Source organism: Meles meles, chromosome 8 (genome assembly GCF_922984935.1).
Source record: "Meles meles chromosome 8, mMelMel3.1 paternal haplotype, whole genome shotgun sequence".
Lineage (NCBI taxonomy): Eukaryota > Metazoa > Chordata > Mammalia > Carnivora > Mustelidae > Meles > Meles meles.
In genome coordinates this window covers 100526256-100597886 of record NC_060073.1, presented here as the reverse complement: position 1 = coordinate 100597886, position 71631 = coordinate 100526256, and the positions used below count along the sequence as shown (strand labels likewise).

Genomic DNA, 71631 nt, shown 5'->3' with positions numbered 1-71631 from the left:
TTGGGGAGGGAACATCAAATGGTGAATAGCAATTGAATATCTGACATTCTCATTATGAGCTATATTCACTTTAAAAGCATGAGTTCCAGTAAATATCCACAGTATAAAATTGGACTTTGGAATGAAGTTAAAGACAGTACTAGTTAAAGCACAGTTCCTTGGAAATGGCCAAGAAAAGAAAAAAGATTCCTCTAGAAGAATAAAGATTCCTCCAAATCTCATTTACTTGATGAATAAAGCTTGTCTTTCAACTATTTTATTTGGAACTCATTTCACAGTTTTGTTTCTCAAGCTAGAGATCAGGGAGTTCAATAAGACAGTCACACAAATTCAGTAGCTGTATCTCAAAATAAAGGAAGGGTCCAGATCTGGGCTTTTGCCCATGGCCACAAGGAATTGCAGGTTGGTGGGCGATGCAGGCTGAGAAAGCTCCATGCATGCCCTCTGCTGAGAGAATTTTTGGTATTACTGTTCCTTTGCAAATATAAGAATAATGGAAACGGAGAGAGAGGGACAAAAGACCAACATTAGGAAAGCATACCCTCTCCACTTGTTTGCATGGGTCACAGGTTAGCTTCGGGAATGTTCCGGCAATGCTAGCCCATCTCTTTGGCACTGGATTAGGGTAACTGTAAGGTGAACAGTGAGGAGATTTACACATAACCAGCTTTCTGGCCAGGTCCCTGTGACAAGTAGCACATAGAGCTCATGCCTCCTGGTGATCACAGATTGTGGTGGGTAACCAATGGCAGCAAACCGGTGGGAGTGCATTGCACGGGTGGGAAAATCTGTACATGAGAAAAGAAAACATGGGTCGCAGAACCCCTCCAATGGATGACTTGTCTCTGCTTGCAAGGTGGGCCAATCACTGAAAACAAACTCAGGTCAAACATGAGACACATTTGTCAAAGCTAAGAAAAGGGGTGAAGCCCAAAGGAACAAACAGGAACTCAGAATATAACATTTGCCAAGAGGATACATAATTAAAAAGATAAGAGCAGGATAATAAAATACAGTTGTCAGCTCTTAGTGATTCCCAGTAGGATAAATTCAGACTTCACTCTGTGACTTTGCATTTTAGACAAGAGTCAACAGAATAATATCAATGAAAGAAAAGTTTTACTTAATATAAATATATTAACATATAATATAATAATATAATATAATATATAAGATCCTGTTAAAGAAACCACTTTGATGTATAAGAGATAGAAGAGTCGTACAAGATATTGTTAATGTATGGTTTGGATTAATAGGCCATTCTCCTTTACAGTATCCATCTTTAAGTTTGGGCCTCTAATTTCAGGAAATCCTCACCAGCACTTTCCTAAAGTGGAGACTCTGAGTAGTCTTGAGTTCATTTTTCCATATGTTTTCATCTTTTAAATCTTCATAGAACCAACATATACCATTCTTCCCTCTTCTCCCTCCTTTTCCCACCCTGGACCAATACAGACTGTGCCCATTACCTCCTGCCAGTACTCAAGACCAGTACAGTTTGTGCCCATTAGCTCCTGCCCCCACTGCAGACCAGCAGAGCCTGTGCCCATTAGCTCCTACCTGTACTCCAGCATTGCTCTCATCTCTGTGCTTATCTGATTTCATTAAAACTATAGACCCTTCACTAAGAATAATTAAAAAGTCTTCACATAAGGACAAGATGCTTATTTTATCCTACGTCAGAACACATCTCATTACATGTGAGTATCAAAATAATGGATGAGACAAGAGCACTGTCTCTAAAAAAATACGGAGTGGCCAGAAAGTGTCATTTTTAGGATCCACACAGCATAAAGTCTCTCACAAAACATCTCATCCAGGTTTTGATAGATATCCTAGTTTCTGGGGGGCGCCTGGGTGGCTCAGTGGGTTAAAGCCTCTGCCTTCAGCTCAGGTCATGATCCCAGAGTCCTGGGATCGAGCCCCACATCAGGCTCTCTGCTCTGCAGGGAGCCTGCTTCCTCCTCTCTCTCTGCCTGCCTCTCTGCCTAGTTGTGATTTCTCTCTGTCAAATAAATAAAAAATATTTAAAAAAAAAAAAGATATCCTAGTTTCTGTTTATTTTGCTTTGTAAGAAACAAATCTCTCCTAGTCTATGAAAATTTAAATAAACTTGGTCTTGATCTCCCCTTGAGATTGTTTTCTGTGTATAGTCATAGTTCTTATTGTGGAGAGATTGATTAAATAGTTCTTAATGTAGACTTTGGTAATAATTAAACACTTAATTCTGGGATGAAAACCAATAATGATTTCCTTGTAGAACCAGTTTTAATTAAAGATCATGACTATTGTTGTCAGAACAATTTGGTTGTGTGTCATAACATGGCATGCATAACCATTTTACATGATTCTTTCTTATTTCTCTGAGGCTAATTTTAAGTTTCTTTGTATCTCTGAAAGCACGCAAATTAATTCCTTGGATATCATAGTTAGTAAATGTTTTAAATGTTCATTGACTCTGGTTTATAGATGCATTTGTTAATGACATATTTCATTTCTGAACACTTACTGAACATCCTTGTGAAAGTATCGTGTGAGGTCCTTAAGATTTACAATTGTATCAAGGAACCTTTACAACTTAGGTGGGAAGGAGAGGAAAAGTGAAAAAAAAATTAATAATTATGGTGTTAGCTCTATGATGATGGATCATGAAAGGTGCTTAGAATATTACTGAATCCTGCCAATGTCCACATGAGGGAGGTGTTATTTTTCAGAAGGGGAGGAAACTAAGGTCTGGAAAGTTTAATAAATCCAATGTCACACAGCGAGAGTGAGAATTCAATCCAAGTTTGTATTTCTCACTCTTGCTAAAGCATGCTGCTGAAGGAAGCCCACCAAGTAAAAGTGCATCCATGCTAGACAAACTGGGGAAAAATAAGCTTCTCCAGGTTGGCATCAAGGAAGAGATACTATTTGAGAGAAGTCTAGTTTGAAGAGGTTAGTCATGATTCATCAAACATTCTTGGACCCACAGCATGTGTTTGAGAAAACACAACTCAGTTCCGTACATGGTCATGTGAGTAGAAATCTCTGTGGAAGTCAGGCTGTGAAGGGTTTTATATGATGTGCTAGAAGGTCTGTGCTTCCTACCGTGGACTCTAGAGTGCTGTTGGTGAATGGTGAGATCCGACGGAGTTCTAGAAGGGGAATAGGAATTAGGGTGGACAGGAGGCTGGACCCAGGTTAGGGCATGCTCAGGATTCCATTTAGGAGGCCATGCCGTGTGATGGGGGTGTGAAAAGAGGTTGTGGTAATTAGGAAGGAGAGCAGAGGATAATTAGCAGAATATAGTTAAGAAATTGAGTAGTGGAACTTCATGGGTGATTCGGAGAGGGAGTGTGAGAAGGTAAATTGTGCTCCTTGTGATTTGGGGATTTGGGCATGTTGTAATGTCATCACTCAAAAGATTGGAAGGGAAGAGGGGAGCTGCTAATTTCTCTTGTGTACTATTTTAATCACTTAAAAAGGTGCTGGTGATTGATAAAGAATTACTTTCTTGGTTGTGGACATTGGGGAGGATATGTGCTATGGTGAGTGCTGTGAAGTGGGTAAACCTGGCGATTCACAGACCTGTACCCCTGGGGCTAATAATATATTATATGTTAATAAAAAAATAAAAAATTAATTAAAACAGAAAGAATTTCTTTATCTTGTGCTCAGTATAAAGCTTACTTGGCATCAGCTTGGAAAACATTTGTGATGATTCTTTATACATATTAGGCTGAGGTCAGAATTTTAAAATATCGAATCACATTGCACAAATTCATGAATTCATCTGTAAGCAAGTTGGGCTGTTTGAAGTATCACAACCACCCGAGGATAGAATAACGTATATCAAGGGAGTCTATCAATCATCTTTCTGCTCGCTTCCTCATGTCTGAGGGCTAAAATTGATGAATAAATAAATCTAAGGATCCATTAGACAGTCAAAATAAAATGTTGATTTTATGACTAATAAAGCTGGATTCATCATGCAAGAGCATAGTCTATCTCTCTCTAAAACCTTGGGGCCAGCGACATCTTGATCTGCCCTCCCCCTTCGGCTGGGGGCAGGAGCACACCTACTTCAGCCCTCTGGTTGCCTGGCAACCTAGAGAGATCTGCCTGGATCAACCAGCAGACTATCCTGCCCGTCTCTTCACAACAGAACATAAATTGATTCAATATCAAGGAATAAAAACACATTCTCTAATCTCTTTCTCATCACACATTATGTCTAGCCACGTTTTTCAATATAGCCCAACAGAAGACACTGTCAAATGAGCGCTCCTAACAGTGTGAAAATATGCCAAATCATATAATGCCAACAAAATTAAACTGCATATGGGTATCCGTTCTGAATATGAATCTTCTTATTAAAATTTCAGAAAGAAAGTGAAATATAAATATGAAATACCCTTTGGTTGTATATTAAAGTGCAAAGAATTAAGGGTATAAAATTCTTCTCTCAATTTCATATTCATCTTATTCTAAGGTTGAGGGACCTCATTTAGGGTCATGGTTCCTTCTTCTGTGGCTCATTTCTGGGCTCTTTCCTGATGGAATGGGGTGAGCCTCCTTTTGGACTTCCCAATTTGAATTGCCCTACCATGGAGGCTTTCAATTAATTTCTATTTTTCTACATGGAAATGAATCTTCACAAAACCAGAACAGTACCTAAAATACTAAAAATAAAAGCAAATTCCTAGCCATATACTAATATGCCAAACAAAATAATATTATATAATATTATAATAATATAATAAAATATAAAATAATGTAATAAAGACAAAATATAATAATAACATAATAAAATAATAATATGACATAACCCAACTGCTATTCTAAATGAAAACTACATAAGAGACTTAGTGGTTCTAGCGGGGAGGAGTGTAGTGGAGAAGTGTGAGAGAAGAGAATTAATCTTCATGTTAGCTGTCAGAATGCCTGTCACCTGTGTAGGTTGCCGGGAGCCCGTGAACCATGGGTTTGGACTCAATATTCAATTGTGAGAACTATCTTCCTGGAAGGTTTATTACTGTATTAGGCTGCCATATCCTGGGGAACGATTCACCTAGAGATACTTCTTTAATAGAGGATTTCCAGATATTCCTGTTTCTTGCAATATTAAAAAATGTACAATTTTGACCTCCTAGTTTCCAGGTTTCACTTAAGTCTCCCTTCCTTTGATGCAAGTTTTTCAAAGATTGGGCCCACATTCATTTTATTCACTTCCTAATGATTGTATAGATCCTAACTATTGTACACAATAAATAATCAATACATATTTGTTGACTAATAACACATTCTCCAATACATGCTTAACCTACTAATTTCCATTTCTTTTGAGGCCTGTGGTTTTGTCATGTATGAATGAAGTATAGTCATTCTAGCTCATCTTATGGTCTGGGTACCCCACATTTGTAACTCGAGCGAAAATGGCCTTGTATTCTCCCCAGCCCAAATCGCCTTCCCTCTATAGAGATGGTTTGCTCTAAGTTTGGCTGCAGAACACTGTGTCACATAATACTCAATGCCTATTCTCTATAATTGTATCAAAATGTTAGGGATTTGCCATTTCATTGTTTTCTGCCCCATGTAAGTGAGTTTTAGAAGGGTTCTTATATATCATTGCTCAAAGATGACTGTTTAAAGCAAAATATGAAGATTTATTATTAATATGGTAATGGACAAACCCACCATGTTTTAGAAGTCTTCTGGCCCCAGGCCATTTGACATCAGGGCTTTATTCCTATGTTATCATGAACAACCCTGTGTTTAATGGTGATATTTAGGTTCAAGAACCTTGCATTTTTTGTCTCAAAAAATGTTGCTGTTGTCTCTGGAATGTATCCTGATTAGGCCACTTGTCTTCTACATCCTTTACATAAATAAATCTGGTTATTTGGTTGACTGGTGTCCTTGACTTGTGTTTCATACTAATATTTCAACTAGCTGGCACCAAGCAAATGAAGGAGAAATTGTTTTTTTTATTTGTTGAATAATTCAGCAAGGATTTCATACCAAGAAAGAAATATTTCTTTGTGTCTCATTTTCATCTCCCATTTACATTTCTTTCACTATCCATACTCCCATTTCCCCAACCAGAGAAGTTGGTCCACAGTTACAAGATAGCTATATGAAATCAAAGAATTAGTGTTTCAGAGCTGGAAGGGAATTTGGAAGTCATTTAGTCCAGCGGAAGAAACTTATTTTGATAACTTTTATATCTCCTCTTTTAAAAAGGGATGTTTCTCCTCAATAAGATAGAGTCCTAGTATGATCATCTTATCCTACGATTCTAGCTGACAGCCTTTGTCATATTCTCAACAAGGTAGGCATCATATGCTGTATTCAGTTTGTTAGAGAGTTATTTTTCCATAAATACATAAGGGAGATGAGAAAGCTCTCTCTTACAGTAGAAAGCCAATTAGTATGTGTAGTAGGAATGATTAAACTGGAAAATAACTATTTGGCAACCATCATAATAGTTGATTCAGGCAAGAACCATACGTGGATGCTGAAAGTAGCAGGTAAAAATTCAAGGACTAACAGAATCTTTACACCATCTCAAAGTACCACTCCTCCCCACAAAAGGTCACTATTAATGAGGAAAGTAAAGTAACAACTTTGTACTTGAGTAATCTGGCAGATACCACTTTAACCAAATGCTCAAAATTAACCACTAGCAATAGGACAAAGAGCCCAAGCCACAGCAAGAGCCTCCTGGTAAGATATAGTGGGAAGACTGATATGAGGACGTGGAGATGCAACATGGGGGGTTAGAGGGATCGGAGAAAAATAAATGAAACAAGATGGGATTAGGAGGGAGACAAACCATAAGTGACTCTTAATTTCACAAAACAAACTGAGGATTGTTGGGGGGAGGTGAGGTTGGGAGAGGGGGAGGGGGTTATGGACATTGGGGAGGGTATGTGCTATGGTGAGTGCTGTGAAGTGTGTAAACCTGGCGATTCACAGACCTGTACCCCTGGGGATAAAAATACATTTTATGTTTAAAAAAAAATAAGAAATAAATAAAACATAAAAAAAAAAAGATAGAGTGGGAAGAACAAAACATCATTTCTGAGTTAGTTCTTCCCTAAATGCCTAACCTGAACCTAATTAGGAGGGAACATCAGAAAAATTCAAACTGATGGATGTCTTACAAAATACCAGGCCTCGGATCTTCAAAAACATTAAGACCTTGGAATACAAAGCATGACTCAAGAACTATTCCTGATGAAAGAAAACCTTCCTTCTTCCTTCCTTCCTTCCTGCCCCCCTCTCTCTCTCTTCTTTCTTTTTGTTTCAGTGCATTATTTATCCTCTGCTTCCTTCCAAAAAAAAAAAAAAAAAGGATATAAGTGCTTTCTAAGAGAAGCCATAAACAACTGGAAGGTGAAATATACAAAGAAGTAAGTCAAGAGAAGAAGATTTTTAATTTCAAATTAAAAACAAACTTTAATGTTGCTTCTATAAATAAAATTTATCTATTTTTTTCCCCTAGACAGTATGGAACATAGAAATTAAAGGAGTCAAACTAAATTACATTCATCTTATGAGAAAAGAAAGAAATATGCTCTTTTCAATGGAAAGGGAAATTTATTTATTTAAAAGGTTTTCTTTATCTATTTATTTGAGAGAGGGAGACAGAGAGAGAGCATCAGCAGGAAAAGGGAAGAGGGAAAAGGAGAGATAACCTTAAGCAGGCTCCATTTCAAGTGCAGAGCTCAACACTGGTCGATCCCAGGACCTTGAGATCATGACCTGAGCCGAAATCAAGAGCCTGTGACTTAACTGACTGAGCCACCTAGGTGCCCTGGAGAGGGAAATTTATTACTGCTGCCTGAATTTGAGTGAAAAGTCTAACGTGGGCTTTCTCTAACAAAGATAAATCAGTGTTCCTTGTTTTGGAAAAAACATGTAGTAACATATTTAAACTTGATTGGGTTGTTCGTTTTTTACTATTTTTTACAAAACTAAAGTGGATTCCTTTAGGAGCTAATAAGAAAATGATTCAAGTTCATAGCCTTTGGGGCAGCTTATAATGCAAGAAGAATATTCAGATCCTGGAAGAATGCACACACTAGAAAAATCTTTGAACCACGCTTGGCTACGTGTGAGAAAGATCTAACTTTAAGCTAAATTTTACTTAATTTGGTTTGAGTTTTGGTGTTGATCAGCAGAAAATTGGAGGTTATACTCTACAAAAAGGAAGGATATTCAGTTCTGGTATTCTGTATTAATCTTGGAATTCTTGCAATTTTTTCTATCCTCCTTTCTCTCTAGATTTTTGTGAATGTGTTTTTAACTGAGATTATGAAAAAAAAAGTATGTTCTCTTAACTTTCAGAGATTTAAACTACTAAGAAACGGTTTAGGGAGGATGGTGGTTCTGGGAGAAAGTTCTATGCAGCATAACAATCAGTTCACTGTCTGCTAAGTGAGTCTATTAATCATCTTTCATGATAAAACAGAGGAAAACAGGAAAACAGACATATATTTTAAAATTTATCTCAACATCTTGGAAGCTGCAAATGAGAATTTGTCCTAAGAAAGAGAAACTCAAACTTTGCCCAGCAAAGCTGTAGGTTTTCTCACTTTTTCTCCATAGCAAAGCCTGTCTTATGAAATGCACTTTGCAGGGCTGATTTTACATCCTTATTCCTCAGGCTGTAGATTAGTGGGTTCAGCATGGGGGTGACAAGATTATTCAATATCTGAATTATTGCACCGAGCAAGGCACTGGGATGTGGCTGGAGATAGATGATGATTACCGGCCCATAAGCACAAAGAATTGCAGTGATGTGGGCACTGCAGGTAGAGAAGGCTCGCTGTCTGCCCTCTGCTGAGTGAATTTTTGATATGGAGATCCCAATGCGAGTGTAGGAAACAAGGATGAGAGCAAAGCAAATGAGAGACAAAAGACCAACATTTGTAAAACCTACCTTTTGGGCTAGAGATGTGTCCCCACAGGCTAGAGGTAAGACAGCAGGTATGTCACAGAAGTAGTAGTCTACTTCATTAGAGGCACAGTAGGACAACTGGAAGGTGAGGGAGGTTAGAATAATGGTGTGAACACAGCCCGGTGGCCAAGATGGCGCAGACCCTGTGGTTCATGATGACCATGTATCTCAAGGGATAACAGATGGCGACGAAGCGGTCATAGGCCATCACCGTGTACAGGAAGCACTCAGTGCAGCCCAGGAAATGGTAGAAGAAGACCTGGGACATGCAACCCTGAAAAGAGATACTTTGACTCTGCCCTGAAAGGTATAACAGCATCTTGGGAACAGTTGTTGAAGAGAAACCCAGGTCAAACATGGAGAGGTTTCCCAAGAAAAAGTACATAGGGGTGTGCAGCCAAGAGGAAGAGATGATAGCTGTAAGGATGAGCACATTTCCCAAGAGAGTACACAAATAGAATGAGGAGAACAGGAAGAAGAGGACAGTCTCTAGGCCCTCTGTCTCAGGGATTCCCAGCAGGATGAATTCAGTCACCATTGTGTGATTTCTCATTTCTATGGAAGAATCAACTCTTGGGTGTCTGTGGAAAGAAATCTGTGGTTAAATTTAATATGTATGTAAATAAACTGTGCTTAAGTCAGTGAAATGGAAAAGGAGTCAGATGATGTAGATGTTTACAGAGTAGTGCTTCCTGATAGACTTGTCTTCGTCTGCTTGCTACTCTCCATACTGGGTATCTCTCTGCAGGTGCAGTTCCTATTTACAGATGCCCCTTACTACAATATCACCAAGAAGTCCTACATGACCATTCTCTTATCTTCCATCTTCATGTACACTATTAAATCACATTGATTCCTAGTGCTGCTTTGTGATTCTAAAAGGATAACTATGAAGACTCAATGTTTTTGTTACAAACAAGGACCCATCCAAGTTTCTTATATTTGTTTAAGACCATTTGCTCACATGAACTCTCCAAAAACCATTTATGATCCTATAAGCCATACATACAAAAGATACAGAATCTTTCCCACATTGTCTCCCTAGGCATGAGGTCAACAGTGGGAAACTCTCTGAAGAAGGGTCTCAGAAAGCTCTTCATGAACACGAGATTACATTAACAGGGTCCGTATGCTCTGGATTTTAGTGCATGTGAGTACCCGATAGCTTCCATTTTCCTGAATTTAGCACAATGAGTAACTGGTAGTGTCCATTTCAGTCTCCAGAGTCTATAATTGTCTAACCAGACCCAAGCTAAATACTAGCCTAATCTTAAGGCAGCAGAAGGCCCAGTGGTAGTAGAGGAGGCTCCTGTCCAAGTTTCATATTTTGAAAAATGCTGATATCTTTTAACTTTTCCAATACACTAAGATCCTTATATTATAGATCAACTCATGAAGGCTATTGCTTAAGCCCTTCATCTATCTATCTATCTATCTATCTATCTATCATCTATCATCTCTACTTTTTATTTTTTTATTTTTTTGATGATTATGAGGGAAGTGAGAGCTAACGTAAGAGAAGTGAAGGGCAAGGTTTTGGGACTTACATGGCAATTGGGACATAACTGGCTGGGGCTACTGAATGCTGCTTTCCTTTCCTTCTCCAGTGAAGGAAGGAGCCCTCCTCTGCTAAATCCCCATCAGCTTATAGTCTGCAGGTGGATATCCTGAACTCTTCTCTTTTCAGTCACTTTCAAATAGAATGTCACAAATCTAAATGCACTTTAATTCCTTCACAGACTCCTCTATGACTCCAGGAGCTGCAATCATTGCCAAATGTGGAAGATTTTAAATAACTTTCTCTTCCTTTGGGTATTAATTCCCCAAGTCAGGGACCCTAATTGAGCAAAAGAGCAATTAGAGACTTAGACTAATTGGATCTTAGAAATGAGAGAGAGAGAGAAAGAGTGCAGGGAAGGAAAATGATTAAAGTCTAAATCTTTTCTGACTTCCGTTGTAAAATATACTTCAGTGGAATAATAATTTTGAAATATTCATTTGGTGCATATATCACACATTTTATATGGACATATATGTCTTTACTATATATGTCCATGTTATGTGTATGTTATCATAATAAACAAATTATGTTATTTTACTGCACTGTATGATAGGATTGATTTATTGCAAACAGCAGTAACTGGGGTAACCCAGAGAATTAAATAAATGAGTGGAAAACCAGCCACATGGAAGGGTGGGAACTAGGGCAGCTCTAGGGCCCTCAGCAGTAGGAATTTACGGAGTGGCCTCCCTGAGCACCACCACCAGATGAGTCAGACTCAGCTGCCTTTTGCTTCCATGTGCCCCAGCTCCAGATTAAAATCTGAATTCCTTGGCTGGGTCATATGCTTACCTCTGTGGCCAGCATACGGGTTACAGTGGAATGGAGATGGGCAGCTCTCCAAAAGAGAGTGGAAAGGCTTATTGCCAGGAAAAAAAGAGAAGAAGCATGCTAAAAGGCCAAGAAAAAACTCATCTCTCACTTGAAGCATCTGTTTTATATCGCTCGACATCTGTTCAAGTTTCCAAGTTAAATTCCTCATATACTCTAGAAGTATATTGGCAAGAAATGAGTTACCAAATTCCTTATTAAATACATTCATTCATTTGCTTATTTGTGCATACATGGATTCATTTGTTCCAACAAATACCAGTTACGGCAAGCAAGGCATTGATTATTTGCCAGGAGAACCAGAACAATCTGGGAAGTGGTGGTCAGACATAGTCCTTCTGCTCAAAAATCAATAAACCAGGGGCGCCTGGGTGGCTCGTGGATTAAGCCGCTGCCTTCGGCTCAGGTCATGATCTCAGGGTCCTGGGATCGAGCCCCGCATCAGGCTCTCTGCTCCACAGGGAGCCTGCTTCCTCCTCTCTCTCTGCCTGCCTCTCTGCCTACCTCTCTGCCTACTTGTGATCTCTCTCTGTCAAATAAATAAACAAAATCTTTAAAAAAAAATCAATAAACCATTGGCCACACTAATCCAAAAGAAAAGAGAGAAAGCCCAAATTAATAAAATTATGAATGAAAAGGGAGAGAACCAGAACAATCTGGGAAGTGGTGGTCAAACATAGTCCTTCTGTTCAAAAATTGATAAACCATTGGCCACACTAATCCAAAAGAAAAGAGAGAAAGCCCAAATTAATAAAATTATGAATGAAAAGGGAGAGATCACAACTAACACCAAGGAAATAGAAACAATCATCAGAAATTATTACCAACAGTTATATGCCAATAAGCTAAGCAACCTAGATGAAATGGATGCATTCCTGGAAAGCTACAAACTTCCAAAATTGAACCAGGAAGAAATTGACAACCTGAATAGACCGATATCTAGTAACGAGATTGAAGCAGTGATCAAAAACCTCCCAAAAAACAAGAGCCCAGGACCTGACGGATTCCCTGGGGGAATTCTACCAAACTTTCAAAGAAGAAATAACACCAATTCTCCTGAAGCTGTTCCAAAACATTGAAGCAGAAGGAAAACTTCCAGACTCTTTTTATGAAGCCAGCATTACCCTGATCCCCAAACCAGGCAAAGACCCTACCAAAAAGGAGAATTTCAGACCAATATCACTGATGAATATGGATGCAAAGATTTTCAACAAGATCCTAGCAAACAGGATCCAGCAGCACATTCAAAAGATTATCCACCATGACCAGGTGGGATTCATCCCTGGGTTGCAAGGTTGGTTCAACATTCGCAAATCAATCAATGTGATAGAACAAATCAATAAGAGAAGAGAGAAGAACCACATGGTCCTCTCAATTGATGCAGAAAAAGCATTTGACAAAATCCAGCATCCGTTCCTGATGAAAACGCTTCAAAGTATAGGGATAGAGGGAACATTCCTGAACTTCATAAAATCTATCTATGAAAGACCCACAGCAAATATCATCCTCAATGGGAAAAAGCTTGCAGCCTTCCTGCTGAGATCAGAAACACGACAAGGATGCCCACTCTCACCACTCTTGTTCAACACAGTATTAGAAGTCCTAGCAACGGCAATCAGACAACAAAGAGAAATCAAAGGTATCCAAATTGGCAAGGAAGAAGTCAAACTCTCTCTCTTCGCAGATGACATGATTCTTTATATGGAAAACCCCAAAGACTCCACCCCCAAACTACTAGAACTCATATAGCAATTCAGTAACGTGGCAAGATACAAAGTCAATGTACAGAAATCAGTAGCTTTCTTATACACTAACAATGAAAATACAGAAAGGGAAATTAGAGAATCGATTCCATTTAGTATAGCACCAAGAACCATAAGATACCTGGGAATAAACCTAACCAAAGAGGTGAAGGACCTGTACTCGAGGAACTACAGAACACTCATGAAAGAAATTGAAGAAGACACAAAAAGATGGAAGACTGTTCCATGCTCTTGGATTGGAAGACTAAACATTGTTAAAATGTCTATACTGCCTAGAGCAATCTATACTTTTAATGCCATTCCGATCAAAATTCCACCGATATTTTTCAAAGAGCTGGAGCAAATAATCCTAAAATTTGTATGGAAACAGAAGAGACCCCGAATTGCTAAGGAAATGTTGAAAAACAAAAACAAAACTGGCGGCATCACGTTACCCGATTTCAAGCTTTACTACAAAGCTGTGATCACCAAGACAGCGTGGTACTGGCATAAAAACAGACACATAGACCAGTGGAACAGAGTGGAGAGCCCAGATATGGACCCTCAACTCTATGGTCAAATAATCTTCAACAAAACAGGAAAAAATATTCAATGGAAAAAAGACAGTCTCTTCAATAAATGGTGCTGGGAAAACTGGACAACGATATGTAGAAGAATGAAACTCGACCATTCTCTTACACCGTACACAAAGATAAACTCGAAATGGATGAAAGACCTCAACATGAGACAGGAATCTATCAGAATCCTAGAGGAGAACATAGGCAGTAACCTCTTCGATATCAGCCACAGCAACTTCTTTCAAGATATGTCTCCAAAGGCCAAGGAAACAAAAGCAAAAATGAACTTTTGGGACTTCATCAAGATCAAAAGTTTCTGCACAGCAAAGGAAACAGTCAACAAAACAAAAAGACAACCCACGGAATGGGAGAAGATATTTGCAAACGACAGTACAGACAAAAGGTTGATATCCAGGATCTATAAAGAACTTCTCAAACTCAACACACACAAAACAGATAATCATATCAAAAAATGGGCGGAAGATATGAACAGACACTTCTCCAATGAAGACATACAAATGGCTATCAGACACATGAAAAAATGTTCATCATCACTAGCCATCAGGGAGATTCAAATTAAAACCGCATTGAGATACCACCTGACACCAGTTAGAATGGCCAAAATTAGCAAGACAGGAAACAATGTGTGTTGGAGAGGATGTGGAGAAAGGGGAACCCTCTTACACTGTTGGTGGGAATGCAAGTTAGTGAAGCCACTTTGGAGAACAGTGTGGAGACTCCTGAAGAAATTAAGAATAGAGCTTCCCTATGACCCTGCAATTGCACTGTTGGGTATTTACCCCAAAGATACAGATGTAGTGAAAAGAAGGGCCATCTGTACCCCAATGTTTATTGCAGCAATGGCCACGGTCGCCAAACTGTGGAAAGAACCTAGATGTCCATCAACAGATGAATGGATAAGGAAGATGTGGTATATATACACAATGGAATACTATGCAGCTATCAAAAGAAATGAAATCTTGCCATTTGTGACGACGTGGATGGAACTAGAGCGTATCATGCTTAGTGAAATAAGTCAATCGGAGAAAGAGAACTATCATATGATCTCCCTGATATGAGGACATGGAGAAGCAACATGGGGGGTTAGGGGGATAGGAGAAGAATAAATGAAACAAGATGGGATTGGGAGGGAGACAAACCATAAATGACTCTTAATCTCACAAAACAAACTGGGGGTTGCTGGGGGGAGGTGGGATTGGGAGAGGGGGAGGGGGCTATGGACATTGGGGAGGGTATGTGCTATCGTGAGTGCTGTGAAGTGTGTAAACCTGGCGATTCACAGACCTGTACCCCTGGAGATAAAAATACATTATATGTTTATTAAAAAAACAAACAAACAAACAAAAAAAGAGAATGGGTTTTTGAAGGGCTTAAAGACAGAAATTAGAAATAATGTCACATCAGAGGTAGTGAAAGGAAAAAAGCTGGAATAAGGTTTTTGGGTAGTGTGTGTAGAAGGTCGAACATTTGTTTTCAAAGTTATAGCAGAATTGCTAGGTTATGTGTAACTGCATGAGGATGGGAGCTAGAATCCTAGTTCGATCCATAGGCAAGCTGTGCGGCTTAGGGAAATTTAGCTGACATCCCCAAACTTTGTTTCACCTTCTACAAAATGATCTCAGCACTCTTACATAGATAGATTAGATAATATACATAAATCAGTTTCACAGTGTTGGGTAAGGGGTGAGCACTCAGTGAATGGTAACTCTAGGCAGATCCCTTGAAGGCTACTTCAGGCTACATCTCTTCTCTGCCCACATCAGACTAAGGTATTTAACAATTAAATGGCAATCTGAGAGGGTTCAGCAGTATATGTAGTTACAAGGCAAGGGAGAGAACTAGCAAACTAAAAACCACAGGATATGTGAAAAGTGGGAAATCAGGTTTATTTTTAAGTTGTGGTAAATTACATATAGCATCAAATTTACTGTCTTTACCATTTCTAAAAGATTTATTTATTTGAGAGAGAAAGAGCATGTGCAAGCAGGGGGAGGAACAGAAGGGGAGGGAGAGAGAATCTTAAGCAGATTTTGTGTTGAGCATAGTGCTTGACCTGGGGCTTGATCTAATGACCCTGAGCTCATGACCTGAGCGGAAACTGAGAGTCAGTGCTTAACCGAGGGACCCATGTAGGTGGTCCTATCTTTACCATTTTTAAGTGTTACAGTTCAGTAGTGTTAAGTATCTTTGTACTGTTGCACAACCAATTTTCAGAACTTTCTGCAAAACTTGTTGCAAAACTGAAACTCTATATTCATAAAACAACTACCCATTTTCCCTTCTGCCAGCCCTTGGCAACCACCATTCTATCACTTGCCTTTTTGTGCATTTCACTTAACAGCATATCCTCAAAGTTTATCCATGTCATAGTATGCGTCAGAATTCCCTTCCTTTTTAAGGCTGAGTAATATTCCATGTACGTATAGACCACATTTTGTTTATCCATTCGCTATCACTGGATACCTGGATTGCTTCCACCTCCTGGCTATTCTGAATAATGCTGCTATGAACATGCTATGAATATGAATATCTTTTCCAAAACTAGTTTTCAGTTCTTTTTGATATATGCTCAGAAATGGAATTGCTGAATCCTATGGTAATTTTAAATTATTTGAGGAAGCACCACACTATTTTCCAGAGTAGACACACCATTTGACATTCTCACCTAGAGTGCACAAACTTTCCAATTTCTGCACATCCTTGCCAACAATTATGATTTTCTTTTTTAAGTAATAGCCATCTAAAGGGTTAGAGGTGATGACTCATTGTGAGTTTGACTTACATTTCCCTAATGATTTGCAATATTGAGCATCTTTTCATATGCTTGTTGGCCATTCGTGTGTTTTCTTTGGAGAAGTATCTGTTTAAAAATGGAGCTGCCCATTTCCAGATCAAGTTATTTGGTTTTTTTGTTGTTGATGGAGTAAGATTTTAAGAAGTGGTTTGCACACGTGTGTGTGTGTGTGCATATTTTTTTTTAAATAAAATGTTATATTGATTGCTTGCTAAAGTTTTACATATAAGAAAGATTTAAACTGTTTTAAAGGTTTTCTTTCCCTCCAATGCGAAACAGTCATTGCAACACTGATTTAGAAATGGTCAAAAAAGTGGTCAGAGTCCATTCACATTTTGGCTTTTATCCACCTTTAATTTTACTTAAATGTGGAACTATATTTAAATTAGTGCCTATTGTTGTCATGCATTCTAATTATTTCACTCATGTTCTTTTTGTGTGACTAAATATGCAATATATCATAATTTCAATGGTTAAGTGATATTCATTCATTCATTCATTCAGTGAACTTACACTGGATTCTTACTATGTCGCTGGGTGATGTCCTGAGTACACGACAGTGAATAAGACAGACAAGAAATCTGCTGAACAAGTATCAATATTAGTGTGATGAATATCTGCCTGAAAACACCATCTAAGCTTTACCAGATACAACAGCATTATCCTCAAAGCTGTTTTTTTGTTTTACAAAACAAAAACTCTACTATATGAAGGTGACATGAAGATGAGATAATATCTGTGAAGTGTTCATCATAGTGCCCAGAGAACAGGTCATGCTCTATAAATATTAATTAATAGGTGTGCCTGGGTGGCTCAGTGGGTTAAAGCCTCTGCCTTCGACTCAGGTCATGATCCCAGAGTCCTGGGATCAAGCGTCGGGCTCTCTGCCCAGTGGGGAGCCTGCTTCCCCTCCTTCTCTCTCTCTGCCTGCTTCTCTGCCTACTTGTGATCTCTGTCTGTCAAATAAATAAATAGAAGTCTTTGAAAAAATATTAATTAATACTGTTCTTGGCAACATGGAGGAACTGAAATATTTATAGGCAGAAAAGAAGAATATTCCAAGTTCAGCGAGATAAATGAAAGGAGAGTGATCTGGCACAGAGATGGACTAGTGAGGGGTGCTTCTGGGACCACCACAGGTCTTCACTATCCTCAACCAAACAAAAATGTCTGTCCAGAAGAATCTGTCTCCAGATGCTTGCTATGCCCCATGTGTTCCTTATCCAAGAAAAAGGCACGAGGATAACATTAGTTGTAGAGTTATTTCTAGGGCCCCAGGGGTTACAGAGATAACAAACATAGAAAATCTTATTAGGAAAACAAAATAGAAGACTTTCAAGGAAGCATTTTCTATTATTTAAAAGGAGGAAATAAATAGAAGATGTTGAGAAATAAATTTCCAAAATCCATTTAAAAAAACCCATAATTTATTCCAGAGAAATAGATACTACATTGTGGAACACTCTTTTCAGGGAACTTTTCACTTCTCTGTTTCTTAAGGAATATATTAATGAGTTCAGCATGGATGAGACAATATTATTTAATATCTGCACCACAGCATCAAGCAAGGGATTGGGTGTGGGGTGCAGATAGATGATGATTACCGGACCGTAGGCACAGAGGATTGCCGTGAGGTGGGCACTGCAGGTGGAGAAAGCTTTCCGCCTGCCCTCTGCCGATCGGATTCTCAGAATGGCAATCCCAATGCGTGTGTAGGAGACACAGACACTGAACAAAAGCAATGAAGCCAGAAAGCCAACATTAGTGGAGCCCACTCTCCGGGCCAGGGAACTTTCAGCACAGGCCAGGGGTAAGACAGCAGGAATGTCACAGAAGAAGTAGTCCACCCAGTTGAAGCCACAGTATGTTAACTGAAAGGTGAAGGAGGTGAGGATGGTGGCTTGGAGACAACCCATGAACCAGGCTGCCACAACCAAACCCACACAGACCGCAGGTCTCATGATGAGCATGTACCTCAGTGGGTGACAGATGGCCACGAAGCGGTCATACGCCATCACAGAATAGAGGCATCCTTCAGCAGACCCAAGGAAATGGTAGAAGAAGAGCTGAGCAGCACAGCCCTCATAAGAAATGGTGTGGCTTTGGCCGGAGAGATAGAATAGTATCTTGGGACAGGTTACAGATGGGAACAGCATGTCAAAAATAGATAGAAGTCCCAGGAAGAAATACATGGGGGTGTGAAGGGTAGAGGAAGAAACAACTGCTGTAAGGATGAGTGAATTTCCAAGCAGGGTGAAGAGGTAAATAAATGAGAAGATGACAAACAGCACAGTCTCCAGTCCCTTTGTCTGAGGTATTCCCAGTAGAATAAACTCATGGAGCTCTGTGTGATTCCTCATGTTCCTGGAGCATACAAGATGGTGAAAGCATGGATGCAGAGGCTGACTCATGGCAGACACAATACCAACACATTCATCACCACCAATATTTTTTTTACATTTTTAAAGAAGATTTTAAGTAATCTCTACACCCAACATGGTGCTTTCAGTTACCCCGAGATCAAGAGTCACATACTTGCCAACTGAGCCAGCTAGCTGCCCCAGTCTTTGTTTAAATATAAAGGTGATGCTGAAATCGAGAATTAGGGGTTCTACCAAAGACATTTAGGGGGTGGTAAATCACATGTATGCTTTTATGTCTCAAGATATCATCTTCTTTCATGAGTACGGATGCAAAGCAATATGAAACACCACCGTGGCTAAGGAAATGAAGACCTCAATACTGAACAGATTAACATCCACAACCAAGTATGAAGAAATATAAATGCCCTAAACTAGACTAGCCTGGAAACATTATCCTCCTGATTCCTTTTCAGAACGCACCTAGGGTTATTCAAAGCCATTGTCAAACACCCTAAATTTTAGAATGCTCTGAAATTACTTTTGTCCTCAGACTACTTTAAGTTTTCTTTATTAACCTTGGGAGTCAATGGCTGTAGTGAGCCTCCTTTTGGCTTGAGAGTCCATGCCTAGTGAAAGGAATTTGGGTACACAACGAAATGTACAGTATCTAATTCCCAAAGTAGAAAAGATAAGATGAAACTTGAACATCTTCATAACTGATGGCAACTCATTGTTTTCTCTTGCTGGTGGGGAAAAATCATGTAAGTGATAGGTGGAAGTAGAGAAGTAAGGAAGAAGAACCAACCTTCCTGAGGAGAAGGAAAAGGAGTAAGTCATGATTGGTGCAAAGTTTGTTGTGTAATAGTACAAAGTTCCCAAAGAGGGTGGGGACCCAAGAGGTTTGCCATTTTGGCATTCAAATCTAGGGGTTTTCATAAGCTATTTTTGGGAGCTATCTTGAGTATCCTGAATGTGGGTCCCCTGTGGATTGGCTGCTAAGGTGTGCCAATCCGGATTTTGATCATGCACCTGTCAGGTTCTGTTCATGTGTTAATGGTCTTTTGGGCTAACAACTGGAGGTTAACTGCCTCGACTTGTGATAGTGACCAAAGTTTTTTGGTTAATTGCTTTGTTTCAGGATGTTTTGCAGAAGTCTCTTCTACAGAGGTTACTAGACAGGATACTACTGTGGTCTTGCCTAAGTTGTAAAACAGGAAGCTAGTGTGGTTTCATTTTAGCTGTCCCAGCTCCCTGTTTTCCTGTTGGGAACCCTGTCCCTGACTACCTACGTGTCCAACAAACTCCTAACAATATGACATATTAAAAGAACTTGGATTAGAATTCTAAAGACCCAAGTTCAAGTTCTGATTTTTGGTGGTGTGACTATGGATCAGCAACTTAACATTTCTGAACCTTATGTTCTCATCTATAAAGAAGCAGAAAGCATTCCCTGTACCAGTAGTCTCAGCCTGAATTTATCATTCCAACTAGGACATTTTTTGAGAATGAAAGAAGGCATTACTAATAATTAAGGCAGTAGGGTAGTGGTAACATAGGAAACTTTCTGCCACTTCACTGAGTAATCTTAACATTATACCCCTCATCTGTGTCCACAAATCTGTATTTTGATATGCACCACTGTAATTGTGCTCCTTGAAGTGTGGGTTATTTTTCTTTTTTAAATAGGCTCCATACCCAGCGTGGAGCCCAACGTGGGGCTTGAACTCACAAATCTGAGATCAAGAACTGAGTTGAGATCAAGAGTCATATGCTTAACCAACTTAGTCACCCATGGGCCCCAAAATGTGGGGTAGTCTTATAACTGTGCCTGGTATATAGTAGGTACTCACTAAATGTTTTTGATTAACTGAGATAATATTTATTTCTCAGAATTATTGTAAAGACTAAATATGATGATGTTTATGAAAGATCTTGATACATAATAAAGTGTTATATAATGGTTCATTATTATAATATTTATTATAGAGGGTCTCATGCTAAAGAATTTGGGAAGTTGTTACCTGCATGAAGATGACAGTCAGTGTCTTAAGTCTTAACGAGGCCTCTATACGAAATATGGTAAAGGAGGCCAAAATAGGTATGGTGACCAATCCCTGAGAAATACATTTTTGGAAAAGGAGAAGGAAAGGGAATGTGTATGAAGAAATATATTAAATCTTTGAAGAATTTGAAAGAGAACCAGGAGAATGTCTTTTATATATCTTTGTATCATAAAGATTATTTTCTCTGTGCCATAGAAATGTAATTTCTTGGGGTGCCTGGGTGGCTCAGTGGGTTAAGCATAAGACTTTTGATTTTGGCTCAAGTCATGATCTCAGGGTTATGAGATCAAGCCCCATGTCCAGGTCTGTGCTCAGTGGGAAGTTTCCTTCTCTCCCCCTCCCTCTGACCTTCCCCCCTCAAATAAATAAATAAATCCTAAAAAAAGAAATATACCTTCTCCATATCAGGAAATATATCTAATTTTTTAATTCTAAGCAACTGTGTGGTGTTTGGAACATGAAAGATATGACTTAAGGCATGCTGAACATAAAAGAATAAATGAAGAAATAAATGAATGCATTCTTGCATGCTATTTGATAGCATGATGGAGGAAAGGATCCTAGTCATTGTGTAAAATAGAAGGAAGCCCTCAACTGTGATTTCTTCCAACAATCCTTGCTACCCAGGACTCAGAGTTGAGAGTCAAAGTGAAAAATTGAGAAAGATGGGGAGATGCTCTGAGACTTACATGGTCGAATTGTCATGACTGGCTCAAGTAAGGAAAACACATTTCCCCCTCCTTTTATCTTCAGTTTCTTCTATAGAGGTGTGGGGCTCTCCATTTCAAATGTCTGTCTTCCCTAGGTGCCATGGAATTGGACTCGGGTGCTCCAGCTCTAGACCCCAACTGGTCTTTTGCATTCAGACTCACTCAGAGGGAGGATGCTATATATTCAATGACTGTTCTATCACCTAGTGTGATTTCCTCAGAGTTAGCAGAAGCAAAATAATCTCCTATCTGTGTAGGGCTTTCAGTTACCTCATAGTCCCTCTGGAGCCCCATCTGTGATGTAGTCCAAGACTCAGGGAACAAGAGCCCTCTGAGCACAGGGAGCAATTAAATGCTGGGTGTTGAGAGAGTTTAAAAGTGAAAAAATAGTACATGGTAATCAAGATAATCTTTTTTTTTTAAAATTCGTTTATTTGTTTATTTACAGCATAACAGTGTTCATTGTTTTGGCATCACACCCAGTGCTCCATGCAGTACTTGCCCTCCCTATTACCCACCACCTGGTTCCTCAACCTCCCCCCCCCCCCCCACCGCCCCTTCAAAACCCTCTGGTTGTTTTTCAGAGTCCATAGTCTCTCATGGTTCATCTCTCTTTCCAGTTTCCCTCAACTCCCTCTCCTCTCCATCTCCCCATGTCCTCCATGTTATTTGTTATGCTCCACAAATAAGTGAGACCATATGATACTTGACTCTCTCTGCTTGACTTATTTCGCTCAGCATAATCTCTTCCAGTCCCGTCCATGTTGCTACAAAAGTTGGGTATTCATCCTTTCTGATGGAGGCATAATACTCCATTGTGTATATGGACCACATCTTCCTTATCCATTCATCCGTTGAAGGGCATCTTGGTTCTTTCCACAGTTTGGCGACCGTGGCCATTGCTGCAATAAACATTGGGGTACAGATGGCCCTTCTTTTCACTACATCTGTATCTTTGGGGTAAATACCCAGCAGTGCAATTGCAGGGTCATAGGGAAGCTCTATTCTTAATTTCTTCAGGAGTCTCCACACTGTTCTCCAAAGTGGCTGCACTAACTTGCATTCCCACCAACAGTGTAAGAGGGTTCCCCTTTCTCCACATCCTCTCCAACACACGTTGTTTCCTGTCTTGCTAATTTTGGCCATTCTAACTGGTGTCAGGTGGTATCTCAATGTGGTTTTAATTTGAATCTCCCTGATGGCTAGTGATGATGAACATTTTTTCATGTGTCTGATAGCCATTTGTATGTCTTCGTTGGAGAAGTGTCTGTTCATATCTTCTGCCCACTTTTCGATATGATTATCTGTTTTGTGTGTGTTGAGTTTGAGAAGTTCTTTATAGATCCTGGATATCAACCTTTTGTCTGTACTGTCATGGTAATCAAGATAATCTTGAGAGGAATTAGGAGTCAAAGAACTTGTGGAGCCCCCAACTGCCCCATTTTTCTATTCTGAGTAGACTTCCCATGGAATCCTTTTGTTCTTTACAAACCTCAGAGATTTGGCCACTTCTTTGTCGTTTTTTTTTCCCCCTTCCAATTTCTACCTATTCCCTTACCTCTTTCGGTTGTAGAAGAAATTCTAGCATGGTGAAAAAGTATCCACCTTGGAGCCAGAAGGTTCTGGTATGAAGAACAAGCCTGTTTCTCATTAGCTATAAGTCCTCAAGAAAGTCAGTAGTCCTTTCTAAACCTTAATTATAGCCATTTATAAAATGGAGTTATAATAGTATTTCATATGGTGATTGTAAATGAAATAATGCTTACAGGATTCCTGACACAAACTATTTGCTCCTCTGATTTTTATTGAAAATAGATGGAATGTGGACTTCTCTCCATTATTAGAAACTTTGCTTTCCCCCCCCCCACCTTACTCCGGCCCTACCCAATCTTACGATGAAGTTTTGTTTTCTTTGTGTGTTGGCTTAATTTTTTGTTTGTTTGTTTTTGCCTTTTTTTTTTTTTAGTTTTGCTTATTTTAACTACTAGTAATTACAGTGAGAGACATGGTGAGTAACAAAAACAAAACAAACTAATATTTCTAAAGTTAGTAAAAATGTAAGAAATCTAGGAATCCTTCTCATAATAATAGCCTGTTCTCTAAAGAACCTAAATGATAGAAGACTTCTAGACTCTCAGCATTTAACCAGGTCAATCCAAGACAGGGGAAAAAGCCCCAAGAAAGGGAAACTGGAACTAACACTTGAAGAGTGCCTATTGTGACAAACGACTTTAAAAATCCTATTTTATTTAATTCTCCCAACATACATATAGGGTAAGTACCATTAGTCTACTTCACAAATGATGTCATGGATCCCACCAGAGAAGTTAAGTCGCTTCCTCAAGATTCCACAACTTTTCAGTAGTAGAAGTAGGAATTGAACCTAGACTCACAGACTGAATTCAATGGCAAAACCAAGTTAGTATTAAAACATCAGAACCTGATTCCTAGTTTTCCTCACAATTTTTGAGCCTCTGGATGAGGAAGGTATGCCTTCTTTTCATCCGTAGGGATTTAGACCCACGAGCTTCAACCTGCCTATTTCCTTTTGTACTTATTTGTGCTTGTTTGCCCAAAGTATATTTGCTTGTTGTCGATGACAATTATTACTCAAACAGTAGTCAACCTCTTCTAAGGAGGTTCTGACAAGCAACTAAGTGGTTTTGTGATGGCAGCCATTAACCCTCTGTGAAATTAAAGTTGTTCATCTTACTATGTAAATTACTTAACACTGGTTTCTTTCTTTTTTTTTTTTTTAAGATTTTATTTACTTATTTGACAGACAGAGATCACAAGTAGGCAGAGAGGCAGGCAGACAGAGAGGAGGAAGCCGGCTCCCTGCTGAGCAGAGAGCCCAATGCAGGGCTGGATCCCAGGACCCTGAGATCATGACCTGAGCTGAAGGCAGAGGCTGTAACCCACTGAGCCTCCCAGGTGCCCCTTAACACTGGTTTCTAATAAGAATTTAATATACAGTAGCTAGATCTATATTTTTTTCCCCAATCCTCCTTATTGCTTATCTACCCATTTATGATAAGTTCCTTTAGGGCTCGGTTTTCATGTGATCTCTTCAAGCATAAAATTTGCAAGTTAGATAAAAATGATGGCTATTAATTGCAATTGTTATCACTGATAGGTCAGGTAATAAATGCTTATAAGACTTGTGTACATTTCTGAGCATTTACCATTTGGTCTGTTTGAAATCTATCTTATAATATCTACGATGGATAGCAATCACAAGACCTAAGAGTATACAACCATTAGTATTTATATGTATTTATTCATTAATCAAATAATTTTATGCATTTTAGGAACTTCTTTACTTAAAGGAACTTTACTTAAAAGAACTTCTTTACTTAAAGGAACTTCTTTACTTAAAGGATTAAAAGTTTTAAAAACACATAAAGGGCTCAAGTATGATAAGAACAAGAGGAAGTCTTAGATGAATCACCAAGGAAACATTAGAGGAGAGAAAAGAACAACAGGAGACTTATATGAAACTCCTAGATATCTAGAGAGATAGATAAGGGGATGACCAGAACAACTTGTTCAGACCTTACTAGGTATCTCTCTCTCTCTTTTTAAAAATTTTATTTATTTATTTATTTATTTATTTATTTATTTGAGAGAGAGAGAACACATGAACAGGGGGAGGGTTAGGGGGAGAGGGACAAGCAGACTCCCCACTCAGCATGGGGTTCCATGGGGTTCCATCCCAGGGCCCTGAAATCATGAACTGAGCCTAAGCCAGACAGTTAACCAACTAAGACGCCCAAGTGCCCTGTGTTAAGTATTTCTATGCAGTAACACAAACAGCTCTTCTTTCAGGAAGGGAAACGACTGTGGAAAGAACTGGATGGAAATAAGCAGCATTCTATGACCAACACACACAGGCATAAACAGAGCCTATGTGTTGTCTTGGTAGGTGCTGAAATGGATCAGACACTGTCCTCATAATTACAGACCTCTCTCTCATTTTCTGTCAATACGATTTTCATATTCAAAAGAAGTTGTTGGCTTTAAAATTTACTCTTCTTATTGACCATAATCAGATATAGGGAGGATAAGGAGCATGTGGCACAGAGCCCAGATAAGTGTTATGAGTCATAGAGAAATTCATTACTTCCTCCTGTAAAATCTGTGTTAATACAGTGGTTCTACTCCATGAAAGTCTTGGGAACTTGGGACCCTTCTGTCTTGTGGACTCTCATTCTTAGGGGTTCTCACCCTAGTCTCCACAGTCCAAAGTGGCTCAGAATGTATCTGCATTCCCATCAGTGAATCGGAAGAGGGGAAAGTGAGGAGGTCACAATCTTTTCTTCGGAAGGGTGTGGTGCGATGTTGCACATGTCATTTTTTATTCCTATTGCCCAGAACTTAGTCCTAAGGTCACACACTTAGTTTTAAGGGAGGCTGGGAAATGTCCTTATTCTGAATGGCCATAGATTTGGCTCAACTTGGGGTAAACTTGAGAGTTGATATTGGAGGATGCTTAGCAACATGCAGTCACAAGGACAGATTTTTGGGTGAAGACACCTAATCTAAAGTAGGTTGTGTTTATTCTCTATTATATTACAAATTTTGTTTTCCTTAAGCATTTATACTATCAGATATTCTCTTTTTTATTTACTTGCTTATTTGTTTATTGAATATTTCCTCCCCCTGTAATGTAAACTCCACCTAGGGAAGGGTCTTTGTGTGTTATTATTGCTACACTGACAGTGTTAGAACAATGCCTTGCCTATAGTAGAAGTCCAATAATTCTATGTTGACTAAGAGAATGAGTAACATTTTCTCTTTTAATATCTGATCATTGGATTCATTTAATAGTCTATATACGAAGAGTGAAATTATTCACTGTGTTTATGGAAAGTATAAATAAACAGATAAATAAAATGTATTCATACTTTTAATGGCTATAAAGGTCTGTTTAATTATGTCTATTGTGCCAAGTACAGAGGTTTTTCATATAAGTGTCCTTCTGATAACCAGCATTATAGGTATGTTTCCTGATTCAGTTCCTTCCAACCCAGATGCCATGTAGAGTCTGTGGCAGACATCCAGTTTTAATTTCTCTAGTTCAGCTGAGTCAGATGATAAACTGTCCATTTTTCCAGCATCTCCCTGTTGTTGACCAGACACTGCAGCCAACAGAAGTTACAGTCAGGAGAAATAATACCAGATGTGATTTCTACCAAAAGCCAAGGGTCATTCCCTTTCACAATTAGTTTCGTACATGTAAAGAACATAGTCCCAAAGCTTAATTATGAAAAAATAGAATCTGTGCTGATATTGTGCTTTACCATATGTGTTGTACACACACACGCACGCACACACACACACAGATATCACGTCCATTAAGATCCATTTGGTCTTTAGTAACAACCCAGGGAAGTAGGTATGCCATTATTTTCATTTTGCAAATAAGATAAACTCAGAGAAAGTAGATGTGAATGACATTGCAGAGACCAGAATTAACCTGAGTTTTCATACATATATTCTCTTTAACCTATACATAGTCTCAATGGCAGTATGATTCTTTAAGTGTCAGATTTAACATCATTTTGGTCAGATTTAACATCATTTTGAAATAGAGAAGACATAGGAAACTTGATCACTTCCAGTGTCCTTTAGCCAGAAAATGAGCATAGATATTCTCACTTAAATTGTTACCCCCACCATCAAAAAACCCAAAAAACAAAAACAAACCAAAAAAACCCAAACCCAAACCAAACACCTTAATTTTATGATCCCAGTGAAAACCCATAAACCATCCATGATTGGCAGACTTGGTCCCTGTAAGCATTGCCCTGCCTCCTCCTCCTCCCCTCTGGCCACCCCCTCCCCCCATGATGTTAGGAAGGATGTTAGGAAGTCAATGATATAATGCCCACAAAGGTCAGGGCCTATCACACAGTATTATTAGTAGGGCCTAGTGCACAGTAAGCCCTTGATAATTAAGTCTGTTACAGAAAGATGATGTGATTGTTGATGTTCAAGCATTTCACTGGTTAAAAAAAAAAAATCTCTTCCCTTTGCCTATCCTCAGATGGTTCCCTCACTGAGACTAGGCAAAGAAAAACAAGCAAACGTCATAGGGTTGAAGAATTTTCCCTTGATCCCTTAATCAAGCAGTCGCTACTTTATAACCTGTCCCTAAAAGGGGCAGGTCTTCCCAGAAATTTTGTCTGCAGTTGTTTTCTGGTACGTGTGACTCAGAGCCCTCAGACTTCCGGAAAAGGTGGGTGACCAGCTGCAGCTCTCGCTGGGGCTGGATCCCGGCCCTCCACTCTGGTGGCCGAGACCGGCTCTTTTCCCATCGCCAAGTCTGCGGGGGCTTGTTTTAACTGCAAGCCCGAGGGGTGGGAAATTGAGTTCTGGTGTTAGGTCTCTGGGGGTTTTCTGTAGGTTTGGCAGTTTAGGGGAGTTTTATGGGGGCTGCATAGGGGATTTGGGCATCCCTGATCCTCTCAAGGTCTTTTTTAAATTTTTTTTTTAACTTTTCTTCTCTTTTATTTTACTTTTGTCTCTTTCTTTTTTGTAGAAAATTAATGTTTTCTCATTTTTATCTCATTTTATGCTGTGGAAATGAAGTTTAAAACCCAGGTGGATTGCAGCCCCTAATCCCGTTCATACAAAGATATTGGAGGGGCCAACTGTGATCCCTTCCGTTAATGCTTGGACGCTGCAAATCTAGAACTGAAAGTTTAAAGATTAAATCGCTTTCTCTTTCTATCTAAGCCCCACTGCGCATTCAAATCGCCTCCTGGGCTGGATCACGAGTTCTCTGCCGGTTCCCGGCCGCAAGCTGCAGGGGTGTGGCTCGCTGCGCCACTAGCGCGCGGGCTCCTCTTTCTCCCTGGCGGGGGCGGAACTGTACGGAGGCCAGACTCCGGGATTCCTGAGGGTCCACCTTCACACGCTGCCCCTGGCTCAGGGAGCCCTCCTCTCTTCTTCTAGTTGTCTCGGATTCAACGCTTTGACCTTGGTCAGCTGCTGTGGTCACTCTTTGCCACCTGTTGGTAGGTGCATTCCTGAAACCCCATCCTGAGGGGCCCAGGACTAATTGGGACCCACTTCAGTTTGTGCTGGGAGCAGTGGGAGAGAAGCTGCAGAAAAGCAAATTTTCCTCAGTGAGGGATTTGTTCTGGGGACATAAGGTTGGTTTATGTTTTGTTTTTGATTGGTTTTGTTTTGTAGGAGACCGCTCTCCGCTCTCTCTTCACCTGGAAGCCACCCTTGGTGAGTATCGCCAAGCCTTGGAGCTTTGCTTGCCTGACGTTTCTTCACCTGTTGCTCCCCTGTGTCCTGGGTCCTTCTCCTGTTTTAAGCTTCCTCCTGATGTTATTAGAAATTCGTCCCTCCCCCAGTGACAGCCCGTTTCCCCAGAGAGCTCACGCCAGTCAAGAGTCTGAATGAGAACCCTTTTCCTGAGCATTCTGTCCTCCCTACAGCTGCCACTGCCCTCTGTGTTTCTATCAAACACGGACCATTTAGCTAACACTCAGTTTTTTTTTTTTTAAAGATTTTATTTATTTATTTGACAGAGATCACAAGTAGGCAGAGAGGCAGGCAGAGAGAGAGGAAGGGAAGCAGGCTCCCTGCTGAGCAGAGAGCTGGATGATGATGATGATGATGATGATGATGATGATGATGATGATGATGTGTGGGGCTCGATCCCAGGACCCTGGGCAGAGAAGGCAGAGGCTTTAACCCACTGAGCCACCCAGGCGCCTGCTAACACTCAGTTTTTATCCGGTTCTTTAAAATAACAAACACCGAACCAAAAGCCTGATTTATTTGTTGCTGATTTGTGGAGATGGGACACAGTCTACAAGAAGCACCATTGCTATGAGACAGATGAGTCACATGGAATTGCTCTGGATGGGGGTAGGGTGTGAGGTTTTAAACAGTGATTGGAATGAGCATAAAGGCCTAGAAGTATTTCTGCCAAAAGCTTCAGGATCCGTGAGGGGGGTGTTGTTCTAGGAAGGAAAGTTGCCTTTCTCAAGAGCCTACATGTTTTTCTGGACTATGGACTGTGGGTTCCTGAGTGAAGCTTGGGTTTCCCCAGGACTCATCTGCCCTGGGACTCTGGATAAACACATTAGTTTCATTTTCCTTCAGCATTCCCTGGGCACCGGGCAATTCTATTTTAGTTCCTTAAGTTGTATTTTCAGTGAAAAGTCCCCTAACTGGTACTAGAGATTGCAGATCGTGTCACCCTTGGCAGAGCAGGGAGAGACAACGTAGCAAGTGATTCTGTTCAGAGTGGTTGGAGGGCAGCTTCTAGGGCTACTAGGGCCAGTGGTTAGGACAAGACCCACTGCTGATTCTCTGGATTAAAGAATCATAATGTAAATCATAATGTAGGTATGTAAATTTATCTCCTTGTTACCATATCACTTGAAGTGGTGGTCTAAGATTATAATAAAATTCGGAAGATATGGTTAGGACAGCATGATTTAAAATAGAGGATGTGTTGCATACATGATTTATATATATAGGTATATTAGAATACCTTGGACAGAGGAAACAAACAGTGGTTTCAGTTGTGAGCCCCAAAAAAGTCACAAAGTAAGTGATCTAAGTTGCAGGGGACCATTTTGGATCAAGCAGTTCCTATGAAGCAGTTCTCTGGGTAGCATGATCCAAAGTAACAGCCAAGCTCTGTTTAACAACTGTAATAATTATAAGAGGAGCAACACTAGTCTGTTATCATTGATTAAATGCTTCACATAGACCAGGCACTATTCTAGGGATTTCCCATATATAAATTTACATATGCACATATGACAAATAGGGATATGGTTTTCATTTTAGAAGGAGAACACTGAGTTTCACAGGGGTTAAGTTAATTATACCCATTTACCTAAGGAGTGGTGTATTAAATATACTTGTGAAAAAGTGGAACTGGTATTTGAACCAGCCTTGGGGTATTTCAGAGACTTCCTGTGTAGTGGGGATTTTGTGAATCTTACAGCTTCACCATCTGGGTCTGGCATTTAGAAGGAGCCATCCCATTGGCTTCTTTGTCCCTTTTTGATAGCTTCTTTCTCCTGCCATGTCCAACATTAGTCCCCTAATGGCATAAGAATGTAGAATGCCAGAGAGTAGCACATAAAGTCTGGTATTTGAATAGATATCCCCCAGCCTATTACTGTATTCATGATGTATCTTTTTCACAGTAGTCCTGCATCACCATGGTGCTCCAGGGTGGCCTACTAACCCGCAGAGAGGAACCAGGTAAGCCTGATTCATGACCCTTACTTGCCACTATATCTTTGGCATCTGGCTCCATGCCTGGCAGACAGGAGGCCTTCTCCTAAAGTTTGTTTACCTCTTGAACTCTGTCTGTCTCCAGTACCCCTGAAGAGCATCTCTGTGACCTTGTCGATTCGTGAGTTTGTGGCTGGTGTGTCTGCTACCTTAAACTATAAGAATGAGGAGGATGTTCCTTTGGAGACCTTCTTTGTGTTCCCCATGGATGATGACTCAGCTGTCTACAGCTTTGAGGCCGAGTTGGATGGGGAGAAAATAAAAGCACAATTAAAGGAGAAGACAAAGGTATTAGGGATAAGTAGATTATCTCCTCCCTTCTTATTTCCTTAATGCATACTCTTAGAATCTCTACAAATGCACCTTCACACAAAGTGCTGATATGGAATGCTTTCTTCTACTCCCCTCTAGCTGCTGTTTTCCTAAAATCACCTGGGTGGGGGGGGGTGGGAACCAATCAGAGGCATTTAAAGTACAGCTGTGAGCTTCAGAGGCCTTCTCCAACGCCTCTGTTTCTCTCTTCTTAGGCCCACAGCATCTATGAGAGTGCCATCAGCAACCGCCGCCAAGCTTTCCTACTGGAGGAGGACAAGTACTCCAAGGATGTCTTCTGTTGCAGTGTGGGGAACCTGAACCCAGGGTCGAATGTAGCAATCACCCTGAAGTATGTGCAGGAGCTCCCCTTGGAAGCAGATAGAGCCCTGCGCTACGTGCTCCCAGCTGTCTTGAATCCTCGATACCGTGGCTCTGGTGAGTCTCCTTTCTTTTCAAATCCTGGCAGTGGGTGGTATCATTTGGGAAGTCCCCTCAAAGTTGTAGGGGTGCTAAGAAGTATGGGAAGGGGAAACAGAACTAAGGTCACTTTTTGTAGGATCATTTGAGGACAGTTGCCTTGATATGAAGACTCCTGTCGTTCCTTTGGAGGACGTGCCCTATACACTCAGCATGGTTGCCACCGTCACTTCCCAGCATGGCATCGAGAGGATCCAGTCCAACTGCCCCTTCAGTCCTACCAAGTACCTTGGAGAAGATAAGACTTCTGCCCAGGTAATTCATAAGAAAGCACTGTTACTGCCAGCACCCCTATTCTTTGGATTCTGATCTTGTTCCAGAATGGTCCTTACTTTCCTTATTAACTAGAGGGAATCCCACTTTCTTCCTTTTTAATCCCTGTTTCTTCTCCAGTGTCTCCTCCCCATTCTTGTCCCTGCTCCTGACCACACTCCCTCGTGAAGAATTAGCACTCAGCCCTGACCTCAGTCGCACGCAGCAAGCAGTGATTGTTCTAACATGGATCTTTTCCTTGTTCTCAACTCAGGTTTCCTTGGCTGATGGACACAAATTCGATCGAGATGTGGAACTCCTGATTTACTACAGTGAGGTGCATACCCCCACTGTAGCTGTGGAGATGGGGCAACCTGGAGACAACTCAGGTATTCTCTTCCTTCCTTTGTATGACCACCTAAAGGGGAACTCCTGTCTTAGAATTAGCCTCAAATTACCCTCACTTTTCTTTCCTCCTATCCAGTAGTGGGTAAAACATTCAAATAGCTTACATCATAGTGTGCAAAAATGGTCAGATACAATGAATATCCATCTACGTGATTGTGTCTCCTAGGTAGATTAAGACGATCAGTAGATAACTAGATCAAGGATATGGACACATAATTCACAAGAGGAGACACAACTAGTTTACAAACATAAATGACAGTGATCAGTCTCTCCAAGTGCAAATTAAAATAAAATAAAAACAACTGGAAGTTTGTATCTCTTAATCCCTTTTATTGATTTCTATTCTGGCCTATCCCATGATCTATTACCTATTTTACTAAGAGGTACACAGTTCCAGTTGCAAAATAAATAAGTCACAGAGATGAAGAGGAGAGAGAGCACAGGGAATAGAATCAGTAAGATTGTAATAATGTTATTTGGTGGCAGATGGGGACTTCACTTATTGTGGTAAGTGCTGAGTAATGTATAGAGTTGTTGAATCATTATGTTGTTTACCAGAAATTAACATGACACTATGTTAATTATGCTTCAATAGAAAAGTAAATACTCATTGGTAGGAAAAAAATGAAGTAAAAATAATGATGTGGCATTTTCACTTTTCAGACTGTCGAAGATTTCCAAATACCCCATCATCCATCTTCAGAGGGTTTTCATCTTGCCCTGGTATCTTAATGCCTCAGATTAAGTTTTAGTTTGTTAACAAATTTAGTTTCTTAATTTCTTTAATTTCTTGTGTTTTCTAAATTTTCCTGTCTATATGTGTACTTTTCCTTATGATTATAACTGGTATCACCCATGTCAGTCTGTTGCTCTCTTGGGGCCTTCCTGGGGAGCCATGCCCCTGGATTGCAGGGACCATGAAGCCTGACTAGAAAGATACTGCCACTTCTGAAGCATTTTCCACCTTGGTTGAATGGAAGGATGCTTGGGAACAGTCATAGTCAAAGTGCTATAGCTTGGGTTAGGTTCTTTCTTCTGTAACTACAACCACTGTGAAGCCAGTTTCCTGTAGTTGGTCCTCCATTTGGCTAAGGCTGCTGAGAGCTCCTTAGTTTGTCCTCACTTGTTCGACCACTTTTCCTCCAGGCAAACTGTCCATGCTAAAGCCCTTAGAGGGGCTCCCAGCTTCCACCAGGTCTGCTCTAACTCCTCTTCCATGAGGCTCCACGCTCTGTCTGTACGTTAGTTGATTCCTTTTGTACTGGTTCTGTCCTTTCCCTTCGGTGGGTTCCCCCTTGGGTGTCCAGGAAATAGTCCCACAGTAGTGCGAGTCTGGTCTTCAGTCAGGATTATTTTAATGTACCACAGAAAGTTTAATAATGCTGATTCTTAAAAGATATGAATTGAGATCTTAGTTCCTTTCCTTCCAAGCAGTTCCCTTGGCCCCTATGTGGAATTCCCCATATTTTCCTATGGTGGGCTCTGCAGGCCAGAGGTGGACATTAGGGGCAGCCTTTAGGATCTTGTGAATCCCTCCTAGCAGGGCCACTCAAGTCTGGCCTTCTAGATCATCTATCTGGTCAAGGTAACTTGCTGTTTCCATCCATGTAAAGAAGCAAACGACAACTGACAGCTTGGCTCACTAAAACCATTGAGAGTTCTGTCAAATGAAGCATACCACTACATGACGAAAATACAAAATTTGTATTTTTTAAACTTAAATGTACTTAACCGTATTAAGAACATGACTTTTAAAAAACTATATGTATAATTTAATAAAAAATGTATAAAAACTTTCTAAAATTATTAAGAGTTTAACCAGAGTTAAACGCTAGGTTGAGTTCCTTAAATGTATGATATCACTTAACTCTTAAAATAATCTTGAGTCAGATGTTACTGCTGGGGTTCTTCAGATGGAGAAACTGAGGCTAGCAAGCTGAGGAGGTAGGGCTGGAAATACCTTATTTAAAAATGAGGAAGCAAAAAAAAAAATGAAGCAGAAACTCATGTAGGTGGAAATAACTTGAGCCATGCCAAAGGAATTATAGTAGAAATACCTAGATGGTCCATACTGTGTATCTGATATTGTTCTAAACACATTAGGTATATATTTCATTGTCATGGCAACCTTTCTGATTTACCAGTCTAATGCCAATCCCACTACAATCAGCAGTCTCTTAAAATGGAAAGAAATTTACCTTGCCTATTAAAAAAAAGCTTCTCTTCCACCATGTATCGAGAGATCTGGATTTTTTAGAAGTTGTCCTTGAACCAGTGTTTAAGCACATGTTTGCTGAGCTGCACGCATTTTATTTGGAAGCCACTTTGGTCATTGGGGTATCCCAGGGTTAAGACATTAAACCGAGCCATGTTCTGTAGGTGTACTGAATCCCAAGGCTACTGAGAATTTAAATGCATCATCCCGGAATCACTTTATAATGATAGGATGTTGGAATTCCATTCTTTGTCAACTTTTATTTTCTGAAGTGTAAAACAAGTGGATATAACTCAGCCCTTCTCATTTTCATTTCTATTTCAATACTAATATTTCAGTTTCTGCATCAGTTTCACTTGTTCCTCAAAATAAAATCAGAGCTTTGACAACTTGGTAACAAAGGCCAGACTCCCGTGGGTTTCCTCCATAGCATTGTTTGGGTGATGCTAGTAGAGTCTAACACACATCCCAGTTCTGGAGATGTTTCATACCCAAAGCAGACAGACCCTCCTTGGTGCGTATGATGCTATACTCTCAGCTCTTGCAAACTGTCAATATAAGAACTGCCTATGAGCATCATGTTTTCAAAAGTGTAATTAAAGACTTAAACAAGGACCCACGTGATAAATTTCCCATTGATTTGATTTGAAAGGGAGGTGTCTCTGCAAATAAATTATCTCGATTCTTCTGGCAAATGCTGGAGTATTTTAACTTCATGATTTCACTTATCTACCTAGCTGCTAGGAAACCAGCCTCCAATTCTATATTTTAATTACTGCTCATGTTTGGTAACCTCTACCTTCTTTACCTTCTTTTTTCTCTTCCATGTCTTTTCTGCTTCTATATCTTTTGTTTATAACTCACCTCAGACCCTTTGCCAGCAGACACAGAATGAAGATCAGTGTTTTCTCAGCTCCCTATATAACACACTACAATTGATTCTTGAGGTCTTTACTATTCTTTTCATGTTACAATGTCTTTGTAGATGGTTTCATGAAAGATCCATCTGCGATGGTGTGTTTCTACCCAAATATCCCAGAAGCTCAATCACCAGTCATCTCTGGAGAATTCATCTTCCTCATGGACCGCTCAGGAAGTATGCAGTCCCCCATAAGTAAACAGGATAACTCTCAGCTGCGCATAGAGGCAGCCAAGGTAAAACTAGTTCCTTTCTCTTTCTGGTAATATGCACAAATGGGGATGAATCTCAGGGGTTAAATTAGGGTCCATCTGGAACTTTGGGTGTGTCCCCCATTTGAGCTCTGTCTAACATGAGCATTCTGAGGCTAGCCTTGGAATGTAGGGGCCTAGACTCATGAAGTGGGTGAAGGTCCACCCCGTCAAGAGTTTGACTGGCAGCGTCCATGTGTCTGAGAAGATTCTCTCACGCTGTCTCCCTGTACTCTCTTCCTTCAGGAAACACTGATTTTGCTGCTGAAGAGTTTGCCTATGGGCTGTTACTTCAATATCTATGGATTCGGAAGTTCCTGTGAGGCATTCTTTCCGTAAGTTTCTAGAAAGCCCATTGAGGGTCCAAAAATATACTTTAAAGGAAAGACTAGATTGTTGAAGGGGGTTACTGCACAGATGACTTTGACTTTGGGTATTTCAGGTGAGGGTGTTTATGGTGGGGATATCTCAGTTCAGGGACTTGGTGCTGATGATACTGAAGAGCATGATGTCACTGGGCATGTTTGTTTTTTTCTCAGGAATAGTGTGAAATACACTCAGCAGACCATGGAGGAGGCACTGAGGGGAGTTAAGCTTATGCAGGCTAACCTGGGGGGCACGGAAATCTTGACACCACTCCAGATCATTTATGGGAAACCTCCCGTTGAGGGCCACCCTCTTCAGGTAGGAACTGGAAGAGACAAAGGGAATGAAATGAGACAAAGGGAATGAAAAATCACTGTTCAAGAATCCATACTCCTGGGGGCGCCTGGGTGGCTCAGTGGGTTAAAGCCTCTGCCTTCAGCTCAGGTCATGATCCCAGGATCCTGGGATCGAGCCCTGCATCAGGCGCTCTGCTAGGCAGGGAGCCTGCTTCCTCCTCTCTCTCTCTCTGTCTGCCTCTCTGCCTGCTTGTGATCTCTGTCTGTCAAATAAGTAAATAAAATCTTTGGAAAAAAAAAAAAAAGAATCCATACTCCTGAACTTCGTTGTAGCATTGGTAAAATACGATACGTAATTCGGAGTCTTCTGTCATACAGTAAAGAGAAGACAAGAGGCATGTAATAGAATTCCTCTTCCTTGGCTCCGTGCTGTGGGCTGTGGGTGATGGAAGTCCTTTTGTAGAGTGCCACAGAAGCCTTAGATGAGACGAGAAGGGGGAGGTGTGAGGAAAATCCCTGGTGCCCAACAAACCTTGTGAGGATGTGGTGCAAGGGACCAGGGAAAATTAGGGACCTTGTGCCAGTCTGAGGAGACATGATTCTCTGCAGCTAAATGGTCGATTTCTTCCAAAGGCGAATTCTAGTATCTTAAAAGTGATCTTCACAGAGATTTGATGAATGTCTTCTTTCCTTCGACAGCTTTTTGTCTTCACAGATGGAGAAGTTGCTGACACGTTTAATGTAATTAATGAAGTCAAGAGGAACAGGCTGAGGCACAGGTAGGAAGAGAATGTGATTTCTGGGTGACTGACCCAGCTTAGTCTAACCTACATGACACCGGTGAAGATCATTTAGAAGATAGACTAATTCAAGAATTTTAGTTTTACCAGCTGACAAGTTTTTTCATTGTTTCCCCCTCTCTGCTTAAAGATAAAAGTAATTTTCTGAATAACATCAGTAACACCACAAAGTCATTGTTCTTTAGTCTTTCTAAATCACAATGGAAACAAAAATTGAATAGTAAGACAGTTTATTTAAACTGTAGATAATTTTATCAAAGTAAAACATACACAAAGGTACACAAATCATAAGTATACAGCCGATCACTGTATCACTTTGATCACTACTATTTCCTCTCCAAAGGAAATCGCTTTTCTAACTTAAAACACCATGGATTATTTTTGCTTGTTTTTAAATACAAATAAATGGGTTATACAGTATGTTTTTTGTTTCTGTGTATCTTCTTTCCCTCAGCAGTATGTTGATATTCATACACATTTTGCATGAAGCTGTGGTTAATATTTATTGGTGGATAGTATTCCATAAGGTGATTATGCCACAATTGACTGATTGATTCTACTGCTGATAGACTTTGGTTTAGCTGCTAAAAACAATTCTTCTATGACTGTCCTAGCATTCTTATATATGTATTTTTTCGCATATACACACATATGCATGTGTACATACTGATTTCATATATATGTGTATGTATATACATATACATACAAAATTGCTTGGAGTTGACATGGTCGTAGAATTTATTGGGAATGCCAAATAGTTTTCCAAGTTATTGTAATAATGTAATTCATACCAGCATTGTATGAGGGTTCTAGTTGCCCAGCTTCCTATCCAAAATTTGGTATCGTTTGTCTTTGTAAATCTTAACTAATTTTGTAGGTGTAAAGTGGTATCTCATTATGGTTTTAATTTGCATTTTCCTGTTAACTAATGAAGTTGAGTGTCTTTTCATATATATTAACCAGTTGGATGTCCTGTTTTGTGATGTACCTTCAAGTCTCTCCTATTTTTTTTCTGTTAGACTTCTTTTTTTACTGATCTCTAGCTCAGTCTGTGGTCAAGACATAAGAATTTCATTAGTTATGTTCTGGAACTATATATTTTCCTTTTCACTCTCAGAATGATATTTATCGATTAATAGTTGTTCTGTTGCTATCCTTTTCACTCTCAGAATGATATTTATTGATAAATAGTTGTTCTTCACTTTAATATAATATAACTTTTTAGTTTTTATCTTTACAGTTAATGTTTTTTGTATCCTGTTAAAAAATCTTTCCCTACCCAAAGTCATGAAGCTACTTTTGTTTGTTATTTTCTAGAAGTTTTATTATTTTTTTCTCTTATAGTTAGATCTATAATTTGCCTGGATTATATTTTTATGCATTGTGGAAGGTAGGGGCCAATTTTCATTATCTCTTTATGTGTATATCAAATTGACCTTGTACCATTTATTGATAAGTTTGTCCTTTCCTCCCTGATGTACAGTGTCATTTCATCACAAATAATCATCTACACATGTATTGATTATTTCTGGATCCTTTGTTCCATTCCATTAGTCTATTTATCTAGACATGCGCTAGAACAATACCAGATAAATTTTTGTAGCTTTTTTTTTTTTTTTCCCTTTTTATTAATTTTTTCAGCGTAACAGTATTCATTCTTTTTGCACAACACCCAGTGCTCCATGCAAAACGTGCCCTCCCATCACCCACCACCTGTTCCCCCAACCTCCCACCCCTGACCCTTCAAAACCCTCAGGTTGTTTTTCAGAGTCCATAGTCTCTTATGGTTCGCCTCCCCTCCCCAATGTCCATAGCCCGCTTTTTGATAAATTTTGATTCCCAGTAGAGTAAGTACTCAACTTTGTTTTTTTTTTTTTCAAGATCGTCTCAGCTATTCATGACTCTTGATATTTGTATTTTAGAATTAGCTTGTCAATTTTTATATAAAAAGTAGACTGCTGAGATATTAATTAGAATTGTATTGACCTTAGGGGTCCCTGGCTGTCTCAGTCAGTAGAACATGTGGCTCTTGATCTTGGGTTGTGAGTTTGAGCCCCAAGTTGGGCATAGATATTATTTCAAAAAAGAGAATTGCATTGATTTTATAGGTCAGTTTTGGGAGAATTTAGTATTTACCAAATTGAATATTTTAATCTATTTACATAGTATGTCCTTCTGTTTATTTAGGTCTTTCTTGATTCTTCTAGATATGTGCTTCTAATATTTTATTTAAAAAATTTAAACTATAGAGAAGTTGCAAGAATAGAACAATATACTTTTCCACCAGATGTCAACATTTCCCCCCATTTGCTTCACCTATTTTTTTTTTTGTCTGAAATATTTGAGAGCAAGCCTCAGATACTGTAATTCTTCATATGCAAATAATAATGTACTCACCTTCAAAGAATAAGGGCATCCTGATAAATAACCACAATGAAACTACTAAATTGAGGGTATTTAATGTTGAGATGATACTGTTATTTAAATACAGGCCATATTTGCCAAGTTTTCTTTTTTGTAAGAAATTTTTGGAAAAGATTTACTTCTTTACTTTAGAGAGAGAGAGAGGGTGCCAGAGAGTGTTTGAGTGGGGGGAGGGGCAGAAGGAGAGGGAGAAGGAGAAAACCAGACTCATTGTTGAGTATGGAGTCTGAGCTGGGCTCAATCTCAAAACCCTGAGGTCATGACCTGAGCCAAAATCAAGAGCTGGATGTTTAATGGACTGAGCCACCTACGTGCCCCAACAAATTTTCTAATAATGTCCTTTATAGACTTTTTTCTTTGCTTTTGTTCCAGGAGGAAATCCAAGACTAAGTATTTTCATTGTTATTTTTTTTAATCTTCTTTACTCTGGGAGAGATCCTCAACTTTTCATTATCTTTCATGACACTGGTATTTTGAAAGAGTACTAGCTACTTATTTTTGTAGAATCTCAATTTATGTTTGTTTGGCTATTTAAATTCATGTTTAGGGTAATATTAACTGTTTCTAGAAGAAATATTCCAAAAGTAATGTTGGATCTAGTGATAAGTTTGACCATGTTGTTAGACGTGTTATCTGACAGGTAACTTTGCTATTTTGTCAACATTCTGTTAACAAATATTTAGTTAGTAGATTCAGCATTCATTGATGATTATTGTCCAGATTTTCTGTCACTGGTTACAAACAGTGATTTTTAAATTCTGTCAACTTTTCCAGATAGGTTGGCATCCTGCCATAAAGAAGAGTTTTCTCTCTCCCTTCTCTCTCTCTCTCCCTCCCTCCCTTTTGTTGTATCAATATATACTTTTGGATTCTTCCACTATTTTTCAATTTTTTAAGATTTGTTACTTTCATTTTTCATTTAGATTCTCAAAATTCCAGATTTGGCCAGTGGGAGCTGCTTTTCACTTTCTTCTGTCTTTTTTCATGTGTATCTTTGGTTTTTGAAGATTTCCTTGCATTCTTACAAAAAGAATTTCAGAATCACCTGTACTTTCCCATTCCTGGTAGCCAGCTATTTCTACAAGAAGCTTATTTTAGTGAAAATGATAAATAGAGGTCAGTATTTGAGTATTAGGTGTAACTCTTCATTACTGAGCTCTTATTGATTATAGGTATTTTTGGCAGACTAAAGCAGCGAATGTTAATTTTTTTTTTTTTAACTGATGCCCCTACTTCCTACTTCTGGTTTCCTGTAAAATAAGTAAATATACTCATTTCTTTAATCCAATAATACACACCAAATCTCTGTATAATGTTTTCTAATTCTCTGTGTAGATGTTTTCATGCCTTTTTTTATTAGATTTTTCCTCTGTGTGATCTTTGTCCTATTTTAAATAGTATTTTTGAAACATTTTTTTGCTGGGCATTTATTTCTATGTAGAAATTGATTCTAATGGCTCTTAAAATTTACATTGACTTTTTTATTCAGTGACTTTGTCTTATTTAAATATTCATTCTAATAGTATATTTGTAGATACTTGTAGATTTTCTATGGATAATTATGTTTGCAAATAACATCAGCCTTATTTTTTTCCTTTCCAGTCCTTATACCTTTATTTTTCTTCCCTTCTCAATTGCCCCAGAAAAGAGTTTTAGCACAAACCTGAATAGATGTGGTCATAGCTGGCATTCTTATTTAGGCCTTCAGAGGGGACATGTTCGATACTGTATAAGTACCTGTGATTGTTGGGCACCTGGGTGACTCATTCTGTTGGCTAAGTGGCTGCCTTAGGCTTGGGTCATGATCCCAGGGTCCTGGGATTGAGCCCTGCATCAGGCTGCCTGCCCAGTGAGGAGCCTGCTCCTCCCACATCCCCCGCTGCCTGCTGCTCCCCCTGCTTGTGCTCTCTTTCTCACTTTCTCTCTCTCTCTCTAAATAAATAAATCAAATCTTTAAAAAAAAATAAGTGTGATTGTTGGCTATGAGGTTTTTGTTTTTGTTTTTTATAGATATCCTTTATCAGATTAAGGAAACTTCTGTTTTCAGAGTTATCAGGTTAAGGAAATTTCATTTCTGTTTTGAGAGTTCTTTGCTCCTTTTTTTTTTTTTTGAAACAAAAATAATGAGTGACTGTGGAATTACATCAAATGCATTTTATGTATCTTTTGAGATAAGTGTATGATTTTATCCTTTTTTCTTCTAATAGGTGAATATAATGACAAGTGTTAGACCACTTGCCTTTCTGAAATAAACCCAAATTTGTTGTGATCAGTTAACCTTTTCTATATATTTTTGGATTCAGTTGGCAAATACCTGCTTAGGATTTTTAAATCTATTTTTGTGAGAAATATCGACTTGAACTTTCTTTTCTTATAACATTCTTGTCAGGTTTTGAAATCAGTGTTATGCCGGCATAATAAAATGAATTGAGAAGAGTTGTCTATTTTTCTGTTATCTTAAAGATTTTCTTTATTAAATGTTCTAGTTTACCTTTTAGTAAAGAAGTTGATAGGAGGCTTTTTTTCTGGGAAAGTTTTTAAATCTCTTTCATGGAAATGAACTATTCAAACTTCTTTATGTCTTTTTTGGGCATTTGTATATTTTATCTAAATTTTCAAATTTAGATTTTCAAATTTTGCCTAAATTTTAAATTTTCAAATTTCTTTGCATAAAATTCTCTTATGCTGTATTGCCTTATGCTCTTGTTACATTTTGTAGAATCTGTGATATATTACCTTTTCATTCCTGATGTTGGTAATTTGTGTCCTCTGTTTTTTTTCCTTGTCCTAAATCCTTGTCAATTTTAATAATCCTTCCAGAGCATCAGCACTTTTGAGGTTTTTAAATCCTGTCTATTATATGGTAACGTTTTATATCATAATGCTTGCCCCCATATTTATTATATATTCATTTCCCTTTCAATTCTTTGGGTTTATTGGCTGTTCTTTTTCTAACACCTGGAGATGGACGCTTAGGTAGTTGATTTCGAGACTGCTTCTTCTTTTCTTTCTTTTAAAAAGATTTTATTTATTTGACACAGAGAGAGAGAGAGATCACAAATAGGCAGAGAGGCTGACAGAGAGAGGGGGAAGCAGGCTCCCCGCTGAGCAGAGAGCCCTGCCTCTTCTTTTCTAATATACGAATTTAGATCGTTAGATTTAAGCATATCTACATCTGAATCTTCAATCTGGATCTGTCACTTTCCATTGACATCCATTTAAGAAGATTTTTCTGATTAACCATTATGATTTTCTAAAGCCTATGTTGTTCAGCGGTACCGTGTATAATTTCCCAATATTTGGGGATTTTTTAATTCCTTCATTAGTTGTCAGATATTTTATGTGAAAAGTTGTAGAAATTCTTTGAGCCTCTAGGCGATGTTATCTTCCCTCTGCAAAGAGGTATTCTTTGCTTCTGATGGGTTGCTAGACTAGAAGCAGATAATTTGGGTCCAGTTAGAGTCAAGGGAGCTTCAGTCATTTGATGGCTGGTTCATTTCAGATTCACCTCTGCCTCTGGGCTGTAGTTCTACAGGGTTTATTATTAAAACACCTGGGGTGTCTATGGGCATCTTCTCTTTGGAAAGTCCAAGTCTGAAACCACTTGGCTTTTCAGGCCTTGAGCCACCCATTTTGGACTTAGCACTGGCTTTAGGGGATAACGGGATACCAGATGCCAGGCTCATCCCTCTTACCTCCCTCCTATTCCATGTCGTGGCCCATAGATTCCTGTTGTCTTGGTAATCATTTGATGTTTTCAAAAAAATATTAAGAATATCGTATGCAGCTTTTCCAGTTCTCTTCTGGCTGAAACAGCTTTGGCATTGCTGTGAGCAGGTGTCCTGTGGCGTTCTACTTCAAGTCAGAAATCATATATTTAAGTGCCACGAGTGCTGCTTGCTGGCTGCTTGGATAAATCAGCTAAACTCCCTAAGTCTTAGTCTCCTCATTTGAAAATGGGCATAATAGCAGTACTTACCTTAGGAGTTTACTCTGAGGGTTCAAAGGGTGTGCCTAAGTAAACATTGGGAACTGTGCTTGACACAAAATATGTGATATATATATACATTTTTGCCATTATTATATTTCTTCTTCTTATCACCCACAAGAAGCACGTAAGTTCTAAGCATATTGTTAGCCATCAATAAATATTGCTTGGCTTTAGTTTTACACCTCAGACACTGAACATACACATAAATGCCCTTTGTAAACCGTAAGGAATGTACGCTTCAGTTGCAAGATTGGGTGGGAAGTTTGAAGGTGATAATATCAAGATGCTGGCAGGCTGTGGTCTCTAGGGAGCATGTTCAAAGGTAGGTTACCATAATTAGAAGTTGAGTGCGTAACCCTGCAAGTTTAGAATATTAATCCTGATGCTGATGTCACTAGAGCTGGGGATGATGACTCATACTAATCTAATTCAAAAGAGACTGATACAGGGGCGCCTGGGTGGCTCAGTGGGTTAAGCCGCTGCCTTCGGCTCAGGTCATGATCTCAGGGTCCCGGGATCGAGCCCCGCATCGGGCTCTCTGCTCTGCAGGGAGCCTGCTTCCTCCTCTCTCTCTGCCTGCCTCTCTGCCTAGTTGTGATTTCTCTCTGGCAAATAAAATATTAAAAAAAAAAGAGAGACTGATACATAAGCCAAAAATTCCAGTGTATTAATTTACAATGAGAAATCTTGTTATGCCTTGTAAAAATGCTTCTATTGCTATTACCAACGCATTCTGTTTTTAGACAGTTGTGTTTATTTGGGAAGCCAAATTGTGGTTAAAAAGCTTGTGCACTTGGATTGTGGCAGGGAGAGAACTCTCCAGTTAGAGCTCTTCGGTGTCCTGAAATACAGAATATGCTCAACATGTTGTAGCCCGTATGCTTTTGGTCAAGGAAGTAGACTATCTCTTTAGGTATTCCTGACTACTGTGTATCAATTTTATAATTTCACTCCTTAGGCCTGTCTCTAAGCTCTTACCCTTGTATAATTGCAGGTGTTTCTCCTTTGGAATTGGAGAAGGAGCCTCTACCAGCCTGATAAAAGGCATTGCCCGAGTGGCAGGTGGCACTTCAGAATTTATCACAGGCAAGGACAGGATGCAGTCCAAGGTGAGGCACAGGCCTTGTGTCATAGTGGATGATTCAGAAGGAATGTGGAGCAGGGGCCGGGGGACATTGTCATAAGGACAGAGGCAACAGTTTGACACCAGGAATCATATTTTTATATCCATAGTGCCTTGGGCTACACTACATAGTGGGGCTACTTTGGGCTTTGTGTAAAAAGGGCCCACTGTAGTTTCTGGAGGAATGGCATCTGGTCTGACTAGTTGGAAGCTCAGAGACAAGATGCTGAAAGAGGTTAGAGCTTTGTGTTTAAGACTGAAATAGAGAAACAGAATTTTGACCGTCGTGATTGAGATGCTAGATGTGCACTTGAGGAACTCTTTTGGTTGGCCATATCCTATCCTCCATGCACACGAGACAAAACGAGAAGGAACAATTGTTGTATGTCTGGTAGATGGGTAGAGGTGGTACATGGATACTCCATTTGATTCGTATACACAAGGAAAGGCATCTTCTAGCTCAGCTTATACTTGTAAGTTCCTCTTTCTCAGGTGGTGTTACCCTTTGCCTTATCCTTCATTACCACGTCCTAGTAGAGTATTAAGGAATAGACTTAGCATATACTGTGTTGCCTAGAATCTGGTGCATAGTAAATATTCAGCTAACAGTGGTTATTATTGCTAATATTCTTTTGTGCTTATTCTGTTCTCTTTCCTCCACCAGGCTCTTAGGGCCCTGAAATATGCTCTACAGCCTGCAGTAGAGGACGTTTCTGTGACCTGGGAATTGCCTGCTAAATTGTCTGCTAAAATGCTTTCGCCAGAACAGACTGTCCTCTATAAGGGCCAGAGGTTAATCGTCTATGCCCTTTTGAGCGGGACCATGCCTGTGAGTTCCTATTCTTGTTTGTTCTTCTCATCAGAGTAGCTACTTCTCTAAACTCTGCTCTGGACAATTTTCTTAAAACGGTGAGTCTCATCAAGAGATCACAGTACTTGCCAGGTAGAGCCAGCCTACCCCGTGCTTCATAATTTCAGGTTTCTGATTCTCTGAGCTGCCTGGTTCCTAGTCAGATGTTTTAATGCATTGCGTTGGGGTGTGGCCTCAGTTGTGACTTTTCTCTTGGTGACCCTTCTCTTCCATCATGTCTACTTGTCTCTACTTTATAGCCAGCAGAGGCAACAGGAGAAGTCTCCCTCAAGTATACATTCCAGGGCAAGAGTGTCGACAATAGGGTGACATTTTCTCTACAGCCCAAGCCTGATGACAAGTGAGAATTCAGTTTTGCTTTGCTACTTTCTTTCTCCCTCCCTCCCTTCTTTCCTCCCCACTCCCTCCTTTCTTCTTTCTCTCTTTCTTTCTTTCTTTCATCTCTGCCATCATTGAGAGGGTTGGTTTCTTTCTTTTAATCTGGGGGACTCAGTTGTGTCCCTACAATCACTTCACCTTTCTAACCCATTCAAGTCTTATCTCTCTCCCTTTATCTGCCTTTTTCCTCTCTCTGCCAATGCGAACTTCCGAGGGCCCCGAGTAACTGGCACATGAGTGCGCTTCCCTAAATCACGGGAATGTTTCTCTTTCAGCTTCACCATTCATCGCCTCGGTGCCAAGTCCTTTCTCCAGGCCAAGGACATGGGCTTCAGGGATACTCCAGCTAACGATAAAAAAGATGTGCTGAAAGTCAGCATCGATTGTGGAGTCATTAGCTCCCAGACAGCCTTCGTTGCCGTCAGTGGGAATTCCAACAAGCCAGTTCAGGGGCCTCTGGTTCGTAGGGACATTCCAAGGCCGGTTCTTGTGGGTGCAGCTTTAGCGATGCCACAGTCCTATGCAAGTGCAAGTGGTGAGTTTTACCTCCTTGGAACTCGTGTCAGTTAAGGGGCCCTGGGTATCTAAGCACATCATTTGAAGTAAAAGCCTGGGATGTTGAATTTTTTCCCTGTTCCTCCAATCTAGGATTTCTGGCTGGTGTGGTGCCTTTCTAGGAAACTAGAAGATATGCCATAGGCGAGGATATTTTAAATAATCCCAGAGTGGGTGGGGAAGGACAGTTGAAACAGAAAGTGCACATAAACATCGAGTACTCTAACTGTCTAAATCTGAAGCTGATCTTATTGATAATTCGATGGTTAGTGATTATACATATGGCTGATGGTAGTGATCTTGGAGTGTTAGGGAATGGGTGTCCCAGGTCAAAGCCAGGCACGCGTGAGTATAGCTATGAGGGTCTTGAAGGTTAGCATCAGGTGGAGAAATTTGCTGGGCAGGATTCTGTTGCTGGAGGGAAAAGTGTGATGTGAGTTGTAGAGGCAGGCTTCAAGGTGAGCCCAGAGTTTCGTTGAGAAAACTGTGTATAATGGTATTATTTATTTAGAGTAACAAAAGTACAGGAGCAAGTTTAGAAGGTAGCATGTTGAATTATTTTTGAGTATTTTGAACTTGAGATCCCTATGGAATATGCAAATGAAGATGTCCAGTAGAAAAACCAATAGATGGGTGGTGTTCAGAGGAGAGCTCGGAGATAAAGATACACATGTGGCAAAATTTAACATCTGGGTCATAACTAAAATCAGGAGAATAGATGAGATTATTCATGGGCAGGTATAGAGTGAGACGAAAGGGGGATGAGACTGAAACACTGAAGAAAACCCAGCATCTAGGGATGGGTAGCAGAGCGTTCCCCAAACCATAATAAAGAGGAATGAAGTAGGAAGAAAAGAAATTAGTGCATATTCAAAATAAAGGAAACTATGATATAACAAAGGAAATTATCAAAGTATCAGATACTGCAGAGAAGACAAAGTAAAAACTTGAAAGGGGATGATGGGTTTGCTATCCAAGAAGTTCTTGTTAATGTGAACAAGAGCAATTTCATTGGCTTAGATCGGGAAAGAATCCATATTACAGAATGCTAAAGAGAAAGAGAGGTGGGAAATGAATGCATAGACACTTTTGATAAACACTGTGCTGAAAAGGAGAATAGAAAGTGCTAAGTATAGAAGCTGTAGAGTTGGAGTGGATTTTTGGTATTTAATGTATGTCTTTAAAATTTCAGAATCAGAGAGATTTGAAGATGTCACACCAGTAGGAGAGTGTCAGCAGAGAGGGCTGACACTTTTGGGGAAGAGAAAGGGGTAGTTAATTGAGACAGGTGTTTGGGGAAGAGAAAAAAAGCCCAGAAAGGATGGTGGCTGAGGCAGACATGGATAGGAGGGCAGGTGTCCTACATTTTCAGGGCCCTTTTCCCGTAGCAGAGAGCAGTAGGGTCTCAGTCTTTATGTCTGTATTGGTGTTTTTCAGCTCCTCTAAAACTCAGATGCTGCGGTAGTGTACCTCCGGCCACACAGACTGTTCATTACAAGGGTATGTCAAATCAGCAGGATGGCTGCAAACCTTGTGGGCCCATGATTAACAAGGACCTGTGTGCTCTAGGTAAGCATCTTTCCAGGGACTTTTTCTCACCGATGTTTGTCACCTGTGTAGGACTAGACAAAGCCCACGCTTTTGGTGATAGACTAAAGAAGATGTGCATGTCTCTCATAGACACCCCTCCTCCGAAGGAAGGGGCTTGTTGTCCCGCCCAGAGTACCACCTTGGAAACTCACTGTACAGGTGAGATGGCCTCACTCAGCTCTCTTCTCGGATCTGCAGTACTGAAGAGCTTATCTTCCACGTTCTACTTCCTTGGGCTTTCTCTAGTTAAGAGGTAATCTGTTTGAAAAGTGTCAGGCAGAGGGTGAGATTTGTCCTGTCTCTGTGTTGGTCAGGGTCAGCCTTGGATTAGTCTACAGTGTAGGACTCCACATCCTAGCCAGTGGAGTCTGGGGTATGCCCTGGTTAAATGCACCCGCGTCATCATCTTAGCTCATCCAGTTGGCCTGCAGGCCGGGGCCCTCCCCCTGCAGACCTCTGCTGCTGCCCTGTCCGGGTCACCTGCCACATGGGTCAGCCTTTTTACAAGTTGGGTTTGAAAAGAGATCTTTCTGATGCTGGCTAATGACTTTCTTTCTGTCACCAAAGGGTGTTCCTTGGGCATTACCTTGTGTTCCGAATAGCTGGGCTTCTCGTGTGCAGGACGGATTGAGTCAAAGGACGTTTTATCACCACAAAGTACCCTTTCTACTAAAATTGGCTTAAAGGCAACTTCTTTCTAGTCTTCAGTTTTTGTAGCCAGAGTTTGTGGTATACAGCTGTTTAATCACTTAAGCATCTTAACTTGCCACTTACCCTCTACTTATTCATTCTCTTAGGTTGCTAGTCAAAGAGAGGGCTTCAGGGGTGCCTGGGTGGCTCGGTTGGTTGAGTGTCTGCCTTCAGCTCAAGTCATGATCCCAGTCTCCTGGGATCGGGTCCCACATCGGGCTCTCTGCTGAGTGGGGAGCCTGCTTCTCCCTCTGCCCCTCCCTCTTGCTTGTGCAGTCTCTCACTCTCTCTCTCTTGCTCTCAAATAAAATCTTAAAAAAAAAAAAAAAAAAAGAGAGGGCTTCAAGGTCTCACATGGAGTCAGATCTCTGACTTCTCAATTACTGTGGTGTTTTAGGTAAACTAAGCCACTCTCCAGAGCCTTAGCTCCCGCAGCTGCACAATTACCCACCTCAAAGGGTTGTCATGAGAAAATTCTTAATGTCAGTCACAGAGTAGCTTCTTGCTTTGTGATTGTTCCCTAGACCTTCCTCACTTAGAATATTCCAGCTTTGACCTTCCTCTCTTAGGAATCCTGTTACCAAAGTAGAGATAAAAAATATCCAGGAGTATTAAGCTTCTGGGTTTTGTGAACTTTTTAGCAACTTCTTCTTATAGGGAGCCGACAAAGGGTCTTCCAGGTACCTCGAGTTCTTCCTCATGCATGGAGCATTATTGGCTCCAATTTCCAGAGAAGGTTGAGATTCCCACTGGTTACATACTGTTGGATTTTGAGCATTAACCAAACTGAGATTCAGATGAAGACTGTTGAAATTCAGACCCTTAGATTTTTTCCCCCCATTAGAATAGAATTGTTTCTCTAGTTATGTTTTTTTCTTGCCTAATTTCTCAGTTGCTCTAAGTACACCATCATATGTGATAGAGAGACAGATGTGTAACACCTTCGATGTGGTCTCTAAGTAATTGTCAAACCGACAGGATTAGACAGTAGACTGCTCTTCGAGGCACATTGCTGATTGCCTTCTTTATATCTGCTTTCTTTTGAAATTTTTTAAAATTAAAATTCCAGCTGTATTGGTCTGGGATTTTTAAAATATGTGTCAAGTTTTCAGGCCCATTAAATAGGACTGGATAAAACTAAGCAGCATTATCATTTCCTTGTTGCTAAATTTTTAAGTACCACTTCCCTAGAGCTAGTCTGTCATTCAGGTGGCCTACGATGTCACAGAGAAAACAAAGGGGAAGGACTCTAACAAGTATCTTGATAGAATCTGCTTCAGGCTGCACTCTTGCTATAGCCAGTCTCTGAAGTCAGATCCGTCTTTCTCAGGCATGCTAAGGGGTCAGTCGCTCCATAATTTCTCATCTTTTTTCTTCCCCAAAGTCTTCGGGGAAAATCATCTTGTGCAGCTGATCTCCCTCCAGAATGCAGATGGTTCCTGGTGTCTGGATGAAAATCTGGCTGGGATCCTAGGTAAAAGTTTGGAGGACTTACAGGCTGCAATCCCTGTCAAGGTAAGATTCAGAGAAGAAAAAGGAGGGCGTATGTTTTTGAGGGGTTGGGGTCAATAAGATTTGGGGTGAATCACGGCTCATCTGAGAAAGGAGGATAGAGGAGACCATAAACTAAGTTAATTTCTAATAAACAGAGGTTGGAGGTTTTTCTTGGTATGTTAGACCAGAAAGAACAAGGAACTAATAACCTGGTTGGTGGGAGTTGATGGATGACAAAGGGAAGACAAGCATCCTTTTCATTTCATATTCCCTGCCAATCTTCTAGTATTTTTTGAGCCATTACTCTGTGCTAGAACTGTGGTAAGCACTTAACGTCCACTTACTTATTCATTACCATAATTAAATAAGGTAAATCCTATTCACGTTGCTGTTTATAGAGAACTATAACAATGGTTCTGCGTTTAGCCAGCCAGTGAGTGGCAGAGCTGGATTCAGTACTAGAACTGTCTTCAGGACCCATGTCGCTTCTCTTCAAAATAAGGGATTTGGTCCACAAATTTGCAAAATTTCACTGAAGTCAGGATAGGGGAGGTATTAATAGGGATGACCTAGTTATTTCAAATGTGTTTGAGTATGCTGATGAGGACAGATTACATTCCACAATCTCAAGGTAACTGACCAGATCTTCCAATTGAGAAATTGTTAAATATGGACAGAATGCCAAAAGCCTGAAATACGGGTGTCATTCTGAATTTTTTAAACATGAAAGGTGGTTAAATAAATCTCAGAGATCCTTTAACTGCCTCACCCACTATAGTATCCACTAGTCCTGTGGCTCTTGAGCACTTGAAATATGGCTAATGCAAATGAGGAGCGAAATTCTTAATTGAATTAAAATGTGCTATTAATTGTGAAACACATGCTGATTGCACTTATGTGAAAACGTAAAAAAAAAGAATGTAAATATTCTCAATCATTATTTTTATATTGATTTACATGTTAAAATGATATTTTGAATATATTAGGTTAAAAAAAACATGTTAGTAAAATAATGGTACCCATTTATTTTTATTTTTGTACATGTGGCTACTAGGATATTTTAGATTATATATGTGTCTAGCATTATATATCTGTTGAAAAATACTGTTCTAGAACAAATAATTAAAAGGATAGTTTATCAACAAGTTGAAGAAGATACAAGAATCATGACATTCTAACTTAGTTTCATTGGGAAACCAATGACAGGTCAAACTAACATTTCTTTTTCTGTTTTTTCAATTAATTTATTTTTTTAACATTTCCTTCTTTGATAATGGCAACTGGGCCAGTAAATCCAGAGAGTCAGGAACACCAGTGTTCCTGAATTTCAGTAAGGAATTTGAATTTTTTTAAATGATGAGTGTGTGGACTGAGAACAAACTCGTTGAAAATTCATTGCACTGAGTAATGAATTTATTCAAACTTCAAACAGATTTTTAGAGCCACCGGACTCTGAATTCTCTGGAGGTTTATATTTTCAGCAAAGATTCATATCCCATTCTTTCCCGTTTGTAGATTTGCAAAACTGGGAGATGGAGTATTGAGAAAATCGAGATCCCAAAAGGTCTTGAGCAATGAAAGACTTGCAATATTTTGTGGGGGGGGGGGGGGGGAATAAAACCCAAACAATACAACTTACTAGGATCAAGATACTGCTTTTGGTTCTAAACCCTCTCTATTTAGAAATTAGAAGCAAAATGACTTAAGAACCGTTGCACATGGGGATTTGAGGTGACTGAAAACTTCGGAGGACCAGGCCGTGTGATTACAGGATCAGTGGGAGGCAGCAGGCTTGTCAGAAGAGCTGTGCTTGTTGCATATTTTGGGCCGTGGTCATAGAAATTCATGAGTGGGACACTCACCTCCAGATATGACTTTAAGGATATGACTGTTTTAAGAACCACTGTCATGTTTGTTTCTAGACTAGAGCAAGCATGAGGATTCTTACTGCTTTGACATGAGCAGTCCTCTTAAAGAAAAATTAAAGGAATTGAGAATTTTTTAAAAAGATTTATTTATTTACTTACTTATTTATTAAAGACAGAGAGAATGTGCATGCTTGTGCACCCTAGCTCGAGCTGGGGGGGGGGGGTGGGTGTGGGGCAGAGGGAGAGGGAAATGCAGACTCCCCGCTAAGCCGGGAGCCTGATGAGAGACTCGATCCCAGGACCCTGGGATCATCACCGGAGCCAGAGGCAGATGCTTAATTGACTGAGCCACCCAGGTGCCTCAGGAATCGAGAATTTTGATTGAAACAGGACTCCTCAGAGAGGACTTGATAACTATTTCCAAGGTTTAAGGGTCATGATATAAAAGAGCAATTTCTCTTGATCTGTTGACTCTAAAATCTGAAACTGGGACCATGGGTGAAAACTCACAGAAGACTGTTTTCCATTCTGTGGCTGAGACACTCTCTTGAGTGACATGAGCGGAATGACCTGAATCAGCATATTGGGCCTCCAGTTCCATTGTGTCATTTGCTAGAAGGCTAACTTTCGGCAAATCATTTCACTTTTGTGTGAATCAGTTTTCTGTCTTAAGAATGTCATTATTGATAATTCCTCTTTTTTTTTTCTGTTTGGCAAAGATTCAAATGAAAATACATCATAAAATATAAAGCAGTTGGGCACGTGGTTCTCTCCTTATAACTTGGTAGTCCTTGTTGGGGATGTTGTAGGAGTTTTAAGCACTGTCCTGATGGTTACGCTAGATTTAAAATTTAAGACTTTGTCTTTGTCTTTTGTACAGGATGCCAGTTCCTTAAGCTGGGCCACAGTCCTGGCAGTGGTCTGGCTGCATTCCAATGCTATGCAAATGAAGGGTGAGTGGGAACTTCTGGAAAAGAAGGCCAGGGACTGGATTCACATCCATGCAGGTAGGAGTGCAATCCTAAGACCCCATCTCCTTCCTTAGGAAGCTAGTCCCCTTCCCTGGCTCAGAGCCTCCGGGCATGCTAGAAGGTGACTGGCGAGGAGTTCTCATAGTCCCCTCCCCTGACCTTTTCTGGTCTCCTGGATAGTCCTCTCCTTGGCAGGATGAGGGTGCCATCTTACATTGGGGTAGGGGGGCGCAGGGAGGTGAGTAAAGAGGGAAAGGGACATGGATGGGGAGTGTGGATTGGGAGAAGGACATGCATGAAATGGCATTTGTTCTCTTCACCGTCTCAGTACTATACTGAGTAGAGGACTGGATGGGAGCTGAGTCTCACTTCTTGGGGGTTTATTATGTCACTGCTGATAAGTATTTCTGGGGCCTGAGAAGATGAAAAGGAATCTGGGCGGTAGGAAGAGCGAAGGCAGGGGTGTTGAAGAAAGACAGGAGCAGGAGTCAGGGAGATGAGCAGGCAGGCATAGGGGAGACTGGGGGAAGAATGTTTACTTTCGCTGTGGTTCCTCAGCCCTACTTCTTGTTTTCTTCTCATAACAGCCTCCATCATGCAAGAGCTTGTGAAAGCTGCTATCGCTTTGACCAAGTCATCTGTGGACCCCGCCATCTTTGCCATCTGAGGAGACTGTCCGGAAATACAAGTGCCTCTCTCATGCTACTGCCCTTTCCTTCATGCTCTCCTGCGGTGGTGTATTTTTGTATTTTACCCCTATCCTATCAGTTTCTGGCCATAAAAGTGAAGGATGCCCACCCCACCTTTCCTATCCAGGTTCCCTTTGGGTAGCGTGATCCTCTTTTCCCGGTATGTACCATCAGCTCAGTGTCAGTGGTCCTAGAACCTGTTCCCTTTCTTGGAGGGATTTAAAGCATCCATTGGCAGTAACGTTCCTCCTGGGTTTCCCAGAGTTACCACATTGAAAAACAGGTGGGGTGGACGCCACACTGAAGGGTACAGCTCTGATGTTAGGGCCGCCGAATAAGGGAATGCTGTGCATAAGAGTCATCTGTGCCTTTTGATCTTACATACTTATCAGGACCAGACAGGTGAGCTATCCAATTTTCTCTTGTAAGATAGGACTGAGAATTGGAGGGGAGGTTGAAAGCCGACATTGGGATCAGTATAGCCTCAAGATCACAAAGTGAGAGAGACTCTGGGGGTCCACTGTGAGAGACGGTACTGCTGGTGGCCTTCTTGGTTGATTCTTTTTTTTTTTTTTTTTAAAGATTTTATTTTTTATTTGACAGACTGAGATCACAAGTAGGCAGAGAGGCAGGCAGAGAGAGAGGAGGAAGCAGGCTGTCCGCAGAGCAGAGAACCCGATGCGGGGCTTGATCCCAGGACCCTGGGATCATGACCTGAGGTGAAGGCAGAGGCTAAACCCACTGAGCCACCCAGGCGCCCCTTCTTGGTTGATTCTGCTTGGATTTTGCTAGCCAGTACAGTGCCTTCCCTCTCGCTGCCTCAGGGACGGGATTGAATCACACCTGTTGGAGACGGATGTTTCTCCTGAATTGTAAGGAGATAACAATGAGATCTTTAGTCCTGGCCTGAACCCATGAGGCCTCTATGTTAGACTTTGATCTGTAATAAAGGAAAAAGTGGATTTAAAGGCAGTTTTACCTGAGACCTGAGCCTGGTTCACAGAGCTCATGAGGAAGAAAGGAATTCCCCATGATTGTTTCTGACCTTTGTCCTACATGCTCTATCCTAGTGGAAATGACCTGTTTGATGTGCTGTCGCCCAAAATACTATTGTATCAATATTAAAATGATTATATATACACTTCATTTTCTTGTATTTGATCTTTTATACATTTAGAACTTGCATTGGTTTTATTGTCTCTTATTTTCCCTCCCAATTTTGCTGACCCCTACACCATTCTCACCATGTCCTGTTCCTTCATCTTCTGTTGTAGGCTGATTTTCTGTCCTACATGAGGCAAGTAAAGGACACTGGCCAGAAAACCACTGTTAGAATCCTGACAGCACACTTAAATAGTTATGTAATAATGGTTACAGGATTTAACCCCCTGGGAGCTTAGTGTCCTTATCTGTAAAAGTGGGACTTCACTAGAACTCCATTATCACTTTCATCTCAAATACTCAAGAATTCTGAGTAGGACCTGAATATCTGTTCACTTAGGTGGAGAATGGCCTAGACTTGAGTTCTGTTGAGCTGCTCAGTGAACATTCGGGAGGTTGGCCTGACTTGCATAGTGGAAAATGATTTCCCAGGACTTTCTTCTGAGTCTATTTATGGCTGAGAGTGACCGGTGGAATAGGGCTGTGGCATCACCTGGAAGCTTTCTAGAAATGCAGAGTCTTAGGCAACCCCAAGAACTACTATAGCAAAGTCTGTGTTTTAACAAGGTCTCTGGGTAATTCACACACACATTAAAGTTTGAGGGCTCAGTCTTTAGGCTTGTAGCCATGGCTGCTCTCTGGATAGGTCCTATACATGCTATGACAAGAGACAGCTTCCTAAAGACCATGCAACTTGTAGAGCTATCTTGGACTCAACAAAGGCCTTCTACATTGATTATACAGATCTTTTTTTTTTTTTTTAAGAGCTTATCTATTTATTTGACAGAGAAACAGAGCAAGCGTGCATAAGGGAAGGGGATGGCAGAGTGAGAGGAAGAAGCAGGCTCCCCACCCATGAGGAAGCCCGACTTGGGTCCTGATCCTAGGGGCTTGGGATCATGACCTGAGTGGAAGGCAGATGCCCAGCCATCTGAGCCACCCAGGCACCCAATAAGGATCATTTTTTATTACATTTACTGTTCCTTCCCTTTTTCGTACCTTTCAGCTTACAGACTAGGCTAGGTCTTGGGTCCTTCTAGAGCAAAACACAGTAACAACAAAAGCAGCCTTCCATTTGTCTTCTTTAAAATGCAGAACCAACGATGGTTTTAAAGTAGCATGATTATATATTTCCATTCGGGCTCACACGATAAAATGTTGTGCCAACTGTAAACTCCTCACATTTAAACAAGCGTCGGTCTTCATCATCAACAAGTACGTTTTGGCACATTTATTGAAGCCCACTGTCAAGACTGGTGCCTCATGTTTTTGGAAAATAAGCACCATCTGTACTTTCAGGAACTGATGTTCCGGGCAAGGAGCCCAGGAGAGAAGCTGAGCTCAGCTCCCATTGGTCATCCACACCCCGCAGCTCTTTCCTGGCTGCAGAGACTTGGCCACGAGGAGGATGGCAGATAGCACTGCCTTGAGATTCTCCCACTCACACTGAGCTCAGTACCTCTACCCTGCTGCACATACACTTTTTTTTTTTTTTGAAGATTTTATTTATTTATTCGACAGAGAGACACAGCAAGAAAGGGAACACAAGGGGCGCCTGGGTGGCTCAGTGGATTAAGCCGCTGCCTTCGGCTCAGGTCATGATCTCAGGGTTCTGGGATTGAGCCCCGCATCGGGCTCTCTGTTCCGCAGGGAGCCTGCTTCCTCCTCTCTCTGCTTGCCTCTCTGCCTACTTGTGCTCTCTCTCTTTGTCAAATAAATAAATGAAATCTTTAAAAAAAAAAAAGGGAACACAAGTCGGGGGAGTGAGAGAGGGAGAAACAGTCTTCCCGCTGAGCAAGGAGCCTTATGTGGGACTCCAACCCAGGATCCTGGGATCATGACCTGAGCTGAAGGCAGATGCTTAATGACTGAGCCACCCAGGCACCCCTGCACATACACTTATTAATGAAGCCTGGCGCCGATCTTCCCCAGTTCCAGCACGGTCACACTGGGGATCATTAGCATGTGCTGTTCCAGTCCCAGATCAGCTGTTGCGTCCTTAAAAACTGGCCATGTGTTTCTAGTATCCGATTGACCAAGAAAAAAAAACAAGAAAAAGCTCATGCAATGAGCTAACTCCATGTGTTGATTCTCCTTTCGGCTTCATTGGTTTTTGGCTCACGTATTGTGATGCTCTCTTGTCAGGTGTACATTTAGGATTACTAGATCTTCTTGGAGAATTCAGCCTTCATCATTGTGTAATCCTGTATCTTTGATGGTTTTCCTTGTTCTGAAATCTGCTTTGTCTGAAATGAGTATAGCCACTCCAGCTTTCTTCTGGTTAACATCAGCGTGGTATGTGTTTCTCTAACCCTTTATGTTTAACCTCTGTCCCTTTTTATATTCAAAGTAGGTTTCCTGTAGACTGTATGCTCCGGTCTCTCTTTTCTTTTTATCTGCTCTGACAATCTCTATCTTTTAACGGATGTATTCATATTTAAAGCAATTATTAATGTAATTAGATTTATATCTACCATGTTTAACTGTTTTCCATTTGTCGCCTTTGTTCTTTATTTTTTTCCCCCATCTTATTTTGCCTTTTCTGGTTTGAATTAAGCATTTTGTGTGATTTCCTTTTATGTCCACTCTTGACCTATCAATTATATTTCTTTATTTAATTGCCACCTTAGAATTTGCAATGGTTATTTGAGACCAGCTTGAAGTCCATCTTCAATAACTCTATTACCACTTTTTGTGCAGTGCACACACTATACCTAATCCCCCTTCCCACCCATTGTGGCATTGCTGACATCATTTCTCTTACCCATGTATTATGATTACCCAAAGCTTTGTTGTTATTATTGCTTTAAAATTTATCTTTTAAATCAATTAAGAATGAGAAAAGATTATTACACTTTATTTACTCCCCAACAGTCTTTCTTTTTTTACGTTGATGTGAATTTCTGACCTATATCATTTTCCTTCTTCCTGAAGGAACCCTTTGAACATTTCTTGCAGGACAGGTATGCTGGAAATTTTTGTTTGGGAAAGTTTATAGTTCTTAACTTTTGAGGGAAGAATTTGTTGTAAGAATTTTATATCTTGTATTTTAAGCATTTCAACAGTTGAAATAATTTCATTCCACTCTTTTCTTGCTTGTATAGTTTTTGACAAGAAATCTCCTATACTTCTTACCTTTTTTTCTTCCTCTTCCTCCTCCTTCCCCTCCTCCTCCTCTTCTCGCCTTCTTCTTTTTCTTCTTTCTCTTCCTATTCCTTTTCTTCTTCTTTTTTAATGGATAAGGTGTTTTCCCCCACTCTGGCTTCTTTCAAGATTTTCTCTTCATCTTTGGGTTTTCTTTCTATATAGGATTTCTTTTTCCCTTTTGTAGGGATACTCAACTGCATCTTCTAGGATATCTGTTGCTTGCTAAAATTTTACTCTTTCTGAATCTTGACCTACTTGTCTGCTTAAGCCATGGAAACTGGATACTGTAGTTTGCTTGGCAGATGGGGCTATATCTCAGACCCTGTTACATTAGTGATTTCTCTGCAGTATCTTTCTGCTCTCTTTGATCCAGGAGCTGTTCTAGTATCCTAGCCTGCTGGGGCTCCCTGAACCACATCCCAGCAGTTTACAGGCCTTGCTAATAGGAGTGGGACCAGATAGGAGCGTGAGCAATGGCTCAGGAATGGCTGATGGCCGTGGACACCAAATCATTCAAGAGAATTCCAGGGGTTCAAGTCTCTGATATTTCTATCATTCCCATCTCTCTGCCTCCAAAAATGCAGAAAATATGAGTGAGTTCTGGTATTAATTACTTTAACTCCTCATTCAGTTGGAACACATTTCTTTCATAAAAACCGTTAAGTTGTCAAGAATCAAGCAAAAAAATTGAGCACTTTCCCACTGGGAGAAAAAAGGAAATAAAGAAAAGCAGCCTAAGAAATTTATCACCCCTTAACTAGCCATCATCCTGCTCTTTTTCATTTTGGTTCATAGTCTAATTCTTCCCCAGAGTTTTTACAGTAAGAGAGGAAATTTCATTTGGCCATTTCCTCCAGACCCCAGTCCCACCAACAAACAATGAAGCACCTGTCACTGGACCAAGAATGCCTAGACTTGGCCCTGCGATTTTTTATAATAAAAAAGTTCCGGACTTACGTTCCTGGAGTAGAGGGAAAAGGAGTTAAACAAGGCAGGTGGTTTTCTCTGATTAAAACAAGGATAATTTCAATATAAGGTGAATTTCCCTACAAACACACCATAGTGAGACAGCTCTCTTGTGAAATCTCTACTGAACCTTCTGGGACTCATTCCCTATGAAACAGAACATGAGCTGCATGAGCTTCTCTCCCTTGCTCTCTTCCTCCCTCTCATAGTGTAAGGCCATAGTCTTGTACAAGATTGAAACAGTAATGACTATGAGGTTATAAAAAAGCCTCCTCTAAATCTCTAGAATGAGGGGCGCCGGGGTGGCTCAGTAGGTTAAGCCTCTGCCTTTGTTTCGGGTCATGATCTCAGGATCCTGGGGTTGAGCCCTGCATCAGACTTTTTGTTCAGCAGGGAACTTGCTTCCCCCTCTCTCTCTGCCTGCTGCTCTGCCTACTTGTGATCTCTCTCTGTCAAATAAATAAATAAATAGTTTTAAAAAGATTTAAAAAAATAGATCTCTAGAATTAGTCTACTAATAATTCTGCTCTGATGCAAGTTCAGCTGCTGTCTGTATGGAGTCATTTTTGGAAGCAGGAATGATAGAGTGGAAAGAGGGCTAAGGCTGGGAACGCCTGGGCTCTCCTACGGTGTAACCTGAGGACAGTCACGGTTGCTCTGAGTTCCAACATCCTGATTTGTAAAATGGGTTTCATCAGGGTGACCTTACAATGTTCTTGAGAGAATTAATTAAAACGACATAAAAGTGCCCTGGAAAACAATCACAAAAGTGAGGTGATGTTAGTTATGAATGAGTATTTGAAAGTCAGAATTATATTTTTTTAACTTATGAACATATTTTTATAACTCAAAAGGAAGGGTTATATTATCCTGGGATTGTGATACAGCTCTACCATTAACCAACTTTATTACTTTGATTAAATTCCTTATGCCCTTTGAAGTCGATTTCCTACTAGAAATGGGGGAAATAATACTACCTGCCTAATGGATTTCTAGTGAGAACTAAAAGAGATAATACTTGTAGAGCATGCAACACAATTCTGGCATGGAGCAAATGCATAAGAAATGCTAGCTATTATTAAAACTGCAGTCTAAAAATAAAATAAAATAAAATAAAATAAAAGTGTTCTATTCACTAAGACATTTCAACAGGCCACTCTCATCTGGTGAGACCCTGTCTGTGCAGCATCCGGACTCCCTCAATGACCTATGTTTCTCGTTTCTTAAAAATGTCTTCCCAACAGTCTTGGTATTACAATAGTTACTTCTGTAACCACCATGGTCATACTGTAATTTCTTTCTTTTTTTTAAATTTAATTTTATTTTTTCAGTGTTCCAAGATTCATTGTTTACGTGCCACATCCAGTGCTCCATGCAATATGTGCCCTCCTTAATACCCACCACCAGGCTCACCTGTCCCCCCACTCCCTCCCCTCCAAAACCCTCAGCTTGCTTCTCCGAGTCCACAGTTTCTCATGGTTCATCTACCCCTCTGATTTCCCCCTATTCACTTTCCCTTTCCTTCTCCTAATGTCCTCTATGTTATTCCTTATGTTCCACAAGTAAGTGAAACCATATGATAATTGACTCTCTCTGCTTGGCTTATTTCATTCGGAATAATCTCCCCCAGTCCTGTTCATGATGATATAAAAGTTGGGTATTCATCCTTTCTGATGGAGGCATAATATTCCATTGTATTTATGGACCACATCTTCTTTATCCATTCATCTGTTGAAAGGCATCTTGGCTCTTTCCACAGTTTGGCAACTATGGCCATTGCTGCTATGAACACTGGGGTCCACCATGACCAAGTGGGATTTATCCCTGGGATGCAAGGGTAGTTCAACATTGGCAGATCAATCAATATGATAGAACAAATCAATAAGAGAAGAGAGAAGAACCACATGGTCCTCTCAAATGAGGACCATTTGCAGAAAAATCATTTGACAAGATAGAGCATCTGTTCCTGATTAAAATCTTCAAAGTATAGGGATAGAGGGAACATTCCTCAACTTCATAAAATCTATCTATGAAAAACCCACAGCGAATATCATTCTCAATGGGGGAAAAGGTGACAGCTTTCCCTTTGAGATCAGGAATGCGACAAGGATGCCCACTCTCGCCACTCTTGTTCAACATAGTATTAGAAGTCCTAGACAACAAAAAGAAATAAAAGGTATCCAAATTGGCAAAGAAGAAGCCAACTCTCTCTCTTCGCAGATGACCTGATACTTTATATGGAAAACCCAAAACACTCCACCCCTAAACTACTAGAACTCATACAGCAATTCAGTAATGTGGCAGGATACAAAACCAGTGCACAGAAATCAGTTTCTTTCTTAAACAAAACTGGGGGCATCACATTGCCTGATTTCAAGCTTGACTGCCAAGCTGTGATCACCAAGACATCATGGCATTGGCACAAAGACAGACACATAGACCAATGGAACAGAGTAGAGAGGCCACACATGGACCTGCAATTCTATGGTCAAATAATCTTCAACAAAGCAGGAAAAAATATACAGCAGAAAAAAGATAGTCTCTTTAATAAATGGTGCTGGAAAAATTGGATAGCTATGTATAGAAGAATGAAACTTGACCGTTCTCTTGCACTATACACAAAGATAAACTTGAAATGGAGAAAAGACCTCAACGTGAGGCAGGAATCCATCAGAATCCTGGAGGAGAATATAGGCAGTAACCTCGTCAACATTGGCCATATTGTAATTTCTCTTGCATAAGGATTAGTAGAATTATCATTAAATAAAAGTTCTACTTTTACTGTGTCAGGTCAGTATCATTGAAAAGTTTTGCAGTATAAATAAAACCAAATAATTTGAGAGTTAGTAAGAGCATCAATTCAAGTTATTCACTCAAATTGGGAATATTCTTTTTAAAAAAATATTTTATTTATTTGACAGAGAAAGAGAGAGAAAGCACAAGCAGGTGGAGTGGCAGAGGGAGAGGGAGAAACGAGGTTCGATCTCAGCACCCTGAGATCATGACCTGAGTCCAAGGCAGATGCCTAACCGACTGAGACACCCAGGAGCCCCCAAATTGAGAATATTCTTAATGGCATACCCACAAGATGATTCTCTACACACCCTGGGTTTTTCCAGTGACAAGGAGCTAATCATCTCATAACCCTGTGTATTTCATCTACTTGCATCTTCTAATAAACACTTTCTTTCTACTCTGAAAATAAATCTGTCTTTATACCACATCTGCCCATGATTCCTCAGTCATCACATCGAGTGGTGCATATCAACACTACCAGCCCTGCAAGCACCTGAGGACCACATTATATTATCTCTCTGTTTCTATTTGGGTACAAAACTCAAAACTCTGGAATTCACCATAGCATAATGCTTAAAGGCACTGGCTTGGCAATTAGAGTATCGGTTCAGTCTCTTTTGAGCTATGTAATCCTAGAGCTATTTCATCTACTCCTCAGTTTCTTTTTTAAAAATTTATTTATTTATTTATTTATTTATTTATTTATTATTTGAGAGAGAAAGCGAGAGAGCGAGAGATGAGCATGAGCCGGGGGAGGGGCAGAGGGAAAGAATCCCAAGCAGACTCCTCACTGAGAGCTGAACCCAACTCGGGGCTCTATTTCACGGCCCCAATATCATGACCTGAGTCCAAATCAGGAGTCGGATGCTTAACAGACTGAGCCATCGAGGCTCCCCTACTCTTCCGTTTCTTTGTCAAATAATACTACCTACTTTATAAGGTTTCTAGTAGAGATTAAGTGTAATAATGAATTTAAAATTTAGCATGGCAATTAGCTCACGGTAAAATGCTTGCTATGGATTAACTGAATGTTATCTAGGCAATCATTTTTGTCAGTCATTTTGAGAAAGTTTATTGCCAGCCCCTTTATCTCTCCTGGTCATCTCCTATGGATGTGTCTAGTATAAACATATTTCTCTTCAGGAGTACAGACCTGAAGGACACATAATGATAGGAGAGGCATAATAAATAATTACTAGCTGCTTAGATTTCCGTCTTGAATAGTGATGTTTATTAGATAACTATAGAGTCATATGAATGTACAGATAACTTCAAAAGCAACTGACAGATAATATAGGCAAAGACTTGAGGGTGTATACAGCCACCAAAAAAAGAGGGGACAATAGAATTAGAGCTCTTGCTACCATGTAAGTGATCCTGAAGGAGCAGATATGTCCTGTTTAACAAAATCCCTTTCTGATGATCTTTTTGCTACTATTTCATAGTTGGATAATAAGTAAAGTTGGAAAACTAATTGTTCCCTTAGAGTGATCTCTGGATCCTAAGTAGGGCTTAAGGGAATCTGAGAAAACTTCCAAGGAAGCAATCCAGGGAGAGTGAGTGTGTACAAGTCTTGATTGTATAAACCCTATGAGACTCGGTTCTTTATAAGTAGGAGGATTGTAGATCCTTTGGCTGGAGCACTCTGTGCTCTGCACAGAGACGGTGAAGGTGAGGTCTTGTTACGACACTTTGGAAAACGTGACTGTGTTCTCAGGTGGACTGGGTGAGTGTGTCCAGGCTGCTGTCCGTGTCTCACTGTTAACTTCTGCCTCTCACACACCAGCAGGTCCACACACAGGGGCTTTTCTGGTTCCTGGGAACTGCTTTTTCCCAGAAATAGACTTTGACATCAAACAGGGTTACAGAATGATATAATATCTGATTGTAGGCAAAGACCACAGACCTCTGAGAACCTTTTTTGACCAAGGCGATCAGAGCTCACAAACATCTGCATTGCTTGGAGACACAATGCAGGTGTGACGAGAATTAGTAACAAGAAGCAGGTTGTCAGCACCGTCTCTCCCCCAGAATGCCCCTGCTTCTCTGTAGGGAGGTTTACAAGGGACTTTTTTTTGGCTTAGTCATTCTCTTTGACATGTTTTTCAGTGTTACTTGCCACCGTTTATGATTGCAATCCCCATGTTGAATGTGACTCTGTCACCTGAGAGCTCCTATGTCGGGGTTTGATATTCAGGTCTCGTGTCAAAGGGATAGTAAAAGCCTGCTGTCTGATCTCTAAAACTACATTAGATATTAACTAGGTGTGCTGTAAAGTCAAGACTGGAACTAACCCGGAAGAAGTAAGACGAGAAGCCTTTTCCCACCTTAATTTAAAATAATGATGTGAACCCATCTAGAAGCATGTCATTGCCCAGCGGCAGAACAGGCTGGGTTAGAAAGCAGAGGCTGAGGACAGTTTTCCTAATGATTAGGAGTACAGAGCAGTCTGAATGCAGTGAAACAGGGTCTCAGCTCTGTCACCTATTAGCTTGGTAACCTTGGGCAACTTGCTTAATTTTTCCAAACTTCAGTTTCCTGATTTGTAGATGGAAATTAATAGTACTAGCTTCTTCTTCCAGGTTTACTTAAAAAAAAAAAAAAAGAATCATATTTGGAAAGTGCTAATCCCAGTCCTTGGAACACAGAGATACTGGTTAAATGTATGTATGCCTACATATGCATGTGTCTATGTAGTATTATTATTCAAGGATAAATGGGAGGAAGAATCCTCTGTGTCCTCCAGGCACCGTACAGTGCTCTTGCATTGTTTGAGCTGTTGTTCGACTTCTTGCTGTCAGGGTCACTCTATTTCTTCCTCATAATAACATGGAACTAACGCTTTTCTGTTGCTACTACTTCTTTTGCTTAATATTTCAGGGTTGCTGTCTACTTAGAAAAGGTTAAAAGCAACAGAAAAGCCAGGGCAACATCTCCTGATAGAGATGGGGATATTAGACCGGGTAAGTCTGGAGGGATGTAATCTGAAGACGATATGATTGAAGTATATTCAATAATCTGTTTTTTTTTAAAGATTTTATTTATTTATTTGATAGAGATCACAAGTAGGCACAGAGGCAGGCAGAGAGAGAGGGGTAAGCAGGCTCCCCGCTGAGCAAAGATCCTGATGCAGGGCTCGATCCCAGGACCCAGAAAATCACGACCTGAGCCAAAGGCAGAGGCTTTACCCACTGAGCCACCCAGGTGCCCCTCTATTCAATAATTTGTTTAACAGACATTTATTGACAAATAATTGCCGAATGTCCATGTTAAAGGAAAGCACTTAAAGGAGTAAGTTTAAGTTACATAAAAATAAAGGAACACTTTTAATTGGGATTTATGTTTTTGCTAGACACTCTCACAGACATATCATAAATTTTCCTAAGATACCAGGATATTTTTATTGTTGCTATTGTTGTTATAATAATTATGATTTTCATTTTGTAGACAATGAAGCCACATCTATCAAAGATGTGTAAGTGGTTTTAAATAGTTTAGACAATAAGCGGCAAAGCCAGGATTCAAATGAAGTGCTCTGATTTTCAACACAATTTCCGCCCTGATTTTTCTAGAGGAACATGAATCGTGGAAGTTTGTTACTCAAAGACACCATGAGAGTTCAAAATATAAATATACCTAAGGACAGTAAATACTAAAGAGAGAACTGAACAGCAGTAAAAAGATTTCTCAACATGAGAATATTTTGAATCTATCTCTAAACTTCTGATCTAGTCACAGAGGACAACCATCAGCCTCTTAAAAACATTCCTCCCAGGAGTGGGATGGAAATTGGCATTTCTTATCACCTGATGTTTTTATATACATCCTGCCATTCACAAGAAGGTTGGTCTTGATTGTTAAAAACAGAGTCAAAGCACTCACCCGCGAAAAGCTTGAGAATTTCATGTTGGTGTTCAAACGTTGGTGTCTTGGCTTCCTTCTTGAGGTCTGGACTTTCTCACAGCTATGAGGAATCTCTCCGTAGTGACCGAATTTATCCTGCTGGGCATCCCCCACACCGAGGACCTGGAGAGCATGCTCTTTGTCCTGTTTTTGGGCTTCTACATCTTCACTCTTCTGGGGAACCTGCTCATCCTCCTGGCGATTGTCTCCTCCCCTCGGCTCCACACTCCCATGTACTTCTTCCTGTGTCAGCTGTCTGTGTGTGACATATTTTTCCCTTCTGTGAGCTCCCCCAAGATGCTCTTCTACCTCTCAGGGAACAGCCCGGTCATCTCCTACGCAGGCTGCGCATCCCAGCTCTTCTTCTACCACTTCCTGGGCTGTACCGAGTGCTTCCTGTACACGGTGATGGCCTATGACCGCTTCGTCGCCATCTGCTACCCTCTGCGCTACACGGTGATCATGAGCCACAGAGCGTGCGCCAGCCTGGCCGTGGGGACCTCCTTTTTTGGCTGCATTCAGGCCACCTTTCTAACCGCTCTCACCTTCCAGTTGCCCTACTGTGGCGCCAACGAGGTGGACTATTTCTTCTGTGATATCCCGGTGATGCTGAAGCTGGCTTGTGCTGATACCTCAGCCCTGGAGATGGTGGGGTTCATCAGTGTGGGCCTCATGCCCCTCAGTTGCTTCCTTCTCATCCTCACCTCCTACAGTCGCATTGTCTGCTCCATCCTGCAGATCCGCTCGGCAGAGGGCCGGCGCCGCGCCTTCTCCACCTGCAGTGCCCACCTCACTGCCATCTTGCTTTTCTACATGCCAGTGGTCCTCATCTACCTGAGGCCAACCCCAAGCCCCTGGCTGGATGCAACTGTCCAGATCCTGAATAACCTGGTCACCCCCATGCTGAACCCCTTGATCTACAGCCTCAGGAACAAGGAAGTCAAATCATCTCTGAGGAAGGTGCTACATCACTTGGGCTTCCTTCCTGAGCCATTGTAGGGATAGAATGCTAGGAACGCACTTTGTACCTTCTGTAACAATTTTATGGGGTTATCACAAACACCTTTGAATCAGAAAGCACAGGTATTAGTATGGTTATCTCCATTTTAGAGTGTGGGGACTACAATTCCAAGAGTTTAATGTAACTTGTTGGAGGACACATGAGGAGGGAATGGTAGAATGAAGACTCTAGGGCAGGTGTTCTGGCTCTGGGACTTCTCTCCTGAGGATCTCATGCTGCTGATGAAAGAAGGAAGGAGCTCTCCCTAGGAAGCAGAACAAGCTGGACCTTCTGCTCCCCAGTGTTTATTTTCTGCTTCCTCCTACAGCCCCTCCATCTCTTCTTTCCCCCTCACCCCGGCATTTCTTTGACATGGCTGTAGTGATTGTCTCCCCAAACGCTTGCAATGGTGAAGCCCTCCTTTTACTGGTCTAGGAGTTGTTGAAAGAAAATGGAAGGGGTGCATACCCGAGGTTTCAAGTGACACCCTACAAAAACGTAAAGAAGTTGTGCAAAGAGAAGTCCTCCAGCTGAGGGCTGAGGTGGGTCTCTGAGTGAAGCAGAGCTTCTGACTGATGTACGGTCAGCTACGGACCCTATCTGCTGGGCTCAGACCTAGAAGCAGGTGCAGATGAGAATGTGGAAGGGCCAGATGGGGGAATCCATGGGGGAGCGACTGTGCTGTGATACTCTTTGGACTTGGCTTTGTACTGCTCACTGCCACCAGGGAGTGATGTTGGGTCCACGCTATTATTGTTTTGTATCTTTGGTGTCTCTGTTTAATGAAGGGGATGAAGTTTGGTCCCCATCACTAAATTTCTTCACTTACTGGCTGAAATATTGTAAGAATGAAAACACGCACAATTTCAGTACAGCGAACTATTGTTTTTATGACTGAATGCAATGAGGAGAATATTCCACTTCGGGAATGCTATGATGTTTCTTCTCACAGTGATATAGAAAAAGAAGGCCACAGGGAGGATGGTAATGGAAGAAGAAGGGCAAAAACAGAGAGACCAGCTCTCTTCTCCTGTCTGTACTTCTTAGAATGAGGGAGCAGCCAAGGAACCTGCCAGACCAGACTAGTGCCTCTGGGTCTGTGCCTTCTGCCACTGGGGTAAGAGACCTCAGTACCTTGGAGTTTCTCAGTAGACCCCAGCCTGATTCCATATTTTCCCTCCCTCCAGAAGTCATCACTCTCCTGAATTTTGTGCTTATTATTCTCTTGTTTTTCTTTAAGTTTTACCCCATATGTTTGTGTTTCTCAATGCCATATTGCAAGTTTTTGAACTTTATATTAATTTAATTCTATTGAAATTTTCCATTTTTACTTAAATGTTACTCTTTTGACATTTATGTCTTTGCATGTGTCTGAAATTAGTTCATTATTGCCAAAGTGCAAATTCCATTGTATGGGTTTATCAACGTTAACTTTCTGTTGTTTTTACTTATAAATAAATGTGAATTTTCACAATATAAGAATCCTTTTATTTTAAACAGACAAAATGTTTGGTGGGTTCTTTCTACTTCTCAGTATATAAAGATATGACACAAGTACACCATCATCAACCTCTCTTTAAGACTTCCTTCTAAAAAAAGAGAAAATGAAAATTTTATTTAGTTTGGGTTTTCCCAAAAGCAACCTCTGAGAGAAAGGTTTGAGGCTAAACAATTTTGGGGGGAAGATTATCCCAGAAAACGTGATAAAAGAGAAGGATAGTGACACAGGGAAAGAACAGTCAATTAAGCAAGTGTCAGTGAATGGGTTATCACTGTGAGGAACTGGGGCTCAACTGTACCAAGGATCTTCTGAAAAATGGTGTATAACAACCTTAACGTTGTCCTACTGAGTTGCAAAAGAATCTGGGATATTTTTATACCAATTCCTGCCCCCTATTGGTTGGTGGATGTTCTTGGGAGCATTAATTAAAACAAGTATCTGGACTGCTCCATACATGTAGACTCAAAAAAATTCCTTGGCCAAAGACTACTCCCAGGTAGAAGACATGGAGAGTCCATGGGACCTAGGGACACTGTCTGAAGGTGACCTCTGGAGTGGGGTAAGAGGATACGGACTGAGGGCCTAAGAAATGTTATGGTCATAATTCTTCCACTTCTAAACTAGTATCTTTCCAAAACGCAAACCACACAATACTACTCTGCTTCTTTAGGATTTTCAACAATTGTTTGATCTTTATAGGTCGAATCATAATAACTTAGTAACTAGTAAAGGATCTGTAAAATTTTTAATCAGATCCAATGTACTTCTTTGGTCTCGTCAAAGCCATACGTTCACCCAGCAACACATACATCTCTCTCACACACACTCTCCTTCCTAGCTAAAGTGCCATTGCTATTCCTTAAAGATACCTCTTTACATTATTTATTTGTTGTCTTGTTCTTTTAACAAACACATATGTATTGAGTAATTACTACGCTAGACACTGAAGTCATAAAAATCCTTAAGTAATATTCTGTTTTTTTTTTAAAAGAAGCTTATAGCTAAATATGGGAGGTGGATATACACATGATTAAAGCAAAATATAATAAAAAGAGAGAGGGGGGAAAAAACCAAAAGAGCCTCTTAATGATAGAGAACAAATTGAGTGTTGAAGCTTAAGGAGAACACTCCTTATGATGATCACAGGGTATTGTATGTAAGTAATGAACCACTGAATTCTACTCCTGAAAACAATATTGCATTGTATGTAAACTAACTAAAATTTAAATAAAAATGTAAATAAATAAATAAAATATAATAAATATTGAATGAAAAATATAAACTAGACTAGTAAAATGAAAACAGAAATGATTAATCCTATAAAGATGTTGAAGAAGCTTCCAAAAAAACATTTCAAGTATACTCATTCATAATTTTGTGCCTTTATAAATACATTTTCTCCTCTTGGGATTCCATCCCTTGATTCCTCTGTTAGAAAACCTTCTACTCATCCTTCAAAACCCAAGCTCAACAGTTATTTTTTGTGAAATTTCTTTATCTCAGACACAAGTTCTTATTTCTCTCTTTCAGTTTTATATTATGACAAAGTAATAATTCATCACATGAGAAAAAGATTGACAAAGAGACCCTAAAGGGTAACAGCTAACTAGGAGCAGAGAGGTGAAGCAAGGGAGACAGAAGGGTACTTACAGTTCAGAACTACTCAAGCCCTCATTTGTTGCACTAATAAATCAAAGTGTGACTTTTAGATGACATTTTTAAAGATCTTTGTTTTTGGGGAGTTCCTGGATGGCTCGGTTGGTTAAGCATCTGCCTTCTCCTCAGGTCATGATCCTGGGTCCTGGGATTGAGCCCTGCATCAGGCTTCCTGCTCAGCAGGGAGCCTGCTTCTCCATCTCCTCTCTGATCACGTGCTTTCTCACTATCTCTGTGTCTCTCTCTCAAATAAATAAATAAGATCTTTTCAAAAAACATATTTATTTATTTTTTGGGGGAGAGAGAGAGAAAGAAATTGAATAGTAACTAGGGGGGAGGGGCCGAGGGAGGGAGAGAATTTCAAGCAGACTCCATGCTGACAGGCTCCTCCCTCTCCTTTCCAATCATGTACTGTCCCACTATCTCTGTCTCTCTCTGTTGAGTAAACAAATAAAATCTTTTAAAAGTTTGTTTATTTTCAACATTTTGAGGAACCTCCATGCTGTTTTCCAGAGTGGTTGCACCGGCTTGCATTCCCACCAACAGTGGAGGAGGGTTCCCCTTTCTCCGCATCCTCGCCAGCATCTGTCATTTCCTGACTTGTTAATTTTAGCCATTCTGACTGGTGTGAGGTGATATCTGTTTTACTGGAGAAAGAGCCACACATGTGCACTCACGTGAGTGGGTGGAGGGGCAGAGGGAGAGGGGGAGAAAGAATCTCAAGTAGACTCTGTGCTGACTATGTAGCCTGATGTGGGGCTCCATCTGACAATCCTGAGATCATGACCTGAGCCGAAATCCAGAGCTGGCTGCCTAACCAGACTAAGCCACCCAGGCGCTCTCCTAGATGATATTTTGTTTTTGGCTAGGACCTCAGTCTATCTACATTGTTAGATGTTGTTAAGCATCTACTAGGAACAGACTCATGCTCTACTTTGAGAAAAATTGTACTAGTTTATGCTGACAGAAGTAACAAAATCAGACAAATGTGGTTTAAATTTTACATTAACATGTATGCACTTTCTGACTTTTAACAAGTTACTTAAATAACTTAAAGTGCTATACTTTAGTTGGTAAATGTCAAAATTTGAGCCGACCTCATTGAATTGTAAATACTGATTCGGATGTTTCCTTAAATCACCTAACACTGTATCTTGAACATGATAAATATGTTACCTTCCCCTCTTTGTTTCTTTAAAAAATGCATTTCTTCTTTAAGTAAAAAATAGACAAAGAAAAGAAGTGTTCAGTTCATAGGATTTTTCTTTGGAAATGATTCTTCAAGACTCTTAGTGTCAGGGAGTAGTGTTTAAGAACAGTGTTTGGGAGTGTCCTGGGCTTTGTAGCAAGATAGATTGGAGTTTAAGTCCCCTCCTGGCCACTTGTCACTTGTGTGGTATTAGGCAAGCTCTCTTCACATGTATTTGGAGAAGGATGTGGTAAGTATCCAATTCATAGGGTCACTGTGAAGGTCAAATGGTGTTATCCATGCAAAGGGGCTTAGTGAGGGCTTAGCATAGAATAAGTACATGGTAATAGCCAACACTGTGTATAATATGACATTTTTAATTTAATACATTCATTTTATATGTTAATTTATAGTTATGTAATATTATGGATGAGGCAAAATTGATGAGGCTCTGTTTCCTATTACAGTTCTCACAATTAC

General features: G+C 40.3%; 4 protein-coding genes across 7 annotated transcripts; 2 read left to right on the top strand and 2 right to left on the bottom strand.

The window, feature by feature from the left end:
- Positions 1-8578: 8578 nt before the first annotated feature.
- LOC123949539 (putative olfactory receptor 10D4) lies at positions 8579-9500 on the bottom strand. The gene is given in 2 exon segments (XM_046017060.1): positions 8579-9068; positions 9070-9500. Coding segments are annotated over 2 exon segments (921 nt in total).
- Positions 9501-17901: 8401 nt separating this feature from the next.
- LOC123949873 (olfactory receptor 148-like) lies at positions 17902-18840 on the bottom strand. Its single transcript, XM_046017566.1, has one exon. It carries the CDS (start codon positions 18832-18834, stop codon positions 17902-17904), a length of 933 nt encoding a protein of 310 aa, XP_045873522.1. The 5' UTR covers positions 18835-18840.
- Positions 18841-28074: 9234 nt separating this feature from the next.
- On the top strand, positions 28075-54978 carry LOC123948967 (von Willebrand factor A domain-containing protein 5A-like). Of its 4 annotated transcripts, none has more exons than XM_046016196.1 (20): positions 28075-28632; positions 28811-28852; positions 30802-30856; positions 30975-31177; positions 31417-31639; positions 31761-31936; positions 32208-32322; positions 35542-35711; positions 35973-36061; positions 36266-36410; positions 37088-37167; positions 44598-44712; positions 45391-45555; positions 45837-45937; positions 46251-46510; positions 47968-48099; positions 48211-48279; positions 50195-50325; positions 53053-53179; positions 53731-54978. In XM_046016196.1, exons 3-20 carry the CDS (start codon positions 30814-30816, stop codon positions 53808-53810), a joined length of 2424 nt encoding a protein of 807 aa, XP_045872152.1. In that variant the 5' UTR covers positions 28075-28632; positions 28811-28852; positions 30802-30813; the 3' UTR covers positions 53811-54978. The 4 variants fall into 4 exon arrangements, with proteins under 4 accessions (XP_045872152.1, XP_045872154.1, XP_045872151.1 ...); XM_046016198.1 differs by having other exon boundaries at positions 30799-30856; positions 47968-48030; positions 48151-48279; XM_046016195.1 differs by having other exon boundaries at positions 30799-30856.
- Positions 54979-65868: 10890 nt separating this feature from the next.
- Positions 65869-66804, top strand: LOC123949641 (olfactory receptor 149). The gene has a single exon (XM_046017198.1). The coding sequence runs from the start codon at positions 65869-65871 to the stop codon at positions 66802-66804; it is 936 nt and encodes a 311-aa protein (XP_045873154.1).
- Positions 66805-71631: the final 4827 nt, after the last annotated feature.

What these genes read in the sequence shown, in the direction of transcription:
- LOC123949873 (XM_046017566.1), bottom strand. Translation starts at nt 18,834, where the DNA reads ATGAGGAATCACACAGAGCTCCATGAGTTTATTCTACTGGGAATACCT.
- LOC123948967 (XM_046016196.1), top strand. Translation starts at nt 30,814, where the DNA reads ATGGTGCTCCAGGGTGGCCTACTAACCCGCAGAGAGGAACCAG. An exon ending in TCCTGTGAGGCATTCTTTCC is followed by an intron (nt 36,062 to 36,265) that starts GTAAGTTTCTAG and finishes TTTTTTTCTCAG; the next exon opens with GAATAGTGTGAAATACACTC. An exon ending in CAAGGACCTGTGTGCTCTAG is followed by an intron (nt 48,100 to 48,210) that starts GTAAGCATCTTT and finishes TGTCTCTCATAG; the next exon opens with ACACCCCTCCTCCGAAGGAA.
- LOC123949641 (XM_046017198.1), top strand. Translation starts at nt 65,869, where the DNA reads ATGAGGAATCTCTCCGTAGTGACCGAATTTATCCTGCTGGGCATCCCC.